Source organism: Electrophorus electricus, chromosome 8 (genome assembly GCF_013358815.1).
Source record: "Electrophorus electricus isolate fEleEle1 chromosome 8, fEleEle1.pri, whole genome shotgun sequence".
NCBI classification, from domain to species: Eukaryota; Metazoa; Chordata; class Actinopteri; order Gymnotiformes; family Gymnotidae; genus Electrophorus; species Electrophorus electricus.
The window spans coordinates 21,519,937-21,588,401 of NC_049542.1; the positions used below are offsets into that span (position 1 = coordinate 21,519,937).

General features: G+C 37.3%; 9 protein-coding genes across 18 annotated transcripts; 3 read left to right on the forward strand and 6 right to left on the reverse strand.

The window, feature by feature from the left end:
* Window positions 1–4,637: 4,637 nt before the first annotated feature.
* nt5c1aa (5'-nucleotidase, cytosolic IAa) lies at window positions 4,638–15,884 on the reverse strand. Of its 5 annotated transcripts, none has more exons than XM_027006357.2 (8): window positions 15,710–15,884; window positions 15,318–15,443; window positions 13,464–13,508; window positions 11,522–11,689; window positions 10,852–10,981; window positions 7,532–7,654; window positions 5,812–5,996; window positions 4,638–5,502 (listed from the first exon to the last, which is right to left on the reverse strand). In XM_027006357.2, exons 2-8 carry the CDS (start codon window positions 15,438–15,440, stop codon window positions 5,146–5,148), a joined length of 1,131 nt encoding a protein of 376 aa, XP_026862158.2. In that variant the 5' UTR covers window positions 15,441–15,443; window positions 15,710–15,884; the 3' UTR covers window positions 4,638–5,145. The 5 variants fall into 5 exon arrangements, with proteins under 5 accessions (XP_026862158.2, XP_026862157.2, XP_026862159.2 ...); XM_027006356.2 differs by having other exon boundaries at window positions 15,318–15,448; XM_027006358.2 differs by lacking the exon at window positions 15,710–15,884 and having other exon boundaries at window positions 11,576–11,689; window positions 15,318–15,553.
* A 1,297-nt stretch (window positions 15,885–17,181) lies between these two features.
* stk3 (serine/threonine kinase 3 (STE20 homolog, yeast)) lies at window positions 17,182–22,278 on the forward strand. Its single transcript, XM_027006306.2, has 11 exons — window positions 17,182–17,473; window positions 17,961–18,041; window positions 18,128–18,256; window positions 18,389–18,503; window positions 18,595–18,759; window positions 18,899–19,066; window positions 19,166–19,303; window positions 19,419–19,544; window positions 19,666–19,867; window positions 19,953–20,125; window positions 20,383–22,278. The coding sequence occupies exons 1-11, from the start codon at window positions 17,451–17,453 to the stop codon at window positions 20,539–20,541; spliced, it is 1,479 nt and encodes a 492-aa protein (XP_026862107.2). The 5' UTR covers window positions 17,182–17,450; the 3' UTR covers window positions 20,542–22,278.
* Window positions 22,279–22,701: 423 nt separating this feature from the next.
* On the forward strand, window positions 22,702–25,667 carry rida (reactive intermediate imine deaminase A homolog). 2 transcript variants are annotated; one of them, XM_035529495.1, is made up of 6 exons: window positions 22,702–22,851; window positions 23,718–23,823; window positions 24,025–24,079; window positions 24,182–24,250; window positions 25,067–25,122; window positions 25,354–25,667. In XM_035529495.1, the coding sequence occupies exons 1-6, from the start codon at window positions 22,766–22,768 to the stop codon at window positions 25,411–25,413; spliced, it is 432 nt and encodes a 143-aa protein (XP_035385388.1). In that variant the 5' UTR covers window positions 22,702–22,765; the 3' UTR covers window positions 25,414–25,667. The 2 variants fall into 2 exon arrangements, with proteins under 2 accessions (XP_035385388.1, XP_035385387.1); XM_035529494.1 differs by lacking the exon at window positions 22,702–22,851 and adding an exon at window positions 22,871–23,149.
* A 543-nt stretch (window positions 25,668–26,210) lies between these two features.
* si:dkey-284p5.3 (uncharacterized protein LOC557830 homolog) lies at window positions 26,211–29,199 on the reverse strand. Of its 3 annotated transcripts, none has more exons than XM_035529499.1 (4): window positions 29,024–29,199; window positions 27,617–27,747; window positions 26,429–26,482; window positions 26,211–26,344 (listed from the first exon to the last, which is right to left on the reverse strand). In XM_035529499.1, exons 1-4 carry the CDS (start codon window positions 29,044–29,046, stop codon window positions 26,325–26,327), a joined length of 228 nt encoding a protein of 75 aa, XP_035385392.1. In that variant the 5' UTR covers window positions 29,047–29,199; the 3' UTR covers window positions 26,211–26,324. The 3 variants fall into 3 exon arrangements, with proteins under 3 accessions (XP_035385392.1, XP_035385390.1, XP_035385389.1); XM_035529497.1 differs by having other exon boundaries at window positions 27,617–27,757; XM_035529496.1 differs by having other exon boundaries at window positions 27,617–27,763.
* A 682-nt stretch (window positions 29,200–29,881) lies between these two features.
* Window positions 29,882–32,173, forward strand: rpl30 (ribosomal protein L30). The gene is made up of 5 exons (XM_027006407.2): window positions 29,882–29,942; window positions 30,055–30,103; window positions 30,753–30,898; window positions 31,699–31,829; window positions 32,073–32,173. Exons 2-5 carry the CDS (start codon window positions 30,083–30,085, stop codon window positions 32,123–32,125), a joined length of 351 nt encoding a protein of 116 aa, XP_026862208.1. The 5' UTR covers window positions 29,882–29,942; window positions 30,055–30,082; the 3' UTR covers window positions 32,126–32,173.
* A 2,854-nt stretch (window positions 32,174–35,027) lies between these two features.
* On the reverse strand, window positions 35,028–41,489 carry laptm4b (lysosomal protein transmembrane 4 beta). The gene is made up of 7 exons (XM_027006360.2): window positions 41,265–41,489; window positions 39,914–40,031; window positions 38,373–38,446; window positions 38,077–38,199; window positions 37,887–37,985; window positions 36,601–36,696; window positions 35,028–35,435 (listed from the first exon to the last, which is right to left on the reverse strand). The coding sequence occupies exons 1-7, from the start codon at window positions 41,355–41,357 to the stop codon at window positions 35,361–35,363; spliced, it is 678 nt and encodes a 225-aa protein (XP_026862161.1). The 5' UTR covers window positions 41,358–41,489; the 3' UTR covers window positions 35,028–35,360.
* Window positions 41,490–47,040: 5,551 nt separating this feature from the next.
* mtdha (metadherin a) lies at window positions 47,041–55,596 on the reverse strand. 2 transcript variants are annotated; one of them, XM_027006368.2, is made up of 12 exons: window positions 55,200–55,596; window positions 54,589–54,705; window positions 54,040–54,124; window positions 53,397–53,558; window positions 53,127–53,174; window positions 52,865–53,035; window positions 52,356–52,439; window positions 51,656–51,736; window positions 51,373–51,497; window positions 50,586–50,705; window positions 50,276–50,387; window positions 47,041–48,591 (listed from the first exon to the last, which is right to left on the reverse strand). In XM_027006368.2, the coding sequence occupies exons 1-12, from the start codon at window positions 55,551–55,553 to the stop codon at window positions 48,524–48,526; spliced, it is 1,527 nt and encodes a 508-aa protein (XP_026862169.2). In that variant the 5' UTR covers window positions 55,554–55,596; the 3' UTR covers window positions 47,041–48,523. The 2 variants fall into 2 exon arrangements, with proteins under 2 accessions (XP_026862169.2, XP_026862170.2); XM_027006369.2 differs by having other exon boundaries at window positions 48,545–48,613.
* Window positions 55,597–56,903: 1,307 nt separating this feature from the next.
* On the reverse strand, window positions 56,904–61,833 carry rrm2b (ribonucleotide reductase M2 b). Its single transcript, XM_027006341.2, has 9 exons — window positions 61,209–61,833; window positions 60,594–60,737; window positions 59,806–59,922; window positions 59,331–59,464; window positions 58,500–58,594; window positions 58,108–58,241; window positions 57,876–57,980; window positions 57,672–57,785; window positions 56,904–57,482 (listed from the first exon to the last, which is right to left on the reverse strand). Exons 1-9 carry the CDS (start codon window positions 61,227–61,229, stop codon window positions 57,330–57,332), a joined length of 1,017 nt encoding a protein of 338 aa, XP_026862142.2. The 5' UTR covers window positions 61,230–61,833; the 3' UTR covers window positions 56,904–57,329.
* Window positions 61,834–62,251: 418 nt separating this feature from the next.
* On the reverse strand, window positions 62,252–68,192 carry azin1b (antizyme inhibitor 1b). 2 transcript variants are annotated; one of them, XM_027006339.2, is made up of 12 exons: window positions 68,003–68,192; window positions 66,995–67,138; window positions 65,603–65,781; window positions 65,301–65,474; window positions 65,033–65,205; window positions 64,803–64,931; window positions 64,632–64,710; window positions 64,256–64,330; window positions 63,971–64,136; window positions 63,741–63,853; window positions 63,440–63,654; window positions 62,252–63,241 (listed from the first exon to the last, which is right to left on the reverse strand). In XM_027006339.2, the coding sequence occupies exons 3-12, from the start codon at window positions 65,702–65,704 to the stop codon at window positions 63,166–63,168; spliced, it is 1,302 nt and encodes a 433-aa protein (XP_026862140.1). In that variant the 5' UTR covers window positions 65,705–65,781; window positions 66,995–67,138; window positions 68,003–68,192; the 3' UTR covers window positions 62,252–63,165. The 2 variants fall into 2 exon arrangements, with proteins under 2 accessions (XP_026862140.1, XP_026862139.1); XM_027006338.2 differs by having other exon boundaries at window positions 63,741–63,856.
* Window positions 68,193–68,465: the final 273 nt, after the last annotated feature.

Sequence of the window (68,465 nt, forward strand, 5' to 3'; positions counted from 1 at the left end):
CAGATCTGCAGCAGACTCAAACACACACACACACACACACACACACACACACACACACACACACACACACACACACACACACACACACACACACACACACACACACACGCGCGCGCACACACACACGTACACGCACGTGCACGAACACGCACACAAACACATGCACACACACACACACATACACGTGCGCGCGCGTGCGCACACACAGACACACACCAGCTGCACAGCAGCACTGCGACAGTCTTAAGTTCTGCTAGGGCATACATTATCTGGTATCATTTGGATCTAAGGTGGGTTCAGTGAGGAAGTGAGTGGAGTGAAATGTATCAATTAAGGTGGCAAGATCTGATAAATAGCAGGAAGTATCTCCTAATCAGACATCCCTGGTGGTTTGTGGATGCAGAAGGAAATGTCTTGTGGTTGAAATGTCCTAAAAATGAGGGCAGTCCATTTTAGAGCTGTCACATGTACAAACAATTTTATCAGCATCACACTCACCACAAACAGCACTGAGCAATGATTATGACTTTAGAATCTCTCTCTAATATGTTTTTATAGTTTTATTTTTTATCATCATTCCATATAATGTTGTAATAGTCTTTTCTAGATTTAATATCTTGCTTGTTTGAAAACTTCCTAAGGCATTAATGTGTGCCCACCTGATCTTAGATATTAATATGCGCCTAGCTTTTGTTTAAATAAACATCTTTATTATATATAGCACTTCTCATTTGAATTCCAAAATCTCATGTAAAGGCTTTTACAAGGATTAAATATTAAAATTTATATTGTTAATAAAGTATGCTCAAGAAATAAAAAAATACTAAAAGGATAAATTATAAAATAAAATAAAACTTAAATGAGATACCAGCTGTAACAATTATGATTTTCTGATCTTGATTAAAAAATAGGTATAGAGTTCAGTTATGTATTTCTACTATTAAGCCTAACAGATATCATGTTCTTAACATCCTTTGCAATAATATTTCAGGGTTTAGGAGCTATATAAGAATAAAGATCTGCCACTAAATGAGTTGCAAGTGATTCTAGGGATTAGCAGTAACTCTTCCCGGGCTGAGTGAAGTGGTTAGGATGAGCTGTAAGGCTTCTAGAGTTCAGAAATTGTTTGAATTAGACAATTTAGAACCTCAAATGCCATAAGCAAGACAACACACCAATGCGGCAGACAAATGTAGCCTCACATTCGTAATTATGTTGTAAAATAAATTTATTTGTGTACATGACTATAAAAATAATACACATCTCTTCAGCAAAGGGTTTTCTACACTAACTCATCAGATTGCACTAGTGAACTGAATAAAAGATAAGGAAAACCAGAGGAGTAAAAGCACCAAGAGCAAGTCTACAGCAGCTAGCCAGCAGACGGACAAAGCAGAACACACCGAAGCTGTGTCTGCCCTCCTGAGCCCAGTCCATCTGCCCAGAACAGTTTCCCAGTCAGTAGAGAGAAGCAGCACTGACAGAGCATATATAAGGTGGTGCTGAGACAAGAGAGCACATTCCTGCTGTTTTTTTTCTGTAAGATATCTGACTTTAAAAAAAAAAATAGAAGCAAATTACATAATTATTTAATTGATCAGTTCCTGTGATCTATTTTGAATATACAGAGAATTTAGTAAAAATTCTCTGTTTTAGTAAAAATTCAATAATCTCAAATTCTATTTAACAGGATATTACTCAGATGGGCAATTTATACCCACCCTGGGTGTGATTGGGTGCTAGCAGTGTTGTCTCTCCAGCCCTTTATCTTTGCCTCCACACTTATAAAATGGAGACAAGCTCTGGTCAACCACTAAGCGTAGTGATGGATCCACAAATCATTCGGCAACAGAAAGACACAGCTGGCTGATGCTACTCCAGTTCATCACCACACCTGCCTGCCCAGCAGGGCCACACACATTGCACTGTTGGAACTGACAGGAGAAATCAGTTCAGAGTGCTATACTGGCAGCCCCTTTTATAACACAAACACAATGATTCTTTATCACAGATGATTGTATCAGTGATTACCAACTCAGGCATAAGATGCCGCACAAAGCAGATCTGTCATTTGGGGCATCAGTGGTTTAAAAGCAACTGATATGGCATGTTCTGTCTGGGCACACTGCTGGGTTTAGATCTCATATTCAAACCCACAGGTTGAGGCTTTGTTCAATTAGACATATGCAGCTGTCCTTGTGCAGTGTCTATGCCAGTTCAGATAGTTTAAGAGGTTTTTAAGAATATCTCTCTAGTTAGCTAAACCATATAAACATCACTGCTGCCACCTAATGTGATCTTTAGGATGTGCATGACAAAAAAGATCACCCTTACAAGGGACATTTTTTAGAGGAAGAAACTTTCCATTATTTCTTTTGAACCCTCATCTCTTACTCTAAACAGAAAGTAACTGAATCATACTTTTGTTTATGTAGCCTTTGTAAGAGAATTCATGCTAATTCTAGAGCAGATAACACATTTTGTGCTACTTTGCCACAATACACATACGTTCTGAAGGCAAAAGAGATTTGCAATCCCCATGAAATTATATACTTTGTTCAAATTTACATTAGGATCCACCTCAAGTACTAAGACTGAGCAGATTAGACTGCCACATCTAGAGATAATTTCTCCACAACCCAGGGAGAAGCAAGCAAACCCATGCAGTTGCACACAAGCAGGGATATCAAACATTTAGTTTCCATTCATATTGACTATTAATTATCTTCAGCTGGAATAAAGACTAATAATTGCATTACCAACAAAATTCTGGAATGAGGACCCTGGATACTTATTTTAATATTCATAATTCATAATTTAAAAGAAACAGTTGTAAACTTAAGACCTTATAAAGGCATAAACAGTACAATAAAAATATTGAATACACCTGAGCTCTTAACCTCTTTTGAAAAGACACTGATTAACATTATATGTAACCTGTACTAGTTTGATCTAATCCTCTGTACAAATCTACTTGTCTGTGCATGCAGGTGATTAGGACTGAATTTCCTCTCAAGCAGGATAATAATATTCTGATATAAGTTCTTATACATTACTTCCTGTCTTTAATTAAAAGGAACATTTATACCTCTATAAATGCCTGAAAATTAAACATATATGTATTACATATCTAGTACTGGCAATTTAAGCATTAAATAGAATTGTTTCTCTAATCCACTGTTTTAATCTTGCTGGATTAGACATTAAAACACATGTTAAACATGTTTACTCACATGCTTTACATGTAAGCATATGCCCATGAGACAATGTCTCACACAATAAAACTGCAGAATTTTATATGCGGTCTCTAAGAGTGATATTCTATGTACCATCTCATGACAAAAAGAGATTACTGTATCTCAGAATCCCACTCAGAAAAACACTGAAAGAAAATATCTAAAATTTATAGGGACTAATACTTTATATATTCACAGAGACTTTGTTTGTTTGGGTTTACATTTATTTGTTTGTACTATTATTTTAAAAGGTTTATTGTATGCTTCATAGATAACCTGTCACAAGCTTTTGCTGTCAGCCTGGTTGATTTTAATATGATATGAATTAACACTTAATAATTAATAATAGAATAAATCAGTCAGCCTGATTAAGAAACAAGATATTCTACTGCAGTTGTAGAAAATAACTGTAGTGAAGCAATACTGACTGAATAAAGTTTGTATCTGATGTGTAGCAACTTGAGTGGAGCAACTTGACTAAGAACATTTTAACTTAAAAAAAAAACATATTTGAAATATAGCTGCAGTGAAATGTATTTTATTATTATGATTATTACTATTGTTTTATTTGTTAAAAACCTATTTTTTATTATTTATAAAATATTTATTTATGTCCATAAAATATACTCCCAGCAATATAAGCAATACTACAAATTTTAAAAGTATTTTAGCCAATGGTATAGAAATATAGATTTTAAATTATTCCCATTGCAATATTCAAAATCCAGTTTCTTTTCTAAAATTCGTGTTCTGCTTAAACACAAATATGACTTCAATTTGTTTTGAATTTAAGATGTGAAACTAGGACTATCCAGCAGAGGGTAGTATTTGAAAGTACATAGGCATATATTTTTTTTAAAAGCTGAGATTTGTAAATACATTAGTATTTTAAAATATTTTAAATGTATTTAAATGGTATTTCTGCTAAAATTTTGCTAGTCAAATATAATAATGTTTCAATTTTTATTAATTTGGAGAGCTTTTTGGAGTAGCATGCCATTAGGTTGAACTAAATCTGAACTATGGTTAGGGGTGCTGATTCCAATTCAGTGTTGATCTGTGACTTTTATCTGCAGAGATATTTTGCTCATGAAAAATTATTCACTCTTTCTCTCATCTGTTCACAGGCAAACCAATGATCACTGATGACCCCAAGAACAAGTAACAAGAAATAACAATTACTATCACTTATGGCTTTCAATTTTGTGACTTCTTAGAACATTATGAGAGGTTTTTTGTTTTTGTGTTTTTTTTGTTTGTTTGTTTGTTTGGTTTTTTGCAAAGATCCTGGTTCACTCCAAGTTATCACAAGAATATATATATATATATATATATATATATATATATATATATATATATATATATATATATATATATATATAAGAATACAATAACATATCATAAACATACACAAAGTTACAGTATGTTTCTCCTACTTAAAGAAACTGTGTATCTTTTATACAGTTTTCTGCCTTTACAGAACATCTGACTTTTTTATCTGTCTTATAAGGAGAAAATACTTAATATATATTTAACTCCATCATATTACTAAGTTTACTTCATGTATATCATGTGAAAAAAAGAATAATGATAGAGAGAACTACCATTCAATAGTTTAAGTTTCATCTAACTGCACTGAAATATTTACACAATTATGAATGAAACCAGATAAACATAATGGCAGGACTAGTGTGGGGTTGAATTTTTCTTCCAACTGTGGCAGTATGTTGTAATGCCAAAGTTAGCACCAGCCATCAAATTGAAAGTAGATTAGCGACCAGTGAGTTTAGTTATTACTTTTGTGGCAAAAAATAATATTGATGAAAATCAAATATGTGTAAAACAAGTGTTGCTGCTTGGCACACTCATTTGAATATCTCTTGGCTTTTCCTGCTGCATTCTGCTACTGCTACTTGGCAGAGTTGGTGCTCTTTCTGTGAGAGTACATCTGTGCTATTCCATATGGTACATGTGCAGCAATAGTACCCCTCTCTGCAGCACCTTCTATGTGGAACATTTGATCATCAAAATAGATGTGTGGTCGTATTTTCTCCAGCATGGGCCCTTTCGGGGCCCCAGCCAGGAACAGGGCTTCATCAGTCTCCAGACCCCAGGCACGCAGAGTCTTTAGGGCACGGATGCCTGAACTGGCCGCACTGCGAGCAGTGACCAAGTATGTGCGGATGGGGCAGTTTAATCTGTGGCCCTTGGCATAGAACTTCTTTTGCAGTTTTCCCAGAGCCTCGAGGAAACCCTTCAGTGGACCCTAAAATATGTACAAAATCAGTGAGAAACTCATATTTCACTATAAGCTTACTGCAGTGAAAGTGTCTTGTAGCGGCGGTGCATATATTGCTATAAAATACTTGTAGCGAAGTAAGAGATGTTAACTATCATTCGATTATTATCTGACAAGAATTTTCACAATGTCAGAAGGAGCTCAAGAAGTAACAACTGCATGAAACTGTTTAAAAGCAAACAAACTATCTTCAAAAAGCAAACTATATCAACAATTGAAAGTTTTCTGAACCTTTTTTGTTTTCTTTGTTTTTTGCAATCAAATGTTAGTGCTTACATGCTCTAGAAGTGTGTGCTCATTTTCTCTCTCATGTTCAAAGAACTTGTCCAGACCATGAGCTTTAAATATACGCTCAGACTCGTCAGAGAAAAGAACAGCATCCCCATCGAAGGCTACCCTCAACTGGGTCTCAGACACCTCAACCTGCTTCTCTGGCATAAACATGGTAGCTGCTGCAATTCCTAAGAAGAAGAAGAAGAAGAAGAAGAAGAAGAAGAAGAAGAAGAAGAAGAAGAAGAAGAAGAACTGAACACAGATCAATATGGAAGGCAAGGCAGGATCCATGACACTTTTAACCCAGTGATGAACAGTGGACTTATTACTGGACTGCATAGCAAATAGGCTACTGGACCATCACACATAAAACACCAAGTACGTACACAAGGCTGGGCTAAAGTTGCCCGAGCAACAACCTATTTACAATATTTAGCTGATCTGTCCCTATGGAGGAAATAATAAGAATAATAGTTTTATTTTTGCTGTGGCTGCATAAATACAAGTAGCCCATACTTGCTAAAGTTACACCAAATTGCTTTTTATGACAGCCGTTCTTCGTGGGACACACAGAGAGAAAAAACTGATGCAGATCGTTCCTTATGCCCCTTGTCATGTAATATTGTAGCTATTCTTGATGTTGTGTGAGAGCACCGGGTGAGTCTTTTAAAGTTGTGGAAATTATTAACTATGGTATAACCAGTGGGGATTCCCTGTGAATAAAAATGTCCACATATGCTAGCTAGCTGGTTAACATATAAATAGCTATATGAAAGAATGTAACGTTAGATTCTTACATATTGAAGCTTCTTTTTAAAAGAGAAGAATGAAAGGGGGTGGAGTGTGACCTTTTTTCAGGTTACAGCAGCCACCCTTCAAAATGTTTATACATCCCTGCACAGCACATATCAAAAAGTAAACTATACCTTGTTAATTTAGTATTATTTTAAGAAATAACTTTGTTAAGCTTTGCTACTAATGTTAAAACTCAAAAAGTATAGAAAAATGCCACACTTTCAGAATCCATATTTGAGGTAATATTTTTTTTTTAGTTCTTTGTGATTGTGCAATTAAAGATCTGGCAGCTGAAAACTGTCTACTCCTTTATGTAAAATCTAACAAGAGTGACACCCCTCCCCACTGTACACAAACAAACAAACAAATCCTTAATTTTCTTCAGAACTGAATGCACATACACTAGTAATGGTACTGTGAATACTGTAATCAGAGAACATAAGCAATGTCCTTGGGATAAACTTGTCCAGTTGGCTACACAAAACTTCATTTCAAAATCCCTGTCAGGATACATCTCCAGTTACTGTCTAAATATACTGCACTGCAGCGCTTGCATATACTACAACTTATCTACTCAGCCTGTATCATTCATTAAAAAAATTTTCAAACCCTGCTGAGAATTATTAATCTATAACTGGAAATGCTTTATTAAAGAATAGAAATTGATTGGTAGGATGCTTGAGTTCTGTGTGTCTAAAAAAAAATCATATCTATTTTGAGGGAAACATTCCAGTGTTTGGTCATCTGTTGTCATTCAAGCCATTCACAGCCTTTTTAGCCTTTGCATGTCAATGTCTTGTGATAAATACCATATAAAATACCGTATGAAAAAGTTAATGCTGTACTTAATCATTAAATATTGCTATTATGTAAATGAAAGGGAATGTGTGATTCACCCAGTGTCTAGTGTTCCTGTAGACTTGCTCACCTTCAGCTAAGGCCTCTTGCACCTTCTCTGCATCAGCAGACAGGTAGAGGTTCGTGTGCCATGCTTTCAAGTAGCCAATTGGGCTGCTGCCACCTGTCATGCAGAAGCGCTCAATGAACAGATCTGAGAAAAGCATGAAACATAGTCATAGTCAGCACAGTCATCATACACTGCAGCCAAGTCAGCATACAGTCACCAGGCCACAGAATCAGAGGAAAGTCACCTGAAGAATGTAATTGTCAAATGTGAGATTGAAACCACAATAATCAAGAGTTTTGATTCAATAGAAACTTTAGTTAAACAAAAATATGCTATTAAGGCTATACAGAGGAAGTAAGCAATTTGCAGCAACTAACAAATCATTGTCAAGTTTCTTTTTAATGAACTGAGTAAAAATACTTAACTTACTGACAGTCTTCTAGAGCAAAAGACACCCATACATTTGAATAGAAAGATTTACTTTAAAGACATTTTTCACTCAGTGTGCAACTAAACTGTCAATATTCAAGATGATGGGAAATGAGTCATGGGAATGTTGATGCCTGCACCCTCTTTAGCTAACAGTCCTCTGCCTCAGCAAACATAGGTGTCCAAGCCTACTGTTCATAAGGGAAAGTCATCACTGCTAGGTGGCTTGATTTAGGTTTCATGCTAAGACTAAAATTGCTTGCAGGTGGGATCCTTTCCATCTCTCCTTCAGGCTACTGAAGGCAGGCAGGGGGTAAAGAGAGTGAGCATAACGTGTCACAGAGTAACTGAAAATTCAAATTATGTTTAATGTATGTTTTATTTTACCATCTACCATCTAGGGCTTAAAAGATATTGGGAATAGGAACATAAAAGGCTATAGATTAGGGAACATGAAAGTTTAGAACTGATTGGCTCAGTAGCTGGCTGGTTTATTTTAAGATACTGGGGGGTACAGGAAGAACCCTACACCCCTACTTTCCCCAGGAGATGAGCAACGGAGCGTGAGAGGGTTTTCAACCTTCTCCTTGATGTTTTTGTTCAAATATTAATTCATTACAATTGGGAAACTCATCTGAAGGATAGTCCCAGCTGATTTACCGGAAGCATAACAACAGTCCAGCATTTATTATTGTAATATCAAAGGAAAACATACTGCTTTGTTTTATGTTTTAAGTAACTTTTAAATAATGTATCCATCAAATAGCTTTTTGTTATTCTACTAATTACATAATACTTTAAATAATTACACACTATTAAAATAAAAAGTTAAAAATTATATGTCACACAATATGTATTTATTTGTTGTTTTTGTTTAAGAGGCCAGAAAATGGGCAGTCACTTATTGGTTTTGTGAATTGGCCACCAGGATGATCAAACCACATCAAACATGCTCACAGTGGGGAATTGAGCAGGAAGTAGCTGGCTTATGACACGAAGGTTAAAAGTTATAGATTGTCTCTCTGGGAAGATATGATTGGCCAGCTGGATATATAACCTCTACTAAAGTAAATGTCAAGAAAAATGGCACGACCTAGTGAGATTTACCTCATAAATCCCCATCTCAGGCTTACTGAAGGACATGGAGGCTCAGTGGACAACTTGATACTTAATATGTTACTAATGGCCTGTTACTAAGTTCAACAGTGATGTGTATACAAAGCATTTGTACATTAATGTCAAATGTTAAGTAAGCTGATATACAAATTGGTTTGGTAGTCAGTATGTATAAAGATATTGCAATTACAGTTAAATATAATCAGTTTATTGTTTTCCAGAACAGTATAATCATTTATTTCTATCAGTTATAATAAGTTTTATGGCCCAAGCTCATCAGATGCTTTAGAAAGCAATTGAGAGACAGAGGCAGTTTCTTGCTATCATTTATGGCTTCAAAACCCAATTATAAATCTCCTTGTTTTCATAAAATTTGCATTTTATTTAGAGCATGCTATACAGTATATAACAGTAATAGCACATTTAAGCACAACTTCCTGCTTCCAGTATGGACAAGGCCACGAAAATAAAATCGCAAAATAAAGTCAATAAGCTTGACATAAACATATAAAGACTCCCATGAGAACTTCTATGAGAAGCTAAACGATGATTTAGCAATATTTGAAAACGTATAATATATTGAAAAAGTGTGATTTGCTATATGAAAATACACCTTTTACATTTTACCATCTACATAAAATGGAATTTACAGTAATAAATGTTGTCTATAGATTTTCAATAAATAAAGTTTGTATGGGTATTTTACTCATGATTTTTTAATAGAATATGTCCTTCACGTCACTGTTTTGCTGTTTACACTGTACAGTAAATGCAAAATGCACTAAAATTGCTTGAAAATTGCATGAAATTAAGCTGTGCCAGTGATGTGTCTTGGTACTCAAGGTAGTTTGACCTGGTCCTTTGGAACTTTACCTAATGACATTTTTGTAAGGATTTCTGTTAACTTGTTTCATTTGCACAGAACTGTGGACAGTTGCCATTGACTTTTAGTGAAAGGCAGAGACCTGTGAATGTTTCTGCGTCCCAAGATGAGAACTCAGATGTATGCACACTTTGTTTCCCACTGTTAAAATGTAATTCTTCAAATTTAAAAACAAGGTTATTTTGTCATATACCCGGTGGAGCACATCCTATCAGTCTATCTCAGACAAAGCTGAGGTCGGCAAAGGTGGTGCATTTGGGAGGTCTTGGAGGTTGGTGGTGTTTTGTTTACAAACTTTAAAGGATACATATTTGCACAATTAAGAAGCTTAGGCATATTTTAAAGAATATGTGACATAATTCTTTAAACACAATCACCACAAAGCAAAATATCTATTTAACTAATCTAAAAAGATTATAAGATTGAAAGTAATAAAGTTTAAAGCATGCAACCTCCCCACATGCTCCATATATGTTTGATTTGTACGGTGGACTTATGATTGTTGTTGTTACTGTTAAGACTTTGTAGAAAAAGTTATAGATTCATTTCTAGTTGTTTCTGCCTTCATCTTTGAAGATAGTGCTAAATGGCAGCAGCTGAGATAATATGGAAGTTTTGCAGTAACCAGAGGCAGAAGGAGGTTTAAAGGAAATACACAAACAGGCCCCCCTCAGGCTGAAGAGTGGGAAATTACCCTGGACTTCATGGGGAAACATGAAATCTCAGCACATAATTCATGACTGGATCAGCCCCTGAAAATAACATTACCCTTAGAATATATACAATACTTTTTATGGTGTAGGGGTTTCTCTGTCTGCCGTGTTATGGTCTGCATAATATTTGTGCTGCTGAATTTATATTGGCCTTTTTGTCTTTATTAACCAAGGTGACAAGGAGGTCAGATGACACTTACTGTGGTGGTTAATGGTGTTGATAAGCCTCACCCCTACATGGGCATGATTGTAGGTCACCAGCACAATATCAAAGAGCTCCTCACTCTCAGGGTACAGCTCCCGTAACTGTGAATTAACTGCCTCCAGGGCCTGAAAGAACACACAGATGGGTGTTCTGTCTTTCCTACCATGTTAAACATACAGATGTACTTCCAATGGAGATACACACAGGGTTAAACAATTAGGTTGCTTTCACTTGCGGAGTCTGCAATTTATCATTAATGACGTGTTCTAGGGAATAAATGCTTGGGGCTACATTAATCACCCTTTGTCCTGTGATTTGCTCCTGGCTTTTCTGCCACTGAACGTTTGAACCATTTGTTGCCTTTTGACAAATGTGACATAAGAGCCTAGAGTAAAGAGATTTTTTTAAATGTATCTTTCATTGAACAGTATGATGAATATATTGTTACATGCCGTTAGCTAAATCGGTTAAAACTGATTAAAATGAGCCAAGGCAGTGTCTTTCAATAATATTACTTAAATTACTTATGTTATATTATTAAAAAAGAAAAAAATGGAATAGACTTGTGCTCTTCTAGTTCAGAATAGACTACATAGTATTATTATGGTTATACTTTGTTGTCAGTAATTTAGTGCAGCAGGGGTCTCCATGTCTTTGTGTGTTACCTTAACAAAGGGAAATGCAGGGCCTGGGGCCAAAGGCTCATTCTCATGTTGCACCTGATAATTGAGGTATTCCTCCACACCCTTCTCTTCAAACACCTTCTGCTCTTTCTCTGTGCGGAACAGCACCCGAGATGAAACGGCTATGGTGACTGCGTTCTCCGGCTTTGGCTGAATGAGGAATGAAAATACCAATGTGATACACAGTCTTCACAGCTAAAACAAGTAATGACACATGGGATAAAAGTCTTTGTAGACCTTCACATGGGATGCATGCCTGTAATGCAAACTAAAATCATTCTCCCACATCTTAGCAGAACTGATTAAATGCTGGAAAAATATGGTTTCAAATAAGAGTTGTTTTGATCTATAAATTTAGATGAAAATTTGTAAGATCTGACTGCTTACTGATATTTAAATAAGAAAAGGGATAATATTGACTGGCTGAAAAAAAAATCTGTTACCCCTCCTTCATCTCAGTCGACATGCTAGCATAAGATGGTGCCAACAGAAAATGAATGTCAGCTTAGGGAGTGAATTTAGCTAAACAACACAGGCATACCATGGTGTATGCAGTGCCACATGAGCATCAGAGCATTCAGGGTTTGCCCCTGATTGGTGTGTTCCCAGGAGGATGATAAAAGGGCAAGTCATGTAAGTGGAGAGCATTTGTAACAAGGTGAAATTCAGCCTCTCTGGAAGACATTTGAGGAACCGGAGACAGGTTTGGCATTTCTGTTCAAGGCAGACTGCATCACTTGCACTGGAGGAAGTTGTGGTTTACCGGGAGTAAAAGGTTCTGGGTGGGAGATGGGGGAAGGGTGCTCTGGGATTATATTAAGGATATCATAAAATTTAAAGGGCCCCCAGTTACTGTTACTGGCATAAATACTTAACTCAGAATGTTGCATGACTTTAGCTTGGGGACACAGTGAACATTACAACACTCTCTTATACTACCAAAGAGAGGTGGCGTTTATTCTACAGGCCCAGTGCAGGCATACTGACGTATGACACATAAGAGCTGTCCTGGGCTAAGTAAAGCTGTGCTACCTGGACACATGCCCATTAATTGCAGTGTGACACTTCCCCCATTTAACCACAAAAACACACACAGCCCACTGTTATGAAGCTGATACCATTGCAGTTAGTGGATCTGGTTTTTATTCTGAAAAAAGAGGAAATGTCTTTTCTCACTAAATAAATAGATAAATAAATAAATAATGAGGATGTGTGAATCAAGTTTCTTGTTAGTCATTGCTTTTCTCAGAAATTATAGTATTGTAGCAGAAAACTAAACATTACAAATTACAATTCATTGAAATTATGATTACATGATTTGTCAGAGAATCTGTCTGTGGTCACTGCCCTAAGATATACTGTTTATGTATTCTATATGTATAATTAATTTTTAACATGATTTGTTATGTCTCCTTAATAAAAATTAGTACTGTAGTTTACTCTGTAAAAAATACTTTTTCACATATTACTATCACACGCAGTTTACCTACAAGAAATATTACAAGAAATATTACATATTGACATTTACTCAAACTAGGAACAGAAATACAACAGGGCCAGTATGTTGATACTAATACTGGCTTTATAAAAATGTTGTTTGTGTATTATTCAGAAAATCTGAATTTGTTTAAATAACACAAATGTCTGTTCATTTGCTAACTTCAGTTATTTTTATAAAATGTTCAACACATAGTATAAGTATCCATGATATTGCATTTTTTTGTTATTATGTTAAAATCTACCCAATGTAATGTTACTTGCCTGTTACAAAAGTGCTTTGCAAAAAAAGAATGTAGTGTTAGTGTAATTCACCAGAAGACCATACATTTAATGCAATGTCATCCTGAAACAAGATGTTGAGTAAAGCGGGAAGGTTTGAAATCACTATAACCTGATCTCATTGATCAAATTCTGGAATACTTACAAAGAAAATGCCTCCTTCCACCTTCCTGGCACGTCTCACAGGTTCCTTTATAAAAGCACACTTCATGTCAGTCTCTAAGAAATAAGTGTAAGGAATCTAAGTGAAGGGCTATGTAATAAGAGTGCATATACAATTATAGAAAGGGTTTGGGTGCAAGGTTTATTAAAATACTAAAATCACAGACTGACGGGTTACTGTGGACTACATCTCATAGCAGACCATTACACCATTACATAAAACCATTACAATGGTGTTCCTAATAAACTAAACAATAAAACTAGAACGTAAAAGACACATAGTAGCACAGATTTAAACAGCATTATTTGAATATATATAAAACATACAAAATACTAGACAGTAAATGTGTAAATTTCAGTGTGCATATAATATGGAAAGTCAGAGAAAAGCGACAGAGAAGTGCAGCATGCTGAGAAGTGAAGGAACTATCCTGTGGCATTGTTTATGTAGCCTAGTGCATGGAAATGCTTCCCTAATCCTGCCTCTGTTGTGTGTGGTGATATTTATAGTGCAAACTCTGACCTTTCAGAAGAGAATCTTTAGTTACACTGTAAGTACAGATACATATACCTGAGCCCCAGATTGTGTTGTGGGCTTTTTGTACTTCAAATATAGCCAAAATAGTATGGAAACCTGCATGACACTCCTGAAGAATAGAATGGTTAATGTGTTATGGTTGCTACACTGCATATTTTCAACTATAGTTGGACTAATTCCTGATACAAGGGCAACAAGTTGACACACTCCAGAGCTATTTGTCACTCTGATAGCTATGGGGTTTTCTCTAGCTAACAGATTGCAAGATTGCCAGGTAAGGGGCAAATGTGAGGAGAGGAGATGATAGCAAAGGGTTACAAGGGAAAAGGTTTATTAATAGAGTAGTGAATCTAGAAGGCATAAAGGAATGAAAGACTGTGGGAGGGAATGGCATGCATCATGGGATGACAAGCCTGCTGTTTATTTCAAACACCTACACGTGGCTTTATTCAGGGCCCAAAATGTTTTCTCATTCACAAATCTGCTCAGTGTAGGTCATTCATTCATATTGCCAATTTCTGTTACAAGCTTACATGAAATCCAAAACTGGTTCCCTCTTGTTGTCTTAAGCAATCAGCTTGATCATTATCATTATATAACAAAACCATCTACATTATTTGACTTGTTGTTTGACTTATTGTCTGCATGCACTGTCTTTGCATTGTCAGCACTCTCACATTGTTATTGCCATTGCATTTGACAGACAGCATAGCAATATCCTGACATCAGCATTACCATGCTCAAAGCAAGCACTGCTTGACGTGAGCCGCACCTGCTCCAGATCAAATGATATTATCCCTCCCCTTTTAGCTCTGTTACTTAACCAGCCTCTCCAAATTGTGGACATGTGATTATGTTCTGCGTCTCTTTTATCAAGCCTGACACAAACAGCATTAAACCACCAGACAGTAAAACATCAAATGGTTAGTGATCCACTGCCTGGCTATCATTCAAAAAATCTAGCTCTGTCATGCACAAACCATCTTTCAAGACAACAAATTTACTTGTTCATTTGCATAGAGTGTTAAGGCACACCAGTTTGTTGTTTTATACATTTAGGTACTGAGAAGTGATCCGAGAAACACATGTGATGTGAAAGGTAAATATCTAACTTATTGTACTCTATAGAACTTCCCTGTATCCTTGTACAACAGTGAAAAAAACTAGCAAAAGATCAAGGGATAAAATAAAACATTCAGATTTGTAAGCTCACAGCTGAAAGCACATAAAATTTGAATTAACACACTGATGTTTCAATGATGGAGAAGATACAACCATACTGACACTAGGAAGACTTACTGTTTGAGGCTTCTTGGTGGGACCCACACTTTCACAGAAGCCCTTGTTCTCATCCCAGGAATCGTTGCTGTCACCATTTGAATTCGGGGGAGGGGTTAAGGGCATGGGGTTCTGGCCCTTCATGACCTGTCCTGGGTAGAGAGTCATTCTTTTCTATTCCATTCATTAACCATGGTTCCAGTAGTGCCTACCTCACACAACTGACAACACACATGCACACTCTCCCATTCATCTGCTCTCTCTCTCTCTCTCTTTCTCTCTCTCTCTCTCTCTCACTCACTCACTATCTCTCTCTCACTCAGACACTCACAATCACTCTCTCTCTCTCTCTCTCTCTCTCTCTCACACACACACACACACACACACACACACACACACACAGAAACACACACCGTATGACTCCTGGCCAGAACAACGTGGTTTTGTCAGTGTCCGTTAGTTCTGCAGATGGAACAGCCCCTAGTTCTGCATGTAACTGGGATGTTGGCTTGGCTCCTGCTGGTATGGGGTGTCGCTGTGTTCTGTGTCCTGTCCCCTCTGATGTGATGCTTGCAATCCTCTGCTTGTGTGCTGTGTTGATATCCACCCCCCTGTGTTATTCCCTCCCTCTCTCCCCCCAACCCCCACCACGTCCATCTATATCCCACTACCTTGCATGTTCTTCATGTCTCCAACTCCAAGAAAAGACAACAGCGATATGCCCAACATATATAGGCAACATTTAACCCTACTTTGTCCCTGCATACTGTTGGATACACATAAATGTGGTCAGAACATTTCAACCAACCACAGCAAGAACTTTTCATCCTGAAATCCCTCCTCTGTCCTTGCTTTGCACTAGCTGTTATAAAAAATACATTATAAAGAGTTAAAAATATCAAAGAATTAAAGCATTTAATTGACAAGAACTATGAACTTTTTCAGCATTACCATGTAAGATTTTTGGAAATTAGTTCATATACTTTAATGTTTTAAACTGCAAAACAAAACACATAATGGAGAACACCCCGCAAAGTTTTTTTTTATTTCTGCATCATTTAAGTAAACATCCTCCCTCTTCTCTTTGTTGCAGTTCTGACTGTCTCTTTAAAGGCATCAAAGAGGGTAAGACACAAGCAGTTTGATGACCAGTTGCTAAGCAGCATTCCAGCTCCATTTTACTCTAACTAGTGATTGGCTGCTCTGTGCAAGTCTGGACAATGACTTTAGGGCATGGTCACTTTGCTGTCACATGCTATTAATACATTGTGCTGACAGCACCTTCTTCTGTAAGAAGGAAGAAGTGCACATTCTGACATTTTCCAAATTAAGGCATAAGTGGGAATACAGCTACATTGTTTTCCGACTGGATGTCCAATAAGTGTTCCAAGTTTGTATTTATTTATTTTATTTTATTACTTTAAAAGATCATGGCACCCAATATGCATAACAAATTAGTGGTGTTTTTCCATTATTCCTATTGACACTTAACCAAACTTGAAATTAGATATATGTACTACTTCAAAACAAGAGAGCAACTGAAATGAATAAAATAGCAAATACCAGGGGTTTTTTTTAATTGTAAGTGATGTTGCAGAGAAAAACTGCTTTAAATCGCAGTTACACTATTGATGTTTTTTTTTTTTTAAAAAAAAAGCACTGCTGCCACAAATATGGCTTCTTCAAATTACTTTATTCGCTGAAAGTGTTCTGTTGGTGTATACATTTTATAGCAATTCAGTACATTTAAAATGCAATATTAACATATTTTGTTAGAAATCTCGTACCATTAGCCCACTGAATAAGAGTCATCCTTATTTTCATTATCGTTTGTAGAATTGTATTAAGCAAAGCAAAACAGGAAAATGTAAGCTTTTCATTGCAACGATTTTTTTTCCCCACAGTACTAACGTCTATAATTTAGTGTTCATTTAATGTCTCCCGACTTTTATTTTTGGATCTATTTTGTCTTACGTCGCTAGTTGGGTCACTGTAATTCATGCGGTTGTAAGTCAATGCAATAAAAAGCGAGGCGAGCTAACCTTTTTTTTAACGAAAAAAGTCATGATTGGTACTAGTTTTCTTTAGGTTTTTATCTTAGATAATTGTTGAAGAATAATACAGTGGTGATTAATTTTGTATTATTTTCGGGCAATGGAGCATACGGTTCCTAAAAAGTAAGTAGCTAGCACTGGGCACGCTAAGCTAGGTTAGCTAGGCCGCTATTTATTTATCTGTCTAACTGGCTGTTAACAAATATGTCTATTTATAGGCCTCGTTAACGTACTACATAACGGAACTATGCAGGCCTTGATCATAATACTGTTAGCGAATTAGCAAGCTAGTTAGCTATACTATCTAGTTAACGCTAGCTGTCTGTATTGCATGATGTTCAGACAATGTAGTTAGCTGGCCACAAGTCAGCTGTTGTACTCGGCTACGATAGCGAAGTAAACTTGAGAAGTGGTTAGTCATGAGCTAGATAACGCTAGCTTGTTATAGTCGACGCAATTTCGCGTTAAGTCGATTACAGTTTAGTTGCTTTTCATTGTAGCGTACTGGCTAACGTTAGCTGATGTTTACAGAACGGAAATGAACAGTTGTCAGGAAATGTCAGTGATTCGGTTTAGACAGCTAACGCTTCGTATAACTATGTCTTCACAGTAAGTTAAAGAAGCTCAGTGAAGACAGTCTCACAAAGCAACCAGAAGAGGTCTTCGATGTTCTCGAAAAGCTTGGAGAGGGGTAATGAAAACTATGAACTAAATATTTTGTCATCAGTTGAATGTCTATGCATTGAAACTACAGTTGATAAAAAAACGTTTGTTCAGGTCGTATGGGAGTGTATTTAAAGCTATACACAAAGAATCAGGCCAGGTAGTGGCCATTAAGCAGGTTCCTGTGGAGTCGGACCTGCAAGAAATCATCAAGGAGATCTCCATTATGCAGCAGTGTGACAGGTAAAAACGCATAAGAATTACATTCTTGCACTGAATGTTTTGTTTATGTACACACTGCATCTATTGTATGGGCATTTGTTGAAAGTTCAGTATCTGATTAATATGACATTGGTATTAATGTATGTTGTCTAGTCCCTATGTGGTAAAATACTATGGCAGTTATTTCAAAAACACGGACCTCTGGATTGTGATGGAGTACTGCGGTGCTGGCTCTGTATCAGATATCATCCGGTTACGTAACAAAACAGTAAGTCGTTTGTACGATGGTCACTGGGGAAAAATTAAAGGATTTTTTTATGTCCATGTTAATCGTAACTTTGTTTATTCTGTATGTCTAGCTCACAGAGGATGAGATTGCTACTATACTTAAATCCACCCTGAAGGGTCTTGAGTATCTGCACTTCATGAGAAAAATCCACAGGGACATCAAAGCTGGAAACATCTTACTTAATACAGAGGGACATGCTAAATTAGCTGACTTTGGAGTAGCTGGACAACTCACTGTAAGATCTTTAAGTTATTTTCATATAAATAAATTGATTATAGCTCCTGGCCTATGAATGCTCTGCTTCCTTTATTCCAGTTGCAATTAAATGATGAGTGATCAAATATATCAGTGATCTGTTAACTTGTCTACCAAAGGACACCATGGCTAAAAGGAACACTGTGATTGGTACACCATTCTGGATGGCTCCTGAAGTGATTCAGGAGATTGGGTACAATTGTGTGGCAGATATCTGGTCCCTTGGCATCACTTCTATAGAAATGGCAGAGGGCAAGCCTCCTTATGCAGATATTCATCCAATGAGAGTGAGTGAAATGATTTATTAAGGGTTAGCTTGAGTAGTGAAAAAATGAAAATGCATGACTTTCATGTTATGTTTTGGCTTTTCTACCCCCCCTTTTTAGGCTATTTTCATGATTCCAACAAATCCCCCACCAACATTCCGGAAGCCTGAGCTATGGAGTGATGATTTTACAGACTTTGTAAAGAAATGTTTAGTGAAGAACCCAGAGCAGAGAGCTACAGCCACTCAGCTGTTACAGGTATACAATCATAAGTTTGCATGTATTCTTATTTAACCTAGGTAAATTGAAATAAGCACCATAAGTAATTTCAAGAAATGTATTTTTCCACCTTTTATTTCATCTTGTTCTGTAGCATCCCTTTATTACCAATGCCAAGCCAGTGACCATTCTGAGGGACCTGATCACAGAAGCCATGGACATGAAGGCAAAGAGACAACAGGAGCAGCAGAGAGAGCTGGAAGAGGAGGATGAAAACTCAGTAAGATTAGCACTTAACACGATCCTTTCTGTTTGAAGGCTTGCATGCTTGGCTTGTGTGTTTCTCAGGTTTGCCAGGGCTGCAAACGTTCTGACCTCTGCTGGGTGTGTGTTGGCTGCAGGAGGAGGAGGTAGAAGTGGACTCCCACACCATGGTAAAATCTGGCTCAGAGAGCGCTGGCACCATGCGGGCCACAGGCACGATGAGCGACGGCGCTCAGACCATGATCGAGCATGGCAGCACTATGCTCGAGTCAGACTTGGGCACTATGGTGATAAACAGCGATGAGGAAGATGAGGAAGAAGATGTAGGCTCAATGCGGAGTGAGTGTTGGTCTTTCACAATATATGACAATTCTGTTAAAATCTTCTTGATTATAAAATGTTTTTCCCACTTATACAAATAAAGGAAACCCTACAGCACAGCAAGGCCAGCGCCCATCTTTTATGGATTACTTTGACAAGCAGGACTCAAATAAAGCTCAGGAGAGTTACAATCACAACCAACATGACCCCTACCTCATACCCAAGACTGCTTTCCCAGATAACTGGAAAGTACCACAGGATGGAGACTTTGATTTTGTAAGTTCACATATACCATTTCATTTTCTTTATCTGTTAAAATTAATTTCAATATTGGGCATGTTCACCTGGTGTGTGTGTGCGTGTGTGCGTGTGTGCGTGTGTGCGTGTGTGCGTGTGTGTGCGTGTGTGCGCGTGTGTGCGTGTGTGCGCGTGTGTGCGTGTGTGCGTGTGTGTGTGTGTGTGTGTGTGTGTGTGTGTGTGTGTGTGTGTGTGTGTGTGTGTGTGTGTGTGTGTGTGTGTGTGTGTGTGTGTAGCTGAAAAACCTAGACTTTGAGGAGCTGCAGATGCGCCTCAGCGCTCTGGACCCGATGATGGAGAGGGAAATTGAAGAGTTGCGGCAGCGCTACACTGCAAAGAGGCAGCCTATCCTTGATGCCATGGATGCTAAGAAGCGTCGGCAGCAAAACTTCTAAGGCTAGAAAGAATGCAAATTCTAAATGGGCCAGACATTACATATGTTTTAAGTTTCATTAAAGATGTTACACCCAGTTTTAATGCTGGAGCCCTGCCTCTTTAAGTAAGCCCCCTGCTGTATGTTGTTAATTGGAGCATGTGGCTAAGGTTTTGTTTTTTCCCCAATAGGACACTGAGACCTGAGCAATGTCTTCACTAAGGTCTGTGAACAAAACACAAAACTCATTAACATTAAAATGACAAGGGAAAAACAACTACCATAGCCAGCAATAGATATAGTACTAAAAATCAGGATACGGTGCAGGTTATAATTGAAATACCACCATCTTGATCACAGAGAATCAGCCTGCTGATATTCAGAAGAGAATCATGGGGGGGGGGGAAAGGTTTGGAAGAAATGTGCTCTCTCTCTCTCCCGTAATTTCACATTTACTGCCCTAACCATAGTACCACTCTGATTAATCTAAATGTGGAGTCAACCATGCACATCACACGGAGTGTTCTTCGTCTCTGAGGTTTTGATATTTTCAACACAAAGCACATAAGTACTCTTGCTTGGATGTTTAAGTTTATTTTTCAAATGGGGGAAAAACAGACAATCAAAGAAGGGGAATGTCTTAGCATACACTTCAGTCCAAAGTAATAAAACAAATGGGCTTCCCTTTTGGTTTGAAATTGGGTTAAGTGGGGTTCTGTGGTTATCGGACCATATTTTAGTAGACTGAACTTAATTGAAATAGGCTTTGAATTAAGTTTTAAATGTGTCCTCTTTATAATGGTAATAGGGGACAGACTGGGAGTTTCTAACAGTACCTCCATTGTTAAGACTAGAAGGACACAATGTAGCCCTGTAAATACACATGGACCATTAAATTTCCAATATTTGGTTTCTGTGCTGAATGTCATGTTTTCTCAGTTTTAGATGTTCTGAACATGTGTCTTTATATTGCCCTATTCTCAATATTCTGCTGGTGCCTCCCATCATGTTCAGTATGGTAAACACGCCTGTGTGAGAGTGGTTTTTATGTGCTCTTAAACCCCCACTTTGTCTTAGGGGCTACCTGATAGGTTCTCTTTATCCTTCTCCTCTTTGTCAAGGGTTGATTGATTTAAAGACTGTTATAACCTCTGTTTCTGTGGGACCAGTACCTTTTCTAAGTTACATGAGTGTTTCATATTTTTACATGTTTTAGAACTATTTCCACTGTATATCCTAATTTATTGTGCATTATTCATTGCTTTTATAGCTGCTGTTGCATGTAAACCTTTTTAATAACATTGAATGCTGACTTCTCTACCCTTAGACACTTTATATAAACAAAACAAACAACCAACAAGCTCTAAACATGCCATCGTATTTTCTGCCTATTAGAAAAGTCTACAACCTGGATAATTTTGTCTCTTCTATTGTTTTGGAATAAGGTTTTCTTGTGTTTGCAGTTTGTTACTCAGTCACCAAAGGTGGCGCTTATTTAAGGTCAGTTTCCTGTCTTTCATTTTAGTTCAAATCGACTTGTAAAACATTGTTTTTCATTTTAATTTCTTTAATCTTAAAAAGGGGAAATTTCTTATTCTTGTCTCAGTAAACGTTTAATAATCTGACTACCATCATTATATTACCTTAGATGAAGGAAACCAGAAACCAATACTGATGTACAAAGTTACCAGTGTTGCATGCTTTACGGTATACACCAAAGTATACATAACACCGAATAAAGCAGTTTGTCCGAAACATACTATGAAACAACGGAATGTTTTTTCTTATGAAGTAATGACTGCAGATGTTGCTCGTTCTTTTTTCCCCATCCCGTCCATATGATTTCATTTAACCTAGCTAGACAAAATTAAAGTTACCGGCTTTTTCACTATGGTATAGCAATAGGCTAAACGTACTACAGTGTAAAGATATGTTACCTTAGTTTGAGTATTATACACACATCTAATTTGTTTTTGCATGTATTGCGATTAATCTAAATTAAAGCCTAGGAATTTGCATTTGGTCCATACGTCCGAATCAGATTACGCATATCTGATGCTTGAATCATGCCACGCCTTTCTAAATATAACGATATCTAATCATGCGCTTTGTCCAATCTAGGATGCGTCCATATCTGAATGATTACGGTATAGTTTGTGTCTCACGAACTGGAAGTGCTGTGTGAAACCTAGCGCGTGTCTGTCCGGTCCTTAGAAAGTTTGCACTCGTCCACACCGAGAATTCAGATGAGAAACCATCTTTTAATAATGTCCACAATAATACGAAGGATTATCTGCACTGTCAATGCTCCAGCAGCAATTGGTCCTTACAGGTCAGAAAACATTTCTGAAACAATAATAATATCGTTTATTCTAATTTAATCTTTGTGAAGGTGGTCCTCTTGCTAAAATACATTGCCCTCCATGTTCTGTTGGGCCCTCTTTGGATGATATTATTGGCAAACGTTAATTATCTGCGAGATATTTGTTCGGAGGCGTGTCGTTAGTGTCGATGAACGCAGAGACATTTGGGAGACATTTCTTGCTTTTTCTTATATTGGACGAGATGGCTTCTATTCGAAGACACATACCATATTCGCATAAAGCCCCAATTAGGCAGGGAATATACAGGTAGGCGGCACTTGTCTAATAAAATACTTTTATGAATTGGCTTTCCGTTACTTTAACTTCATTTTAAAAATGTAAAAATACATTTAGTAATAAAAAATTTAAAAAACCATGAGGTATGGTTTCACCACCCTTACATCTTTCTAGGCGCATTATATATTTTTGAAGTTGACTAACATCAGTTTCACGTTTTGAAATTAAGTGTAATTTTAATCCGTGCAAAGACGTGGTTTTCAACGGGGGAAGGTGTAGACAGTAGACACACGTTTAGCAAGACGTTTTTTGTATTCTGTTTAGTTTTGGGGGCCTGTTCTAAATATTTGTATCTGTCAAGTGGATTGTTATTTAGCAAAATTTATATAATTTAAATAATTTACAATGGCAGAAATAAATTAAAAATTCATTAGGTATATGTTTCTCTTAAGTATGAATTAAGTAAGTATTAGCAGCAAGGGACAGGGAAGTACAAAGTCTAATCGTTTTAGTAATCGGTTACTGGCCTCATGACGTATGCAAAACCCTATTCTCTTGCCTCCTACATTACATTTAGTTTACTGTTTTTCAAATTCAGCCAGGCAGTGGTGGTGGATCGCACTATGTATATCTCGGGTCAAATTGGCATGGTAGCAGCATCAGGACAGTTAGTTACTGGAGGAGTGCAGGCCGAAGCCAAACAGGTGAGGGAGACTAACCCAAGGGGAAACGTTTGTTTTTATATATATATATATATATATATATATATATATATATATATATATATATATATATATATATAACAAATTTATTCATTCATTTTGGAGGATCCCTCCATTAGTTCTGGAGAGCTCAATTTTATTTGTCCAACAATGTGTACAAAATATGTTGTTTCCAATACAAAGGCTCTTATTAACATGGGGGAGATTCTGAAAGCAGCTGGATGTGGATATGAAAATGGTAAGAATTTCTAGACTGAATATTATTTTGCATCGTATTTGTTATAAGATGTAGCCTACAGTATGCGATGTTTATCTGTTTGTATATGTGTGTGTGTTTCAGTTGTCAAGACAACTGTGCTCTTGGCAGACATCAATGACTTCAATTGTGTCAATGATATTTATAAGCAATGTAAGTAAACTGAGCAAGGGTTTGCTCATAGGCACAACTAAAATCACCACATGGTGGCACTGTTTTACCTGAATTAACAGCATATCACCACACTGACTGCCATGGATTTCCTTTAGTACTAAGAGAAAATGAATGAGCTTGCTTACTCGCATTGCTATGAGTGCTTCCCAGAGGACTGCTATTTGATTGTGACTATGATGCATTCCTTGCCCAAATTAATGAATGTACAGTTCTGTACTTTAATAAAAAAGAATCTAGATTTAAATATCATGTTAAGACAAATTAGTAGTTTTTGTAGCCTGCATTAGGCACTTATAGCTTGTTACTCAAAAGATATGCAGTGGCGCGCTTGTCTACTGTGGGAAATTGCCTCTTTTATATAATCCAGAAAGGTAATTCAATCGTAGTAGCTGTGTGTAAGGAGATACAGAATGGGGCAGTGAAAATAAAGCTTCCTCTGTTCCAGACAACATAACATGACAGACCCTGAACACACACAACTTTCCTTGATCCACTGGACAAATATGCACTGAACACATCATGCTTTAAAAAAAGTTGAAATTTGTACAAATTCACAAGACAAGGTCTTCGTACTTATCATAAATAAGGAACATTCTCTCTGTTTTCTGAGTGAGAAACTCTACACTGTTTGTGTTGAAGAACTGCTGTCATCAGCCATTTAAGTTCAAGGTGACAGATCTCTGGAAACACAGGGCATATGGTGCTCTCATGTTCACTGTCACAGTTTGGTAATCAGTTGTCATTTAGGTCTAGAAGTAGAGATACATTTGATTGTGTGTATGTTTCTTGCTTTAGTTTTCAGCAGGAACTTCCCAGCCAGGGCTGCCTACCAAGTTGCTGCACTACCTCGAGTAAGTCTGCGGGTATCAGTACTTGTTTAAGGGCTATCACCTTATTCAAAAACTAACCAACAATTAATATAGAACATATAAACACAGGAAATTGTCAGCATGCATCCTGACAAGACAGCATGCCTCTGACTACTATTTCCAACAGTTTCTACATTGCTACATGTATGTAAGTTTGCAGTGACCAACTTTTGTTTTGTCTTGTGTCTCCTTTTTGGGTTCTCCTCTCAAAAGGGTGGACTTGTTGAAATTGAAGCAGTTGCTGTATTGGGACCAATTACAGATGCATCCTGACTATCTAATGTGAGAGAGCACAAATTGTAACTCATTCAGTAACCTAAAATTCAATTACTGGATCAGTTTTAGAAAAAAATATTTCTTGTGTTGTGAACTATGATTGAAATATCTCAATTATCCTGGTTCATGTTTATGGTAAACAACAGTTTTTGATTTTCATGTCATGAAATGGCTTGATCACTACATCCATTTTGCACAATGTAATGCACATGGTTTAAACTACTAATTAAATGTACTTAACTGAATTGTAATGTTTCATATTTTTATCAAATTTTGTGATTGTGACCTCACAATATACCAGTCAATGCAAATACATTGCAAAGCCTTTTTTTCAAACTGTTGATTTTTGCATATTTCAAATTGTATTGTGAATGCACACAATTACTTTGACAATAAAGGGTTTGTATGGTAACTGCAAATTATTTGTCAATCAGCAAATTCCAATATTCTGGGATTTGAGAACTTTGTTATATGTATTTCATATGAAAATAAGGCTTTTAAATATTTTGCTGTATGTAAGACATTAATGCTATGTATATTACACTATTGGGATCTCAAGTGCTTTTCATATTTGAGGCCATTTTATCAAGGGAAGGGCAGCAATATGTATTCTGTAAGTGGCCAATCCTAACGTCTGACACAAATGTAAACAGATGTACAAAGGTAATATTTGCTGAAGTGCTGTGAAAGATGACCTATATACAAAAGTGTACATTCCCAACACCACTGACAAGAAGAAAGGCACAGTGATGTCTGCTAGACCCCAATCTGAAAGATCTGGTCTGCAGCTTGGCAACAGGTAAGCAATGTGTTACTTTATGCTTTAAGCATTTGAAGGTTTCCTGCTTTGGTGTGAGGTCTTTCTTGATTCTCCAATGTTGATGTGGTGTCTGTGATTCTGAAGGACTTTAGCTTCCCTCACTGGGATCTGAATGAGAGAGATGGATTAGCATAGAATCCAGATCAGAAATAATACATCTGCTTAGTCTTCAGGTTTAAAGAGTCTACTCACCTGATACTTCCTCGGGTGGGACTGATTCTGTCTGCCTTTCATCTGTAGCCACAGCTTTTTAAAGATGACCAAAAAAAGAACATATGTAGTTCATATTCTTTCATGGAATTAACTTTATCTGAATAGTAAAAAAATGCAAAGCATTAAAACATCCATCTATAATTATGGTGCCCCAAATGCATCATAACACTGCTGCTTTTTTTGGAAAATGACAAAGCTCCCAATAACACGTTTATGATTTAAATTCTTGCATGTTAAAATGACAGCATATGTCATTTTGATGACATGATCAACAACTAGCATTTTAAACTTGGTTAACTTGTTTCTTGTTCTATCAGGAAATGCCTTTATTTTTTCTCAGAATATTAAACATTCATCGTAATACATTTTCTTATTTATGTCTTTATGACCCCTAAATTATGTACTACTGTTCGCATATCCACACAGACATTTGCATTAATGGAGCCATCATCATTTACATGGGCAAACACTATCATGACACTGAAGCATGGCTGAATAACCAGGGATATGTAAACCTGCACTTAGGTCACAGACCTTGACCAGCATTTAGCAGATCAATCCAGTCCATAAAAGTATAGTAAACAATACAAAAATACAATATACTTATGCAATGTATAATATCACATTTGGGGTGCATTACCCATCAAAAACAAAAAGCTAAATGTCTTTTTAATGGTTTAAATGCCATCATTTAATATGACCTGTTTTGGTTATGTTTAACCTTGTGGGTTCATTAGGTGACAGACATGTAATAGAATCCTGTGGAAAGACTGCCTGTGCGGAGGCCCAACGGGAGGTTGCAAAAGGAAACTTAAGTAGGGTTATTATTCCAAACTATGGAATAATAAATTAACTGGTAAATTAAAAACTATGTTTCATATATGTTCATATGCTATTTTTCCTTCACTGTTCTAGGATATCCATGATATTTTGTAATTAGTTGATTAATTAGGTATTTTATTATTCAACCATTATTCAACAATTTTATTATTCTACCATTCACCTCTTTAAAATAATACCAAACTGCTTCCTTCAGATAGTACAGAGGTTTTTTTCAGTACCACTAAAACATAGAAGATGGAATATTGTGCATGTGGAGATTTGCTCCTTGGACTTGGCCAGTCTATTTGCATGGCAAACAGCACAATACATCTCCATATTACATACCTTCATCTTGACTCACTGCTAGCAGCTGTGGAGCAGCCCCTGGTGTGGAAGAGTCAGACGTGGAAGCTGCCTCTGCATCCTGGGTCTCGGCAGCAGCATCTTCGAAGTTCTGCAGGGCCCCAGAAGACTCACTGGCAGCCTCTGGGGCTAATTCATTAGCTGTATCACTTTCTATGTTTATACTAGCTGTTCCTTTAATGGTAACATTAGAATATTTTTATGACTATGTAAGTATGTCTATGCAGTTATGAATACACCTTCTACAAGAAACCTTAATGATGAAAGAGACATGTGCTTAAACACATTTTTGGGGACATAAAATTTATATCTAAATATATTGTTTCTGTTACAACAGTGAATAGCTAACATTTACTCATGCAACACTTAACAGCCACTAAAGTCAAACACAAACAAACCACAGGTAAATAAATTACTAGAGAATGAACCGAGAAGCTTCATTATCTAACTGAGAGATCTTACCCTAATGGAAGAGGTGACTTGTGAGTGCAATATCTTTAGCAGGATTAAATTATATTTATGGTAATTTTTAGTTTCTTTTTCATCCTCGATTGCTTTTTTGCACTCTGCACTGCAAAAAAATAAGTAATTATCTGTCTAGTGTAAAAGATGATCATCTTTTCACTCCACAAAACTGCCTCCTGCTCTATAACCCATACAATTTAAAGCTTCTTGTCTCTATGGTGTGTTGGATAAAAAGTTTGACTTGTTAATGGTTGTATGACATAGCAAGTTCTTCGTACATTAATGTCCAAGCTAAAATCACAGAGACAACACCGTACACTTCAGTTAATGAAAGCTTGCTTAAATATGAGTGAAAGGTCTGTACAGTTTTAGCCCCATACTACCATCTTCATGGTTGACAGTCCATGTTGAAATGTTGATTTCATTTATTTTCTGCAATGGCATGTACTCAAGAGTTGTTTTTTGCTGTTGTTGTTATTTGTACAGTTTCACCAACTGACATTCCAAGGTAACCAAACATCTCCATAGGACCAGTCCTTTACCTTTTTTGACACCTTACAGCATATAGGCGTCACTAAAGACCGTAACATGATGATGTGGAATCATGCATCTTCATCTCATTTGTTTTTACATCCACAGTATTTACATAAAATATTTTTTATAATATATAAAGGGAGGGTGAGCACGGGGGAAGTACGATAACCAAATCAAGACTGAAATAACATTTTCGGTATTAAAACGCAAACAAACACCAGAGCCAAAAGAACAAACTAACCGCTCTATGACTGGGACCATGGCTGGATTAAAATGATTAAAAAGCATCAAGAATGCGAAAACCAGCTTATTTTGAAATGAAAAGTTAAAAAGCAGTCAAATAATTTAAGAGACAGTTACAGTAATTACAAATTTAAAATGAATTCCTACCGGTTGTGTATGCTCCATTGCATTCCTCTAGTTTTGTATTTACTCGGGTTGTATCTTGAGCTATTGTGTGTGTGCTAGATGTACATCCCATACTGCCACTACCCCAACATAGAAATGCGGTGTTTTTATATCTCGTTGCAGATCTTGTCTCGCTGGTGTTGCGCTTGCACGGAAAGACCACGAAGACTAAGAGTGTGGCGTCACAAGCGCGCGCGACTGAACTCCCAACACCCAGCCTCCTTTTGAGTTTGCGCGCGACGCTTTATTGGGACCACAGTTCGAGTCGCTCGCTCTGTTGCCGAGCGATTTGCCGATTTGAGAACTCCGCGGCAAATTACTTTTGTAACTTACGGAGCCTCAACATCCCTGTAAATATAGGCACAATTTGGAAGAAAGGTTCACAATAAAACTTTGCTTTGAGTTTAAACTTGCGATGATAAGAAAACAGCCCATGACATGATTTTGTCACCTACATTCTTTGCTCTAACCTAACTTTTTGATGGTAGGTACTGAGTACCAAAACCGATGGCCTATTGGTTAAACACATTTATCAAACTATTTGAAAACCTGGAAGGTTATTTCGCAATTTTCAGTTCCATGTTAATTAGGCTGTTAGGCACAGCATCCAGTTCTACACAGAAAAAAAAGAAGACTAGACTCATGTTCTAGTTTGCTCATATTTTTTTTTAAGATTAGTGATTGCTGCTGATGAACTAACCATGCAGAGAATGAAATTCAGTCACAGTTAGCTAAAACCTCCGTTACATAGACCTAAAAAACTAAAACTATCTTATTGGGTAGAAAATAGAAACGAGCGTGACGCCAAACTCGCACTCTCGCGATGAGCCCATGTGATTTACGAAAGCAGTGCAGTGTGGGAAATTCTTTCTCTACGAGGCCATCTTGGGGATATCAAGCCGTAAGTGTGGCTCTGTAATTATAATGAGAAAATAGCCTGTTTTCGTAAGTGTTTCGCAATCGTTTAGTGTTATTCTGAAACGGTAAGGCTTTATCCAGTATATTGTGTTCAGGTTGGCCGGATTGGACTGAACATCTACAATGGTGGCCGCAAAGAAAACGGTGAGTGGCGCTCAGCGCCGCCGGAGATGCCAAGATATCTTAGCCGCGATGTTTCACGTGGGAGTGTTCTGAGGAACCAAAGCATCGCACTTTAGTTTTTTTTACTTTCTAATATTGGCTATCACTTTCAGAGTTTTCGCGGAGACGAGCGAGTATTGCACCGTGATTTCATGTCGTAGTTTGGTTTATAACAATAAAGGGAACGTGTTGAATTTACAAGCCGACTAGCGAAGCTGTAGCTGATTGACCTAGCAAGCTAGCCATGCATCACTAGCTTGTTAGTTGCACGCTTGAGTCTGGCGGTCCGAAAGCTGGTTAGGTTAGTTATATCGACTGACCAGTTTGGTTTTGAAAATAAATGATAGCTCGATCGGTCGCAGTTGTGATCTGGAGGTTGTCCCGTCTGTGTGGTCAGTGAAAGGTTTAGGCGAAATACAGTGTATCAGCGCTATCTAGCCACTCAGTAAGCTATTTTTAACGTTTGATAGCTAGCTAACGTTATCAAACATCTAATTTAAGTTATAGTTGGATGGCTGTTTTGAATATACACAGCCTGCATAATACCGTGATGGCCACGGATGTTTGTGAAATAGTTATTGTAGCTACAGTGTATATCCATTGACATTTTGTAATTTCTGTAATTCCACAGAAAAAGTCTTTGGAGTCCATTAACTCCAGACTGCAACTGGTAATGAAGAGCGGTAAATACGTTCTGGGATACAAACAGTCACAAAAGATGATTCGTCAAGGCAAAGCCAAGCTGGTTATCCTGGCCAACAACTGTCCTGCACTGAGGTATTCACATTTAACAGTTGTATTCAACGTGGGTACTGATTGATTTATGTAACTATAATTGCGCTATTCCATTTTGATGGGCTAGAAGATCCGTCAGTAATTACATTTTAGTTACATATTTCGCCGGTGCAGGAGACATTTGTCAAACTTGGGTGCTTTTAAACATATTCTGTGTTTGAGGAATGGGGAAATATTGATTGTAAAAATCATTTGATCAAATCAGAGGGGTTGCTTGTTCAGAAAACATGGTTTGTTTTATTGTAAATGCATACAGTTCACTTGTGGCTGACTTTCACTATTAAAGACAACTGAGTAAAAATGTAGGCAATCTTCGCTGCTTGAATTGGTTAAACAGCCACACTTGGCTTAATCCTGTTCACCCCAGACATTTGGGATCTGTGTTCTTTCAGCCTGTATGCTTCAGACTGTTGTAACTGAATTTTTGATCCAGCATATCTGTATACATGTTTATTTTATAGTAATGCATGAGCACTATAGTAGTCTGGAGTACTATAATTGTGGTTATATTATTGGGGGTGGTGGTGGTGTTATACAGCAAGTGTTGGGGTAGACAAAGGCTATTTCATGAGTTGGTAAACATATAAGCGTTCATTTCCAGCAGTCATGGGGCTGTAAAATTATGGTTATTATTGCAAGATGATTTAAAACTAATAGATTATGGATTGTGGCTCTGAATGTGTACAAGCACTGGTAGACACTTATACTTCTCTCTCATTCATTCATTCATAAATAAAAAAAAATACGTGCACCCCATTTTTCCTTTTTCATTCTACTTCCAGGAAATCAGAAATTGAGTACTATGCTATGCTGGCCAAAACTGGTGTTCATCACTACAGTGGAAACAACATTGAGCTTGGCACAGCCTGTGGTAAATACTACAGGGTTTGTACACTGGCCATCATTGACCCTGGTACGTAATTAGCACCATGACAGCGCACTGACTGGTAAAAGATTTGTACGCATGTTTTGTTTGGCACAGTAATAATGCATTACAGTACAACTAATTTCTTTTCATTCAAAACCACTAACTTTGTGGTGCAGTCGAAGTAATTCACTGGTTTAAAAAAAACAAAAAACATCCACACCTGGAAATGGTAGGTTGCTGACTTAAATCATTAACATGGCTTGACTCAGTATCCACTTGTCTCCACAGGTGATTCTGACATCATCAGAAGCATGCCAGACCAGCAGCAGGGCGAGAAGTAGAGCATTTTTTTCCTGAAGTTGCTATAAATAAATCTGGTTGAAATGGTAGTTTGGTTGTTTACTTCCTATTACTAATCTCTCTTTGATCATAAAGCAACATGGTTTAATTTTTTATCTGATATGTATAATTTAAAAAGGTAGGGGGGATTAAACATGCCTGTTAACTTATGCATTGAAGCATACCATTGAAGTATCTTTTGAACCTATTTTAAATCTGTTGTAACTATCTTGGCTACCTTGGGGCTGTCAGAAAAGTAAGACTGCAACCAGAGATTCACAAGTTTACATTTGGTACTGCATAGGCTTGAGGGAATCACTTTTTTTGTTCCTTCGTCTGAGATTTTGTTATGAAATGATTAAATGCAGTAGCATAACCTTTCCCATTACAGTGCCTAATGGGTTTTGATGCTGCTGTCAAATAATCCTTAGTCAAATCCTGCCAATGGCAGGTGATACTGCTGAAGTATGATAAGCATCAGGGCAGAGATGACACAAGACCAGGTACCCTTGGGAACCTACTGTGGGGCTATTTTGTTTAATCACACACAATACGCATAAATGTACTGCTTGGATAATAACAGCATTTTAAAGAGTTACAGAAATATCCAGTCACTTTGGGTGGAATAGCTTTTGTTTTCAAAATTGCAGGCCCCAAATAAAACAGCTTCGGTACAAGTGTCTCTCATAGCTGTTAGCTTGTGCTTCATAAAATAACTGCTTTCAGATTTGTTTAAATCTGACTCAGTTATTCATGTACAGGAAGTGGAGAAAGATGAGTATATCTAAGGACAGAAAGGTAGTGCCATCTCCCATGTGTGGACTCGTCCTTATAAACTACTTGAATGGGAGGGCTTGTCAGACAACTATACCCACATGATTTTTGCTATTCACAATCCACATTTTGTGTGTGTAGTAAAGAGCCACAACCACAGTGTTAATACATAATCCAAATTTATGGTTTAAAAATATGTGAGTGCAGACTCAATAACAGTGTAATGGGAGGAGTCAAATTCACTCATTACTCCTAAGTGTCCTATTTCACTGAGGTTACAGTGAACACATCACAAGAATCAGATTTTACCATAGCTCAGTACAAATATTTCAGTTAATGGAATATCAAGTATCCCAAATGTACCACCAGTAAAAAGCAATAAGTCATGTATTTTCCAAGTTATGCCATCTAAAAGCATAAACTATAGGTGACTAAACACAATAAACCTTATTTTAATATTTGATGGATCCAGCCTTTGTTCAAAACAAAATTAAAATTTAATCTGAATATCTAATTCCTTTAAACAATACAGCAAAAATCTGGGTACTTTAGCCAAATTGTAGTTGCATGATATATATCACTATTTCACTATATTTCAACCAAATGCTTGTTTATACCTATTACCTAACTGGAGTCTCTGCTTTTGATGGTTTGTGAGGTTGGTAATCACAGGATTCAAATGTGTAATAGGCATCAACAAATTAGCCCTTGCAACAACAACAAAAAACATGTTCTTTTACTGTTTTTCTAGAGAAATAATATAAAGCATTATTGCAATTTTTTTTTTATTCCCACAGGAATTAAGTAAGGTAAGTCTAAATAAAGCATATTTAGCATTTTAATGTAATTGTAATGTAAAAGATGTACAAAATAAAAAAAAATACACAAAAAGAGAAAAGGCTCATATATGGTTTTTTGTTGTTGCTGCAAGAGCTCAAATGCAGAAATATTTGGTAAATTTATTTGTGTTAGTTGTTTGTTGTTCTTGCTGGCAATCAATAACTATTACAAATTAGAACTATCTTTTCTCCATTCCATTCTGGTCTACAAGTGCTTGTTTGTTTTTCAATGGAACTACATAAAGTAAACAAAACAACTAATGAATGTTGACAAATTGTCTGGAACTACAAGAAAATTCTCAAACATTAAAGGAAAGTGACAAGAACAGAAGTAAATGGATAAGAAAAATGCAAAATCTGGGAAAATAACCAAAGCATACAGACATTAAAGAACAATGAAGCAGCCTGCAGGCTTCTTTTAAGACACTGACTATAGAGCTTTGTGCTGCAACATTATAATGGTGTTCTTAACATAGTTTTGCATAGCTCATTATATAAACATTAAAATTACTTCAATAACCTAAGCAGAAGGGAAGTTGGGGAAGACTTCGGGTTTCATGTCACTCATGTCACTAGTTCAACTAACAGAGCACACTACAAGCTGTTACAGCTACTATGGTATTGTGCTACATACAGTCTACTTTTCATTCATGACAATTACTGACCTATCATATGTATGCATGAACAACAACTGTATGATAAAACAATGGTGCATGCTGCCATAGGATATACAGTTACTGAACAAACAGTAACATCAGTAACACATAACATTTTGCCCAATAGCAAACTTTAGTTTTCAGATAATTACCATTTCCTTTCATATTCGCTTCGTGTTGACATTTTACTCCTGCAGTCTTAATCCAAATTAGACAAAAATAAAGAAGAAAAAACCTTAGAAATAGCCAGAACCATTACACACACATCAACTTGTATCCCAAACATTAACAGAATGGCATCTCTATACATAGTATATCTCTGTGCAAAATTCAAACAGACTGCAGTAGATCAACTAATAGATGAAAGGCATGCATTCTCTGAAACTACAAGCAGGTAATTTGTTATAGAATGTTATCAAAATGTCTGCATTAAGCATGGGACACTGTTGGCACAAAATGTGATTTTTTAATCATTGCTCTAGATAAATTAATAGATTTTAAGAAAATGCTTCAACTCAAATTTGGGTCTCTTGAAAGTTAGTTCACAGTTGAGTGTTAATAGAAAAGCATGTATTAAAATACCCTGCTTGCTACATTCAGCAGGTTCCTGGGTAAATGCAATTTGAAAAGTGCTCTTATGTAACCTTGTTTATTGCACTCACTGTATTTAAATTTCAGGAGACAACAACATTACAGAGAAGTTCACAGTATTAAAATGGGTGGCCAGTGCCATGCATAATTACAGAAAGTGCAAATCAAATTGGAGCTGACACACAGCTGTGCAGCCTGGCAGAGGGAAGGTCATGACAATGTTGTAATACTGCCTTCGGGGACCAAAGGAGAGACATGTCACTGAGTAAGACACAGAAGGTTGGAGAAGAGAACAGGGCAACGATCACAGAGAAATCCTTTGTTTAGAGGACATCTGGGAGGGCTGGGGTTGGGATTTTGGCAGGGTGGGGTCTGTCTCATGCTGAGTTGTACTCAGGAGGTGGCTCCTTTGGTGGATTGGCTACAGCATCCTCATAAGGTGGAAGCAGCACCTACAAACAACGCATAACACTGCGTGTCAGCAACCAGCTTGGAGTAAGAGTCTCCTTAACTGTCATCATAAAGCTCTGTGGTTGCCTGCAAGTGTAAGGCACAATGAGGCTGCTGTCTGCCCTTGAACATAAACTGACTGGTAATGTGAGCCTTAACTGTATTACAAAACAAAGGCTAATTTGAAATAAACTTATACTTCACAAGAATATTATTCTAACCTTTGGAGGGTGTTCCAAATGCCTCAGTGAAAGCTACTCAAGTGAACTGAATAGACACAGCTAGTTATGTAATACTTTGGCACTGAAGCGTTAGAAACTCGAATTATTAATGTTTTTCCCCCTTTCCTTTAAAACTGCCAAACACCTAATACTACACTGAACTGTTGAATTCAGTTATTCTGCAGAACTAACGTGAAAAATAAGTAAACATTCACATTGTCCAGTGGCTAAGGAGTGAGCTGCTATTACTTGTGTCCGACACTGTGGGGAATTAAGCCAGAGCTGATGTAGCAAAGTACACTGTTACCCTCCATATACTCACTGGCTCAACACCCCCGACAACATATGGAGACAGTTATTATCATGGTGGTACATGCATCAGAAAATCCAGCTAAGCTGTAAGTGTAACGGTGAGCGGTTAGGAGGCGAACGCATGCGAAGAAGAGCAAGATTTATTATGGGCAAATCCAAAATCAGAGTCGTTGTAGCAGTCCCGGGTCAAACACGAAGAGCACGGGGATACATGATTAAGCAATCACACGAGTACACGAAAGCAACCAGGGGAATCAGGCTATAACAAAAAGACTAGGGAACACGAAGGCTAGGATAACAAAACAGGCTAACAAACGAAGGCTTTGAAACAGACGGGCTTTCAAACATCCAGACATTAAACCAAACACAATTAATCTAACACAAAAGCAACCATCAAGTAAACGCACGGATTCAAAGAAACATAACCATTCAAATAAACATTATGAATCTAACAACCACAAGTATAAGGAGAATAATTCAAGGAATTTTGATCCAGTTTTCTCAACTTGTACAAATTTCACTTGACATTTTCAAATGAGAATGGTTCACATATGTTCACATCAATAATTTATAACGCATATATCATTTTATCCATTAAATACAAAAGAGTTATATAACACAATCTTGGACTTACTGTTGTATCATTTGTGGTGACATAAACAAAGACCTCTGTAGTACCTCTGCTGCCAACATATCTATAGCAGTTCCACACGCAGGCGATCAAATAAGCCTAGCAAAAAAATAAATACCATTGTCAATAGGTTTCATGGCTGAACAGCAAACTGCTGTTTGGTGAACTGATTTATCTATGCAGAAAATATTTAAAATTTTGTTAAAAGTATAATGAAGCAACGAACCCTAAAATCAGTTCTGAAAATACATGGATAACAAATGAAGTGGTTTGAGAGTGTAACATGTTCTCTCATTCTGGAGCATACCAGGATTCTCAACACATTATACATTTATTATATTATTATAATACTATAATACTATTTACTGTTTATATTATGTTATTGTAACACATTATAAATCTGGGTTTATTTCCAATAGCCAGAACCTCTGAACAATTCTAATTTACCTATAGAAAACGATAAGACATACAAAGTTAATGGCATCTGTCGTCTCAGTTAAAAAACCGTAGGAATACTGAGGAATTACTGAGGACTTTGGTAAGTTTCAAGATCAGTAGCTGAAAAAGTTGACACATTCCTGGACACATTCATTTTGCACTTTGATGCAGTGGGAGACTGTCCTCACCTGCAATTCTTTCCTAATGGCAGTAATTCTATCACCAGTCTTTGTGACTGTCAATCAAGCTAGAAAAGTTGGCTTTCTTAGTACATTTCTTTTCACCATTAAGTTTTTTATTAAATACAATTTGCTAAACAACTAGAGTTCCCATTGCCTTTCCAGTCTTCCACAGTATTTTCTTAGATTTAGAAAGTTGGTTGTATACCTTGTAATGGAAAATGTATTGTTAATCAACCTCCTGAACAGTTTGTGCAGCAAGTTAAGATGTTACAGGCGCTTCCTCGTCTCTCTGACCTTGACCTTGCCCGCTATCTGACCCACCCAGGTTCTTGACACTGGTGCTGGGAAGATGGGTGCAGCGAACAAAACAATTTCTAGTAGGGAGAAGTTCCTTTTTCTCACTGCTTTGGATGAACAAGGGAAAGGGGGGAGACACCCCCTCCCTCACAGACGCTTGTGTGTGTAACTGAGATGCCCTCAGGGTGAGTCTTTGAATAAACTTTATTTTTTGTCAATTCATAGCAAACAATTGCTGCAATCATTATATTGTTTCTCTGACCTGTCCAGGAAGATTTCCAGGACAACCTCTAAGAGGCTTCATTTTACTATGCAAAGAAAACAGTAGTAAACTTTTAAAAGAATAAGTCTTGAGATTTGTGGACATATTACCTTAAAGGCCAGGATGCAACTGATGAAAAGTAGAACTGCAAATACTAGGCACACGGTGTTGGTAGACATTAAATCTTCTTTGTATGGAAAGGTCGCAGGCTGTTAAAACATGACTTCAGGCTGTTAAAAAAATATATTAATTTGTGACAAATAAAAAAGTAAATAAAAGTATGAGGGGTAAGTGTTTTACCAGTTGCTGAAGGTAGTCCCGAATGGTGTTGGGGTATACCACAACACTTATTGCTACCAGGGTGTTAAGGGCAAAATCAAAAATTTGATAGCAGAAAAATGGTATAATCCAAGCAGCATGTTGCTGGAAATAAGAAGTACATTATTACAATGTATAGACATCATATCTTTTATATATATGTGTGTGTGTGTGTGTGTGTGTGTGTGTGTGTGTGTGTGTGTGTCTATATATATATATATATATATATATATATATATATATATATATATATATATATAATGTTTATAAAGCTATACCTTATAAGCACCATATGTTGCCATCCCACAAATCAAAATCATCAGTAGGGAAATAGCTGCAGCAATGCACATGTCTGTGGAAACACCATGGTTTACATTAGCATCAAGATCTGTTAGAAAGTGCAATTGTTTTTAATTTTTAATTAGACATGTTTGTTGCAAATGTGAACATTTCATGTTAAGTTTGATACATTTGTTAAACAAAATATTTAACTTTTAATGAGCCATTAATGCATTTTTAATCTAGATGTAATAAAATACAATACTGTAACTCAATGCTATATGGCTATTTCTAGAGTAGATGTGTTTATTACAGAACACATTACTACTTGTGGTGAGCCTTCTTCTTTCTCAGTCTCTTGGAACACTTTGCCATGGCCAAAAGCTTTAACAAATAGGCCAGATGTAGTTTGGATTAGTATAACACCAGTAATAGTTCAAAGGAAACGCTGCGAAAGTGAGGAAGCTGTGCGAAATGTATACTTCATGCAACATGTAATATGTTTTTGACAGTTCTCTCAATGAGAATTGCTGCTCTAAACATATAGTATGGGCATCTGTTCCCAACCATCAATACATAACACATCTAAAGTTCTGAAATGTTAATAGTTTGAACTTTAGAAATGCATTTTTTAAACTGGATTTACAGATATTGGAAAAAGTGGTCTCTCACATTACAAAAGACTTAGTGTCAGAGTAAAAACAAACAAATTAAAGTTTGAGAGCACAACACTCTCACATTCTATGCTCAAAAGTTGTACTACTATTTTATGAAAACTCAAAATCTTAAATTATTTAAATTCAATATTTATCTACCAAACCTCTTGGCCTATCCATATCACAGTTTTTAACCATTGTGTATTCTCATAGGTGTACTATTTTGACTTTATCTTGCTCAGAAGAGCTCTCAATAATTTGGACAATAGTTAAAGTGCGAGGCTAGTTCATGTTGCTCATGGAATGATGATGAAAATCATTTTAAAAACACTTCACTTAATGTGTGTTTTCCATACGGTTCATAGCACACGTTATTTAGTTTAGTTCTGTGATATGGCAAAAAAGGACAGAGTTCCCCTGCAAAGTACTCAAAACCAACAACAAGCAATCCAAACTTTAATTCCAATGAATTAGAACAGTCGGATTTACCCTAACCAACAGTTTCCAAACCAGGGCCTGCAGCAGCAGACAACTATACTGACCCTTCACACTGACAAAAGGTTTGATATGCTTACTGGAGATATGAGTATTACAAGACACTGATTTAATACAACTCTATCTGTATCACAGCTGTGCAAAAAAATTATTTGCATCATTAGCCTATTTTAAGCAAAAACATCTTGCCTTGCTTTACATTTAGTCATTTGGATAAGCAGTTTACACAGTCCCAAATTACAAATCTGCTTTGGACTTTTATTCATCTCTAGGCTCTTCCGCAGTCCATTTGTCAAGTACTGATCAATCAGGGAAAATCAGCACGCAGTATCATTTTAAGATGTTACGTGCTGGGTAAACATGAGCACCTGAAGAATATGCTTACATACTTGCATCATCCATGACATCCAAGTCTGTGCCGAGTTCGGTACTGGTGAGGTGGTAGTGGTATTGGACCGGGTCATTTAGGGCAGATAGTAGGATTAACAGAACCACTGCATTGATGAGCTACACGGGAGACAGGGAGTTGGATAGGTCTAGTTAATCTGCAGGCGTACGTAGGATAAGGAGGCAGTATCTAGAAGTAAAATTTCAGATGACCTGCATAAAAAAGTAAAGGTCCCAGTGTTGTTGGTAATACAAGCGAAAACCTTCATATGTAAATGCTTCAGCCTACCATTGCTTTTCCTTCAGCCTTTACCATTGCTTGAGAATTCCAAAATGAAGTCTTGACATAAATTATATCAATATCTTTTAGGTCCATGCTTCAGTGTCTGTCCACAATATCACACTGAATTCACATTTTAAGGTTACATTTCAAGACTAGATTTCAAGTTCATACATTAACCATACACATGAAGCAGTTATTAGATCAATTAAATAGATATCATGAGTTGCACACATATTATGGATGAGAGTCAAAGAAAGTAAACTTAAAACGCCAGTCTGCTTTGCTATCTATAAAAGGATCTGAAATCTATGAAAGACGTTCCAACCTTAAGTGCAGGAAACTACAGCACTAGACCTAAATTTAAGATATTTGCATAGAATAGGGAATCTTAACTGTATAATTTGACATAAAAATTTCACCTAAAATGCCTTCCACTTTCATTGATGTTGTTTCCGTTGGCCAGCATCCTTCATGAGTCGCTCAGCAGTTTTTAGATCATTGTATTATTGATATGTCTTGCCATGCAAAAAACTAAATTAATCCTGGTGTGCACACTGGATTTTGCGTGCTTCGTTCATGCTTATTACTTGCACAGCTTGTGGTTTTCTTAGGTCCATCGGAACCACTGTTTAGTCATAAATTAAGAGGTCGGGGATTTGACTTAATTGTGGTTCTATTTATACCAATAAAAATCTCTCGTTTCGAATAACAGCCGGTATTTTACCGATGACATCAAATACGTCTAAAATAAAATTAAAGGCCCTATAAACACAATATTTGATTAACAAATACATAGCTAGCTGGTTTACAAATTGACAAGTGTTTCTCTGTCGAATACTAAACTGCCAATGGAGGGCAGTGAATCGGATGCAGACCAAGGTTTATACAATTCGGTGACATAGCCATTTGAATGAATGAACACTTCTAAACGTTTTGTGAGCCTATAATTTCTAATTTACCAAGACAATTTAATCTGCTCTCTGCTTATTTTATATACGGGTCAATATAAAAAAAATCTAATCTTTTAGCGTTAGCTTGACTGCTTGCTAGCTAGTTAACTAACTACTTACCATATACCAAATGCCAAGGACAATGGTGCCCGTCCTTACGTGACAACAGAGACAGCAGCTTGTCGTATACCATCTGTCCCACGGCGAAATCATCTTTCTGTATCAAAATGTATGCCTCTTTAGAATGAAGTCTCTATAACTGTAAGCACTTTATTCAGAGTCGCCGCATCAAGCGAATATTAATTTAGTCCTTAGTGGTTTCTGTCGTGCACTATCCTCACAAGATTAATTCAACGCATCTCCTCATCACGTGACCGGACAGGGATTTTGGCAGAGATCAGAAATATGGTAATGAACTTCACTATTAGAGAACAAATCAGTGCTTGTGCCAGTTTTTACATTTTACTTATTCAGTTTAATTGCATTTTATCCAGAATTGTGAGAAAAAGTTCTCGAATTCTTTGAAACCCTTTAGAATTAATTAATGTTTAGATAAATTGTCCGTAACATCTAAAATGTGACCATCTAAAATATCAAAACATATCTAGGTGGTATTTAGGACACTTGAGACAGGTATAGTTTTTGTTCGTGCAAACCACACCCCCTTACTATTGTAAAAATATCCATCACAGTGATCTAGATGTGGATTAAGAATGTATTTCTAGGTTTAATAGTAAATTGCATGATGAAGCATTTTCTGAGTTTAAGTAACTCAAAAAGAAATGTAAATTAATGGAAAGTTAAAAGAACAGTGTCATTTTACCACCAAAATGTAGCAATTTATGAAAATGATAATTAAAATTTTTATATATCATGCCACTCACAAGATGAAAAATCTAGTGGCTTTGTAGTCTTCAAAGGAACCAGTTTATGTGAATATCATGTCCCCCACATGGAAATAGCCATGTATAAAATAGATTTAGTACAGAATATCTGAAACATTCAGGCCACTAGCTGTCAGTATAATGGCTCTTTCGTAACATGAATCGTCCTTGGGAAAATGGCTTATTGCACCTTTAATGTCCCATACATTATAAAAGAAATGAGATTAAAGCATCAAGACTCCACGAAATGATTAGTTGGCCAGATTCTGAATCCATACTATCTTCCTGTAGTATTTGTCTGACTGCCGCTATCATTTCAATGTAGTGCAGAGCCCACCATAGGCCAGTACCCTCTCATCATCACGGAGAGTGGCGTGAGGAGATTGTTCAAAGAGTGAATACCAGGAAGGTGGCGGGACCAGACGGCATCTGCAGTAGAGTCCTCAAAGCCCGCACAGACCAGGTAGCCCCGGTATTCACCCACATCTTCAACCTGCTCAATCCTGCTTCAAGCAATCCACCATCGTCCCTGTCCCAAAGAAACCTCAGCCTTCCAGCCTCAACGACTACCATCTCGTTGCCCTCACATCGGTTGTGATGAAGTGCTTTGAAAAGTTAGTCAGAGACTTCATCACCACTTCACTGCCAGCCTCCTTGGACCCACTGCAGTTTGTATACTGCCACAACCGCTCTACTGATGATGCAATTACACATCTGCTTCACACTGACCCACCTGGACAAAGCGAGGGGTAATTAGGTTAAAATGATGTTTGTTGACTACAGTTCAGCATTTAACACTATCATCCCCTCCAGACTCACTACTAAGTTGGAGAATATAGGACTGCATCCATCCCTGCGTAACTGGATCTCCAACTTCCTAAAAGACCACAATCAGTACAAGTGGGCAACTGCGTCTCATCGACCCTCACCCTCAGCACTGGAGCTCCCCAGGGTTGTGTCCTAAGCCCCACGCTCTATTCACTGTACACCTAGGACTGCGTGGCCACTTCCAGCTCTACCACCATCGTCAAGTTCGCTGATGATACCGTTGTCATGGGCCTGATCTCAGGCAATGACAAGAGGGCCTGGAGGAGATTAAACACCTGGAGAACTGGTGCCAGGAAAATAATCTCCTCCTGAACAAGACAAAAGAGCTGATTGTAGACTGCAGCAAGAAGCAGGAGCAGCACTACCGACCCATGAGCATCAACAGAACCATGGTGGAGTTCACATTTCGCAGGACCTGTCCTGGTCCCACCACACCAACTCCCTGGCAAAGTAGGCTCATCAGCGTCTTTACCATCTCAGACACCTAAGAGACTTCAGACTGCCCTCCAAGGTGCTGCGGAACTTCTACACCTGCACTATTGAGAGCATCCTCATGGGGAACATCACAGCCTGGTTTGGGAACAGCACCAAGCAGGACAGATAAGCACTCCAGAGGGTGGTGCGTTCAGCAGAGCACATCATTCATATGGAACTGCCTGACCTGCAGTGCCAGACCAAGGCCAGGAGGATTGTGAAGGACCCCACCCATCCCAACAATAGGCTCTTCTCTCTGTTGAGGTCAGGGAAGCACTTTCGCTCCCTGAAGACCAACACAGACAGACTGAAGAGGAGCTTCTTCCTGCAGGCCATTCGGGCCCTGAATCAAGGCAACTGATGAACTGTGGGGACTCTGATGAACTGTGCATAAAAAATTGTAAAAACTGTAAATTATATTTTCATTGTATATATGCATATCCTTACACTCCCTTTCCATTCTTTATTTATCTGGACAATATTTATTCATTAATGCGCATCCGTTTCCCTGATCTGCATATTTTATGTATCTCTCCTTGGCTACAGACTACAGGCAGAGCAGTCACCAAAGGCATTTCACTGCCAGTTACATTTACATTTATGGCATTTAGCAGACGCTCTCATTCAGAGCGACTTACAAAAGTGCTTTGTCATTTACTCATAGAAGATATCCAAGTACTGTACAGTAGGTTAGAATTAAACATACCAATGAACTAGAATACTATAGAATATAGGGATGAATGCTGATACCTAGAAGTGCAAAATACATAAGGTCTATCTTAAACAATGATAAGTGCTATAAACAATAAGTGCTAGAGTTTGTTAAACAACATAAACAGTGCCCTACAATAAGTACTAAATTACTAAATTATTCAGTCAATAAGGGAGCAGTGTCAGTTGTCCTTCAAATATTTTGCAAATAGATGGGTCCTTAGTCTGCGTTTGAAGACTGCAAGGGACTCTGCTGTCCGGACAGCAAGTGGGAGTTCATTCCATCATCTTGGAGCCAGGACAGAAAATGCTTGTTGCCCATGAGACGTGAAGCAAGGTATTTCAAGCCGAGCCATACTTGAGGTTCAAACTACTTGAGGTACGGATCGGGCTTTGACCATTGACCTCATGTATGAAGGGGCTGGTCCATTTTTGACTTTGTAGGCAAGCATCAAGGTTTTAAATCTGATGTGTGCAGCTACAGGGAGCCAATAAAGGGAGCGCAGCAGTGGAGTAACCTGTGAACTTCGGAAGATTGAAGACCAGTCTTGCTGCTGTATACTGGACAAGTTGTAGACGTTTGATGGCTCTTAGAGAAAGACCAGCAAGTAGTGAGTTGCAGTAGTCTAGCTTTGAGATCACAAGAGACTGCACAAGCACCTGGGTAGCTTCCTGCGAAAGAAAGGGTTGAATCCTTCGTATGTTACAAAGGAGGAATCTGCAAGACCGGGTTAGATTAGAAACATGAGTTGAGAACGACAACTGGTTGTCCAAAGTTACGCCCAGGCTATGGGCAGCTTTGGATGGTAATACCAGGGAGTTCTCAAAGGAAACAGTGAGGTCATGGTAAGGGTTAGGAGTACGTGGGATGAACAGAAGCTCGGTTTTACTGGGGTTGAGCTTCAAGTGGTGGGCTGTCATCCATATGCGATGTCAGGTGGAAAAGAAAAAAATAATTGAGTGTCATCGGCATAGCAGTGGTAGGAGAAACCATGAGAAGATATTACATCACCAAGAGAACGAGTATACAAAGAGAAGGGGGCCCAATACTGAGCCTTGTGGAACACCAGTGGAGAGTCTACACGGCTTGGATGTGGATCCTCTCCATGTCATCTAATAGGACCGTCCATCCAGATAGGACTGAAACCATCTCCAAGCAGAGCTAGTCACACCAAGCCTGGAAAGAACAGAGAGAAGAATGTTGTGGTTCACTGTGTAAAAGGCTGCTGAAAGGTCTAGAAGAATCAAAGCAGATGACTGTTTGGCAGCTTTAGCGTCATGAAGTTTCTCAGTCACTGCTACGAGGTCCGTTTCTGTAGAATGTGCCGGTTTGTAGCCAGACTGATTGCGATCATGCAGCTGGTTCTGGATGAGAAAAAGAGACAATTGTTATAACTGCTTGTTCAAGGACTTTTGAGAGGAAAGAGAGAAGTGATACTGGTCTGTAGTTGGTAACACTGGAGCTGTCAAGTGTGGCCTTCTTGAGGATTGGTACCACCCTGGCGGTTTTGAATGCAGTAGGCACATATCCAAAAGATAAGAAGTTGTTGATGATGAGAGAGATGAAAGGAAGCAGATCTCTTGTGATTGTCTGGAACAGAGCAGAAGGAATTGGATCCAGTGGACATGTAGTCAGATTGCTGGAAGTCAGGAGTTGAAGAATTTCATCTGTGGAGAGAGGAGAAAAAGAAGTCAGAGAGTTGGATTTTGGGGAATGCATATTGGTTGGAGGGGTGGGAACAGAGGAAAAGGACTCGTGGATTGCTGCAACCTTCTCCTCAAAGAAGATGATAAAATCCTCCAGAGTAAAAGATGAGGAAGGAGAGGGAGGGGGAGGATTAAGGAGAGAAGAAAAAATAGTGAAGAGTTTGCATGGATCAGATGATGATTCGAATTTCTCTCTGTAGTAGGATTACTTTGCAGATGTTACTTCCAGTGAGAACTTGGAAAGGAGAGACGTGTATGAGCTGAGGTCTGAATCTATGAGAGATTTCCTCCACCGCCTCTCTGCAGTCCTTAGTTCTCTCCTGTGGCAGCAAAGTGTTTCTGTTAGCCAGGGGGCAGGTGGGGAGGACTTAGCAGGTCTAGAGGAGAGAGGGCACAGAAGATTCATTGATGAGGAGAGTGTAGAAATGAAAGTATTTGTAACTGTATCCAAACAGAAAGAGGATAGAGAGTCAGGGTGAGGAAGGGTGGACAAAATAGTAGAAGTAAGGGAAGAGGGAGCTATGGAGTGCAGATTGCGATGGAGGGAGGAGGAACATGTTGGAGAGGACTGGATGGAAAGAGAGAAAGATAGAAAGTGATGGTCCAAGAGGTGGAGGGGGCTGACTGCAATGTCCGATGTTGTGGTGGTATGGGTGAAGATCAGGTCCACGACATTGCCCGCTTTCTGCGTCGGAGAAGAATGGTTGAGGGTGAGGTCAAATGCTGTCAACAGCGGAAGGATGCAGGAGGAATGCAGCTTGTCTGATGAAAGGTTGAAGTCACCAAGGAGAATGAGTGGATTTCCTTCAATGGGGAATTTACTCAGAAAGATGTCGAGCTCATCAATGAGGTGATCTAGGGAACCTGGAGGGTGGTAGATGACAATGATAAGTTTGGTGGGGAAATACACTGTAATGGCATGAAATTCAAGAGAAGATGGAATGTGTAGAGAAGGAAAATGGAGTGAAACGCCACTCTCAAGACATTAGTACATCTGTGCCACCACACCTGCCAAGACGCCTCAGAGAATGGGTAATTGAAAAGGCAGAGAACAGGGCAACCGGAGTCGCCGAATTCTCAGGGGTGATCCATGTTTCTGTTAGAGCCAGGAAGTGAAGGAAGTGGAAGGATGCTAATGAAGTCAGCTTTCTGGACAGCAGATTGGCAGTTCCAGAGTTATACTGTGTATGACTATGTATGTGACAAATAAACATTGAACTTGAATCTTATGGATGGGATTAAACAGGTAAAAGGTGACATCTGTGATGTGGTAAAGAAATGATCACATGAAATAACTGATCAAATGTTTCATTTATTTTTAACAAACCAACATAGAAATATTGCATTGACTTAAGTAAACATGATCATTCTTAGATCCATAAACTGGAGAAAGATATGAATACATTGGTTTAGTCACCCATCTAATGAAAAACTAAGGCAGGTGTCTGATTCTAAACCAGAGTACCTCAGATAACAGTATCTATCGCAGTTTATAAAATGACCATGCGATAAACACCCAGTCAATCCACATATGGATGCATTTAAAATTCTTAAGGCTAAAAGCCTAAAAAGGAAACAAAGAAAAAAAAGGCTGAAGGAAGTCCAATATTTTTTTGTTCTGACAAATTCTTATTCATTAAAGCCTTTATCCAGATAGTAGCTATTTGAGTAGGAAAAAAGAATCTGGACACATTTGATTATGTATAGTTATAAGATCCGTGCAACAGTAAGTGCAGTTCTGACATCAAAATTGAAATAAATCAATTCCACAGCTCCTGTCACGAAGACTTGAAATGAGAATTAGATGCACACACTACAAAGAACATATTAAGGCAACAGATTCCTGTTACTGGTACTATTTTAGTGGCAAGTAAAGCTTCTCTTACCATCTCTCCATTAAAATCACTTTGACCAACTTAATACAATATATCAAACAATATTAAACAAAAATTACGTCTTCACATTTCAACATTTCATTTCAAGATCGGAAAATTAAAATAAACTTTTACAACCTTTCAGCACAGTGCAATTAAAGAATTATAGAAAAAAGCCCTTAATAAATCTGTACATATGGCGTGGCTTTTTCTACTACAGAGGTTGCTAGACAAAAATTCATTTGACAGTTGACATGGTAAGATGATGCTTATTTATCAAAAGGTGTGTGCAGTTTATTTCAAAGGGAAGAGATATACTTGGGACAGAAATAAAAAACACTATTTTAGTGTTAGAAATATCTGTATACTAACTTAAAGTCTCCTCTTGCCCCAAGCCAGATCACAAATAAGCAGTGTTCTATGAATTTTTCCCTGACCCCACTGTTGACTCTAAAGTACTTCATTATACCTCATACTGACTCACAGCACCTCTCAGTGGCTCCTAGCACTAACTGCTACCCGACAATATTGCCAGATGTAATTTAGCAGTACAATTGTGCCACATGAAACTAATCAAATGGAATAAACAAACCAAAAAAAGTAAACATCAAAAAGGTTTCCCAAATTATATAATAAACAATGCAAAAGTAGTTGTTGGAAAAAGCTTTGATCTGTTACTGCACTGCGTGTGATACTAAGAATGATAATTCTTCTACATCAGCGTAGCATAGTGCACATTAGTAGTTTTATGATCTAAAGATCACTCTTGTTTTCTGTGATTATTTTTGGCTTTTTGGGATTTTGAATAGTACAGTAAATGTATTCAGTATAAAATTCATTACTCTAAAAATTATTGCATAACCATTTTTGACAATCCTTTTGCATAAGATTTCCTGGTAGTTCATGTTTCTCTTCTAGCCTTTTTCCTTTGAACTTGCTTCACTGGTTCCCAATTCTGATCAGGTTTCTCTGTGGAATTAAAGAGAAACATCTACATGAGATTAAAAACTGTAGTGAAGAACACAAGGTTTCCAGAGAACCAGTACATTTCGACAGAGGTTCTTCTTCAGATGTGCAAACAAAGTGCTTCTGAATTTGTAGGAGTAGAAAGCAGTTTATAATAGAAAAAGTAGATGTTTAAATCTTAACATTCATTCCATGGGCATCTAAAGTTCCAAGAGTGTAGATCAGTTCCTTTTCTTTGAGTTTCCTAATTTTATTGCTGCCATTGAAACAACTGGCAATGCAACCAGATGTCATTAATGCAGTGTTCACCATTATTAAAATGCCTTGCAACCAATCAGCAAGCCTTCTCTTGGTTTCTCCAATATAAAGCTGATTACATCTCTTGCAAGTAATACAGCAGACAACTCCCTGCAGTGATGCATGAGGATGAATGGGTGATGATAAGTGATCCTTTTGGGCCAGTTATTAGTGGTTGTTTTAATAAATTTATATGTGGCACATCTAGAGAGGTTACAAGCTACAGTACCAGTTATTATCTGGTCATTTATCTCATTCCTGACAAGCATGTCTTTCATGTTTTGTCTCGTCTGTAGATTACTGGATGTAGTCTCTGCATCATACTGGAGAATTCTAAAATGTTCAAGTACAATATTACCCACTGTTAAGTCAGCAGCAAAGGAATTCTTGTAGTCTTAACAGTAGACTGTTTATAGATCAGTGTGTCCACTCTCTGAGCAGGTAAAACACAAGCAAAGAAGTCATATATGACTTCTATAGGAAACCCACAATTCTGAAAATATTCACACATTTCCATACTTCTCCAGAGGAAGTCTTCATTCTCACTGTGAGTAAGGGATGGAGATCTGCAAATAGGAAGTAGTCTATAGGTTTATAATAGATGGTGAACTTCCAAAAAGGTTATCCCCATGCCAGGGTATGCTATATTCCATGTAGATGCCAGAGCTGGATGGAACTTGGAAAAAGTAGAAATGAACTGCTGGAGCTCTTCAAATGTGCATATAGAAAAAACAAAAATGTTATAAATGTCTCTCAGAAATACTAGAGATACAGGTGCAGAATATTGTCAAAATAGTTTCTCAACAAATCCAACAAAAAGGTTTGCATAGGATGGGCCCATTTTAGTACCCATACTAAATCCTCTTATTAGTGAGTAGGAGTTGAAGTCAAAGGTGAATCAATTCAGACTTAAACACATTATGACATTCATAAGAGAATATATTTTAAATGTTTTAAAGCTCCCAAACCATCTTTATTAGGGATGACCATATATAAACAAATAATATCCATTGAAAAAAGCAGGGAGTTGGCAGGAAGGTTCTTTCAGAACCTCTGTCTGAAAACATCCTATTACTTTGGAAACCTTGTGTACTTCACTACAAGTTTGAATTGTAATAGGAAAATGTGTATGCGAAAATGTCAGTACGCTGCAGTAAAGTATATCTACATCTCTTACTGCAGTATATGGCACTAAAAAGTATTCTCTTCTAACTGCTTTAAAACAGTTATGGTGTACATACAAGCATCTGGTTCACATATGTTGCTTCACTTATAGACATGCGTTCTCTTATTTAGATGTATTAATGTTATGACATACCTTAAGCCTCTAATAATAAATCAAACGGCATCTTAGCCAGATCACTCATACATTTTGAGTTCAAGTACTCACTCTGACTGGACAGTGGAGTGGCATTCTGCTTGACTGGCTCCTCTAGTGGCACATGAGGACAGGGTTTGATGGCTATGCTCTCTGTGGGTTTAATTAAACCCTCAATGGTCACCTGCACATAAACACACAACTTCACCACCTATGCAAAACACACTTTCAAAATTGTATTAATGTACACAACAGGTGGTTTTGGACACAGCTGTGTATGCAAAGTATTCCTGCACAGATGATAAAGAATCTGTCGAAATGTATTTTAATTTGATAACTTTTTTAATACTACAGCAATAAGCATTGCTAAGTAAAGTCTTACATGGGACAATACATTTTCATCCTCTGGCTTCTTCTTCTTTTTCTTTTTTCTTTTGGACTTGCTACTTCCAGAAGGATCTTCCTTCTCTTTATCATCATCATCATCATCGGACTCCTGTAACTGAGGCATGTATTACAGAGTAAGCTACACCACAAAGCTGAAATTTCAGGTCCAAATCAATAACCCCACAATCATTGAGGATATCTTAAAAGTGTTACTGAACAGGTAAAGGGGTTGCGAATAACGTGACATTTGGGAGAGCATGCATGTACACTAGGAAATGTTGGTATACAGTAGTTAGAAAGGGAAATAAAACTTTAAAATCTCTACCATTCTATTTCATTTTATCATTTTAAAGCAGCAGTTAAAAATGATAAAATTCTGTATCTATTGATGGATGCAAATGTAAGCCTCTTGGATAACTATTTAATGAAGTAGCTCTAGATTTATCTGATTAAGACAGAACAGCTATCCTAACTAAGCAATTCACTTCACTCTGTGATGTAACTTACCATCCTAGTTCCAATGGCTAGACTTTAAAATGCAAACAAATGTCAAAAATTGACCTGCTCAATGTTTGTAACTGTGTAGCCTATCTGCAAAGCTGAAATAGACAATGTTTAAATAATAAATAGTGGTCAAATAGACTAATCAAATAAAAACTGAATTATTGTTTTGAAACAAAATATCGAAAAGGCCAAACACTTTCTTCCAGCTCTACTAAAATGTGCGAGAGCAAAAATATGGAATGAGTGACAGTAAAGATCTACACTATTATTTGACTGACCCTGGATGGCTGGGATACAGGTGTCTCTTTGGGAACAAGCGTCTCTGCTTTAGGTTCTTCATAGTTCCCCCACAGCTCAGCTGGGGCATTCCAGTCCGAACTTGGATCCACAGCTCCTAAACCATCTGAAATCATATCAGTTCATTACATATACTGTCTAAAACAAATTGGTAAATTTGTATGGAGAAAACTTATGCATGCATTTGTGATGGCTATATTGATCAAACCATGTGCTGAGCAAATCATGTGCAGTTATTTACTTTAAGTTACTACTTAGTCTTACTGAATCCAGACCACTCGTCAACAGTGGCTATGCGGTCCCATTTTCCTATGTCAGCAGAAGCCTGAGTCACAGGTTCTCCAGCTGTGACATAAAATAAAGATAAGAGAGGGGGAAAAAAAGAGAGACAAAAAAGATGCCATTTTGTAGTTATAGTTTCATTCCATAATAATTTGCCTTACTTCATGTACTTGCTTATTAACATTAACAAAATAATTTAGGGCTGAACCAGTGGAAACATTTCAGGAAACATCACAGTGAAAACATCTGAATCAAACTTCCTGATCTGAAGCATCAGTCTTTTAAAATTTAATCAAGGTTTATACATTTCTTCAACAGACCTCAAGTGCTGAAAATGTACACATTAGAATTCAGTTTGTATATAAAAACATTATAGTACCAGATCTTTGACCCACCGACACTGTGGCCTCGTATAACAATCACATACCTGTGAGTACTCAGCATTTGGATTAAACCTCAATTTAAAATTTTTCTAATTTACTTGAATCTACTTTCAGCAGGTCATTATGACAAAGTAAGACATGAAGAATTATTCATTTTTAGTTTTAATTATTCTAACATTAAAAGGCAAGATTTGCTAAAAGTCTGTGATTCACCGTAAATATATGAAATTCAGAAACAAAAAGGGAAAAGAATAGAACATTTGTGCAGGATTCTAAAAAGAACAAACTATAATTAATACCTGATTGTTTTAATCCAAGCATGGGAAAGCTCAATGGGTTCAGGTCAGTCTTAATTCTCCCATCCATGCCAGTCCATGTGCCTCCTAAAAGCAGCAGCATCCACTGCCTTTATAGACTTTATACCATGTATAATCATATATGCATATATGAGAATTTATGCTATATTTTGCAACTGACATATGGAAAATTATTAAGATGTCCACTGAGCAGCTATGGTGCAAGGTTTTGAGCAATCACTGTTAGCAAATAAATTATGTTGAAACATCATATGCCCCTGAAGAAGTGAGTTGTGTCCTGTTCTGTGTATTTGCCTGACATATTCCCAGCCTTCTCAACTTTTAACATTACTGGTTATAGCTTTTCAGGATTTGATAAATTTACTGTTGTACTAACAAACATTCTGCTTTTTAGGATGGTTCCCTTTTTGGTCACATTTGCACATCATCATCGTAAAATCCAAACCACATTATCTCTTTTATATGTCAGATAAGCAACATTATTCCTTTACCCTCTGAATCCTGCCCCCAGGCCAAGGGCTCAGAGTTCCTGTGTCCAGATGTCTTCATGTCAACAGACCACTTCTGACAGTCTGAAGCACTCACTTTAGATGGAGGCTTCACTGACATTTCAGTCCATCCTCCACTGTTCACAGGTCTCACAGCATTCCAGTTGGTTGGTGCTACAAATTAAATGATTTGTTAGACATCTCTCTAAAACAAGTAATAACCTTCTAACCAAAAGAAAGAAAAAAAGAAAAAAACTAATTTTACCTGGTGTTATAATGGCATCAGCCTTTCCAGCCTTTGAATTCAATGATTCTTTCAAGAAAGATTTTCAAGAAAAAGATTATTTTGATAATTACTGACAGTTACTAACAAAATACAATGGTCATTTATGCATTAATTTTTACATTTTGTATAACAACTGTACAGCATTCCTTCCATCTTTAGGCAGTGTGGCTTAATTTAAAAACTAAATGTCAAATCAATTCACTGGTGGCACTGATGTGCAATAAAAGGAAAAATCCCAAAACAGCTTACCTTTGTTCTTCTTGGTGCTCACTGGAGCTGCAACCAAAGGCTGCTCTATCTGCTGGGTGACATGATTACTACCCCCAGGGCTTCCTGAGTTGTCTCCAGGGCCCTTCTCCTTCCTGCGCTGCTGCCTCTTCTCACGGTTGCTGATCTTTGTTTCCCAAGCACCTTTCAAGGAGTTGGTTTCAGACACATGCTGAAATACCATTCACTAATTCTGCTGACTGCTTCCACACATTTCTAATGTGTAAAAATGTTTAGCTAATGTGACTGAACTAATTAAATACAGTTAATAAATTACAAAGCTACCACTGATTGAAACATTGCAGACACAAACTACTTTAGGCCAATTGCAATGGCAAGAATATGCCCTGAAACCTTTTAACTGATGTGACACATGTAATGAAAATTCTAGGATAAATATTAGATACAGATGACAGACCATTACAAAATTACTTAACTGAATAATGTGCTGTAGTTATTTAACCTGCCTCTGATTTAGCTAATAATTAACTGGAAGAATGACATGAAACCAAATCTTTACACTGGGCATTCAAACTCAGTGTTAAACCATGCCGATAATTCTAACCTTCACAACGTGTATGTGAAACTGCCATATTGTGGTACAAACCAATACCAAGCGTTGTACCTTCATCAGGCTCCTTTCCATCAGTGCAGGAAACACCTTGGTTTTGCTTGACCTCTGGTTTTGGTTTCTTCTTACTTTTCTTGGCCTACATAAAATTGTTAAAAGCATCACACGCGCACACACACACACACACACACACAGACACACACACACACACACACATCAAGTATAGGGTATTGTGTATGTGCTAGATTTATATTAAAATACTTGAAAACAGTGACAGTGATCTCTAGTCTTTCTAGATCCCTACAGACTGAACTAAGTAATGACCTCGATATAAGAACTTTGTCCTGCAACTAGCTATAATTCGCCCCTTCCCCTTCAGTGCTTTGTACAATCTGACAGGAATTAACTTACTTCCAACTGTCGTGTCTGTTTTTGCAATATCACATGCGCTTTGGTAGCTGTCTTCATTTAAATATATGCACTTACAATGTTACACCATTCTGCAATAGTTTTTCCCTTTCTCAAAAATTCATTTAAACTGCACAACACTTTTATTAAATATAGGCCAAAATCAATATGTAGTGTTACAACTCAGGTTCTTACTTTATCAGCCTTAACGTCAGCGGGTGGTTGTGGTGGTGACTCTTTAGGGATCTCCTTCACGGCTTTGATTTCTTCACGTTGTTCAGGGACCGTTCTACCATTTTGTTGGGTCTTTTGCTGCAGTTAAATGACACCTAATAGTTTACTTTCCTGGTCGACTGCCTTTTATTCCAGGCCTTCAAACTCTTATGAACTGCAAAGAAATCGAAAGCTACGTCTGCTAGCTCACAAAGGCTGACAGGTTCTCTTAAGGCAAGTCTGCAAAAAGTGCAAAAAAAGTAACTTCGCTAACTTATCTAGCTAATTAACTTGGAACAAACAAGCCACAATCTGCAGTATTAACTACATAGTAAGACTGCACTAGCTACAGATAAATAGCTAAGCTAGCTGTCAAATAGCGTTTTTTTCGAATTTGTTTCGAGTCACTTCGCTAGCATGTTAACGCTAGCTAACTGGCTAACTCCCTTGCTAGCCAGCCAACTAGCGATGACTAGGCTGCCTAGCTGACGCTAGCTCGCTAAAAAAAAAAAAGAAGCGAGATTCGTTTATTACCGCTCAAAAGTTAACATCGGTTCAAATTCAGAAAAGTGAATGAATGGTGGCTGCACTACCTTGTCAGCAGGTTTCTTTTTATTCTTCTTCTTCGGTTCTTCAGATTTGACCGACTTTTTCAACGGGGCCTTCGCAATGTCGGTTACGCTAGCGCCGCTTTCACTTACAACAGCTCCTCGTTTTCTCCTTCCGACTCCATGGCAGGCCGCGACCCACGACAGCGCGACCGCCGCGATCATCCCGAACAATGCCGTCGAAAGGATTACCCATGACGGATAAAGCTCTGGTTTCAACCCCAAATCTATCCCGAACTCATTATTGAGAAAGTGCAATCCAGAAGATGCGAGCTGACGGAGACGAGTGGCCATCACTTCGGCTTGCTCCACTGATACAGCTTGCCAGCTCGTTGCCATCTTACCCCGCAGACTCACGCACACACTACACGACAGCCAGCGACTGACGCCGCTCCAGTGTTAGGGGAGGGACTTCGCTGTTGCACTGTGTTATGTTGTGCCTCATGAAGTAACTACCAGATTGCTCTTGAAAGGGCTGGGGCGACAGGAGTTACTGCCTAAACATAATCATCCAGAGTAGTCCAGAAAAGCACAATTACTGGGAAAGTTGTATAGCAGTTCTATTTACTAAAGTATTACATTTACATATACATTTTGGCATTTAGCTGACTCTTTTATCCAAAGCGACTTACAATTCTGACTGAACACAGGTTGACCAACTGAGGGTTAAGGGCCATGCTCAGGGGCCCAACAGGGGCAACCTGGCTGTGGTGGGATTTGAACTGGCACCCTTCTGTTTTATAAATTATATATTAACAATTATAACATTACATTGTTCATATGTTTCAGTTTGGATTGTTTCACTGACACTAACAAATACTGATGTATCATTTTCCACATTTCATTAACAATTTTTATATTTCCTCTCATAACTAGTTTTGTATATGTTAAGGCTACATTTGAGATCACAGCAAAACTTATTACTGCTGACCACTGCCTGTAAGCATAATTGTGGTCATGTGTCTTTGAACATCTCATATGTATACACATATAAAGTCACTAAAAACATTTTTTTCCCCTTAGTTTGTTGGCTCTCAGTATGAGCCAAATTAAATAAAGGTGATATCTCATCATTGATAATGACACCAGTTACAGTCTGCAGTTTTTGAGCTTTGCACACTAGATTTTTTGAAGTATCTTGTCATTTTCTTAATTGTATATTGAAATGTATTGGAATAAGTTTCCATCTGTAAGCATACTATATAACATTTAGCATATTTTATAGCCTTTCTCTTTCATTTTGATCCAGAGTGGTAGTAATTCTGCACATAACACTTTTTTCTTCTCTTCATGTTTATGATTTGAAATTTTTGCATCAGCATGCAAACAAATATTTGGATCAATAACATATGATCAACCAGAAAAAGAAAAGAGTGATCACATAATATCAAAGGTTTACTAAAATTCGGTCTCAAAATTTTGAGTTGAAACTTTGAGCTGAACACAGAGGAACAGTAAAAGAAGTCTTATAAATACAAAAATCAAATCATACATTTTGTTAAACAATAAAAAGCAAACTTGTAAATAAATAAACACTTCTGTAAATTCAGTAATGGGAGTATTTTAGATTTTTCCTACTTTAGGAATTGTGTTTTTCTTTGTGCACTGTATCATATTTCATGCAGCAGGTTTCAAGTGTCAATGACAAAATTTGTATTGCTTATGCTGAACTGAATGAAGAATATTGGATAGGGTTATAAACATCACCATTTTATCACATTAAAGACCAAATATTTAACTTTTCATGTTATAATCTTTAAACTGTGTCCAACTGAGGTCACATTCCCTTGGATACCCACACTTGCAAAGAACACCTTTAGCTTTTCATATGACATATTACAATAAATATATATATAAATAACTGCTTTAGAAACTTTTGTTTTGCAATCTGATATTTCCAGCACCTAGCATTTAAGATGTTCACATTCTATCCTAAAGCTCTCAGCAAGTTAAATAATAAAAATAATAGTAACAACAACAACAACAACAACAGCAAGTAGTTGGCTTGTTAACATGTAAAAAAAATACTTTTAAATATTTTGACTAAATGAATAACGTTACTTTTACTCAAGTACTAGAGTAGTCCACCAGTACTCTCTATAGTACCACGAAGCATTAAAAATCTGCATCAAGAGTGAATTTACTGTCCATTGTATTTGACATCACTCCAAATCGTTGGTACTCAGCTACACGCTTCTCAAAGAAGTTGGTTTTGCCTTCCAGTGATATGGACTCCATGAAATCAAAAGGGTTCTCTGCCTGATATACCTTTGGAGGGAAAAAGTATAAAGAATTTGAACACTGACTTCACTAAATATATAATATTTATATATGTAAAGCTATAACAGGGCACAGTGTGCAACAGCAGCTGATACAATATGAACATCTACACTGGTAGCCACTAGGGTATGAACATGAAAATTATTACAGAACAGTATAAGCACAGAAATCACTAACCTTGGGCATTTGTAAGTCTGTTAACAACCGGTCAGCCACAAACTCGATGTACTGTTTCATGAGAAGGCAATTAATCCCAATGAGGTTAACTGGTAAAGCCTCAGTCAGAAACTCCTAGGAAAGCAAGCAAATGTTATGGTTATTATGACACAGTTGCATAAGCAATATTAGCTGATAGTAGTAGGTCTTTTTAAATGCACTAACCTGTTCAATGCTAACTGCTTTAGTGATGATATCCCTCACTCTGTCAGCTGGTGGTTTCTTTACCAAGTAACTGTACATAAGGCAGGCAAAATTACAGTGCAAACCCTGTGAAATTACACAGTTGGTTAGAATAGCTTTTACATGTTTGATCATTTTTGAGTATATTGCATCATCAGGTTTATGTTCTAGGAGGAGAAATAAAAAAGAAAACAACAGCAAAAGCTCTATTTACCTCATCTCTGCTAATAAGCTCATTTGAGTAGGTAAGTCCAGGCATCAAACCTCTTTTTTTCAGCCAGTAGATGGCAGCAAATGACCCAGAGAAAAAGATGCCTTCAACTGCAGCAAATGCTACTAATCTCTCCCCTATGAATATTAATTCATATCCAGAGTTACACTTTGAAAAGAGACAGTTAATCCTGAATGAAAGCTAACTGGGGACCAGTTAGTAGTATGAAAATGGGAATTATTTATCTAACAAATAATACTAAATTAACTCTATTTGATTCAACTCAGCCATATTTCTGGTATTTTTTATTTTAAACTGATTGAACAAAACAATTTATTGATATAAATGATGCTTGTCCTTTTAGACAAGACACTAAAGTAAGTTTTGTTACATGCCGAAGGTAGAGTGGGTGTCAGAGATCCACTGTAGAGCCCAATCCGCTTTTCTTTTCACACAAGGCATGGTCTCAATGGCATTAAACAAATAGTCTCTGGAAAAGATGTTTGAAGACATTAAACAGTTTAATAAAACAGATCAATTCTACAATCACCTGCCTTCCCTGCTCTATTTCTGTACATCACAGATAGTGCTGAACTGGATTTGAGTGGCAGAACTGGATACTCTGCAAATCGCTCTTTTGCACATATAGTTACCAAATACATTGAACACAGAAATCATCATAAAACGTAGAATAAGTGTCACATTGTCTTTTAGTAGAACATGGTCTTAGTATTTTTGCTCTCATGAGACTTGGCCCAGATTATTCCTAGAACGTTACAGTAAAATTATGTAAAAGCAAATATGTGAAATACCAGTGTAATTTATGATGTAAAGGACACACAGACTATGTTCCTTCAGCCATAATATTTTGGGTGCATGATTAGTACATGATGTAGTGAAGGCAAGGGTTTAAAGAATTGTTGAATGTCTTTTTTAGAAAGTGTTTTATCTATTGGGTTTCTCCCTGTTCTATAACCACTAATTAAGTTATATCTAATCAACTGTTATATATCAAACTTACTTTGTGTTATTGTTGATATAAATTTGCACCATTTGGCATGTTTCCCCCAAATAAACCACATTACCAAAAAAAAAAGGTCTCCCAAGAACTGTTTTCAACAGAAAAATGTTGCACCTGACACCTGCATGTGAACATTCGCTGTAGAGCACTAGCTGCAGTTTAACCCGACAGTCAGTATAACTGGAGCCCAGTGGTGTTCTCTTACCTCTCCTTTAGGTCCTTGATGTACGTATTGATCAGCATGCTATACATCTCAGAGTGCACATTCTCAATGAGGATCTGGAAGCCATAGAAAGCACGAGCCTCTGGGAGCTGTACCTCCTGACTGAACCTCTGTACCTGGACACAATCATAAACATAATCATACAATTGCATATCATAACAATAACTTTGATATTTCTGACAAATTTGGATAATAGTTTCAATACTGTCTAATTTAAAGTTTGAAATTATTGCATAGCAAAATGAAGCATGTAACTAATTTCACATAATAGTGACCCTATATTAAACTGTACATAAAGCTAAAAAAGATGTTAAGTAATTGTTTTTGGCCTATTTTTAACCATTATAATGGCAGACATACACTACATTTTACAACAGGGGAACATTATAAAAAAGATGTGAAGACAGTATACTTTATTCTGAAACTGGCAATAAATTTATGAGCAAGATGACCTCACCAGGTTTTCATTGACAATGCCATCACTTGCTGCAAAGAAAGCCAAGACATGTGATATGAAGTGTTTCTCATCAGGCTTCAGTCTATCCCAGTGAGCCAGGTCCTTTGATAAATCCACCTGCAACAAAAAAATTATTTTTTTTAAATGACAGATTAAAAGGTTTGAGTACAAACTGCTTCATTTAGGGTAATAAAAAGTGATTAATGTATTACATATGCTTATGTATGCTTAAACAGGAATTCCATGTACTGAGGTAAGGCTACAAATGTACCTTTAACAAATTCATCAATGCAATAACATTTACCATCATATAATGATGCAATAAACTGCAGTAGGTTTGCTAATGAAGAAAGCTGTTCTGTCTGAAAACTTATTCAGACCTTAACCAACTACAAAAAAAACCTTACCTTTTCCTGTAACAAACACAGTACCTTTCATTGTAAATTTGAATAGTAAAAAGCCATGATATATTCCCTGAAAGACTAACAAAAAATATCATACTAATGTCTCTCTTCCATAAAACACTGTACCAACCAGCTAGTCCGTGCCTAAGCATTCTGAATCGCTACATTGTGGCTTGTGCCTGAGTGATATGACCCATTCTCTGTTAATTACATTTAAAAAAAAACACACACAACACACACACAAAATAGCTTCAAAGAGTACCAGATTTATACAGTATTCAAAGTATTCAGTTATTTTCAATGTCAAACTGACAAATACGAATCATGCGAGCTTATGACTCCATGTTTTATAAACACAAAATTCAATGAAGCAGGTTAATTCACCTCCTCTACTGTCCAGTTCGAGGCCTGAGCTTGTTTGTACATTTTCCAGATGTCTGGGTACTGAATAGGAAATATGACAAATCGCCTTCTGTTTTCTCGGAGTAAAGGTTCGTCTTCAATACTCTTTGGATCCATGTGCCCATTCTGACAAAAAATAAGAGAACAGGATGAGAAGAGGATATGGGGGAGAGAAAGCGTGTGAGGTTTGTCAGCTGCGTTAAAGGTGCCGAGTGTGGCAAATGAGGACGTTTCCGTTTTTAGCAGCGTTAAAGGGACGACTGGTAGCTAATGGCTAACTCGTGTAACTAGCTAGCTAAAATTAGTGCGTTCCAGCTTCGAGCTTTAATACTAGCTTATAATAATAATAATAATAATAATAATAATAATAATACTTGATATGAGCCTTAATTAAGATATACGTATATTAATATTTTCTAAGTCAGCTAGCTAGTTAATTCAAAATTATAGCTATATATGCTAGGTACAGATATCTTAGCTACTAGCTACACATTCTTTATGAGGACTTTATGAAGGTTGAACAACCGAAGGAGACCTTCTGTTTGTGGTTCCGATACATCACCAATATAATAAAGCACAACAATACGGCTTTGTTACCTGATATTCTTTAATGTCCATTTGTGTTTTTATCAAATTAGTTAAGTGTCCATTGCGAGAATGTCTGAACCCTAGCACTCCGGCTTTCCAGTTTAGTGCTGTACATGTTTATGTTGTCATTAGAAGGCGACTAGATACAGCTATAGCGAGTGGAATATAGCGCCTCTTTTGGCGACAAATGGAATAAAGTGGAACTAATATAATACCTGTGAATGTGCCAAATTGTTCAAAAGACAAGCTCTGCATATGTATCATTTTAATATAATGCACCCAACTTTCTCCAGTCAACAGTTCGAAAGGTCCTTATCAACAAAGCTATGACGATTTGAAACCAAGCTTAAACTTATACACACACATAAAGGTGTGATCTTAGATCGCTTAGAAAGTAGATCTTAGAGCTCTGGTTCGCCTGTAGAAAATCTTATCCTTCTAATAATTGAAAGAAGACGGTTTGCTGCATTATGATAGTAATATTAACTTTCTCCAATTTATTATTACTTTTCTCTGGTACTTCTACTGAAAAATGGGTATGGATGCATAAAGTGCTCTGGATCCGTAGTCTGATATTTTCATATTCACCAATTCTTCTTTAGTCAGTGTTAACTGTGCACAATATCTGTTTTTATTGGTGGTGCTAAGTGTTACTTATCATGGTTTTGAGGGGAAATTAAGAAAAGCAGAGGTTCCAACTTTATGCAGTTTGTTTTGGTAAATAAAAAACATTAAGTCAAAGAAACTTTGAATGCTTTATGGCCTTTAACCAAGCTTTTGGGAAAGAAAATGGCATTAGAAGATGCGATCAAATGTTTCATTGTACCAAATTAACAAAATAAACTGATCTGTCACTCTTCCTTTCTAAAACTGACTTTATGAATATTTGTAATTTGAGACGTTTAATTTCACAACCCTGCTGGTCATTCTCCATGAAGATGCAAGAATGAGTTCATACTATAAAAAGATATTAAGATCAGTGTTCTAGATTATTATCTTAAACCCATAAGCAATAAATATCATTATTTTGATTATGGAGCCAAAAGCCACAATGAAAAACAACAGCCATTTATAGAAAGACACCTGAGACAATTTGTCAGATCAATACGAGTCTTGCAGCATTTATGGCAACGGTCACTGATATTTAGAGTATAATGCCTCTGGTACTTGCAGATCTTGCTTGAAGTCACCTTGCAGTCTGAGTTCTTAGAAGTTCCTTTAATGTCAAACATTTGACTCTTAATTGTACCGGGAAAGACAGATAGCAGTCTACAGGTGCCTCTAGATAGCTTTTTTACAAGAGCCGTTTGAGGTCACAGCGTCAATCACAGCGCATAATCAAGGAACAGCACAAAATACTTAGCAGTACTGGGAAATAATGCCACAGTCCAGGTACTGAGGATACAACAAAAGTTGATTAGATGTACTCCACAGTTCTATAAACTCATGGTCAACAAGTATGGGTAAGCAATGATATAACAATATAACAAATCAATATCAAAATTTCACTGTGTCAATCTACAAATAGGGTCATAACATTTGATATTCTAAACTCATTAAAATCACATTTGATTTTAATATAGACAAGTGCATTATGGTGCAACAGATAACTCATTTACAAGACTGTCAGCAGGTAATCAATATATAGTTAAATTAACTGAACACTTATGTAAACGATTTTTGATAATGAAACCCAAAGACTGGATTCCATCTCCACAGTCATCCATTTTGTTGCATATGTTACTCCTAAATACAGGGTTTCCTGACTCATTCCTTCAGGTGACAAGGAAAATGAGCATTTCAATCAATATACTGAGAGAAACTGAAATAAGGGTAATAATTTTGTGATCCCTAAATCTACCCTCTCTCCTGTCCTAGTGGCCACCTATTGTTTTCCCACCCATGGCTGCTGGAATGTTCACTGTGCAGGCCATTCAATTGCTCAGTTTAGAGGTTGGAGCCAGATTTACAAGCCATACTGTACTAATGAAAAGTTCTTCATTGGGTTGTCAAGAGAGATTCCAGACTTCTGCATCTCAAACCTGAGGATCAGAAAATTCAGTCTAAGAATCTCACATCCAAAATCAGTTTAAATGTTAACTTTTTAAAAATCATTGCTAATTGGTATGCCTAGCACATGGGCAGGAGCTTTTTAAACAAAAAACAAACAACAAAAAAAAACACACACAGGAGAAAAAAAAAAAACAAGGAACAATATGTTTAATATGCTGCCCACTTACCAGTCGCCTGTTGAGATGGCATAATACACAGGTGGTTTTTGTGCGTCACCAATAGTTCCTGCTTCCTCCTGACCACTGGCCCCCATGTTTTTGAAGATGAGCCAATCTCCCACAGTGAGCTCAGGGAGAAGGCAGTGCTCAACCACCTGGTCCAACGCGTCACAAGAGGGACCCCACAAGCTGCTAAAGAACCCTGGCTCATCTGCTGTGAATGTCTGCAATAAAGGAAAAAAGTTAAACTCCAAGGACTCAAAACAACCAAACCCATAAATAAATGTGCATTACCTTATTATGCAGTTACCTTATGTACTGTGGGGGACGGAACGGTGTTTCCCAACAGCTTACCAACAAAAGATCCATAGACACCTTCATTCAGATAGTACAAAAATTCTGGCTCATCGGTTGAAGTTCGTTCTGCTGAAAATTTAAGTGGTATAAACAATAAATTAAAATGAAACAAGAAGATGCACTACATTTTAAAGACTTGTATAAATGTCCATTGTTGGGTCAGGCAGGAATTACAGCACTCACCCACAGCTTTGCCATGGAGATCCCTGGCTACCATTTTCTTGCCAATGACATTTACAGCCAGAGTGAAACAGGAAGACACATAAAAAGTTCCTGGCTCAGCAATGATGTGCACCGCAGACACAACAGGGAAATGGGCCTCCAACAAAGGTATAACAGCAGCATGGGTCTGACCAAGGAAAAAGAAATAAATCAGCATGCTTATTCTTAAAAAAAAAAAAAAAAAAAAAAAAAGTTAAACTTCATATTGAAAGTAAACAGATCAAGGATACTTTAAGCATATAGCACCTGTTTCAACTGAAATTCAGAAGTACCAAATCCACCACCAATATCCAGAATCTCCATGTGAAACCCAAGTTCCTCCTACGGAAGAACACATCAAACAAACTCTAGTAAATACAGATGAGATCTGGAGTCATCAAAATGTACTTGATTTAAAATTCATAAGAATTTTACTTAAATTATAATATAAATCAGGTGTGCCCAACTCCAGCCTGGAGATCTACAGCCAAAGCTTAGTTCCAATACTCATGCTTCTGATATTGAGAAATTTCCTGAAGGCCTTGGTTATGTGATTAGGTGTCTTAGGTATAGGTAAATGAAGGTTGAATCTAAACTCTGCAGCCAAAAGATCAAGGACAGAAGAAGTGCATTCTTGACTCACTGCCATATCAAATACACAGCGTGCATCTGCGAGTGCATGGGTATAAACTTGGGGGTCTTTGCATGATGGTACCTGGAACCTGTAGGATTATAAAAGATTAACACAAGTGAAACTCTGGGAAGCTAGAAAGCTTATTATAAAAAGGTCATGCTCATCATAAAAATGACTTACACTACTCCAATCACATCCATGCCCAGCTCTCTGGCAGTTTCCAGAAGATGCCTGCAGCGCTTCACGGAGCAGCCAAAGACCATGCTTGCCTCCTCTGCCTGAGATTCAGTAGATAACTGCAAGAGGAGTCTGGAAGAAGTAAAAAATGCTCAATCATCATCATTATTATTATTATTATTATAAAAAAATAATGATGCTATAAGCATGAGGATCCTTAAACTTATACTGACTTTGCATTTGGGTGAGCTCGGGCAATTTTACAAAGGTCCGCCTCGTTATCACACACCAGGTAGTTGATGCCATTCTTGGCAGCATATTTAATGTGTGAGAGCTGCTTACACACACCAGACAAGATGATGTTCTCAGTAGGGACATCATGGTTAAGTACCATAGAGAGTTCAGTCTGCAAAGATATGAAACAACTAAATTACATATGCCAAATTATACAAATTCCAGAGATTTATTAATAAGCAACAAAAATGTTACTGAATCAGTTACCTTATTTGAGCAGACAAAACCAACTCCCAATGCAGCCAAAATCTCAATGACTGCAGGGCTCCGATTACATTTCACTGGGTAGAAGGGGCGAACCAGAGGCATGGTGCTTTGCCAGACAACATGCTGCCGCATTAAGGCCCCAAGGTTGGCCACAACAAACGCATTCTTTTCAGCCTGAGTACAAACATACATAGGACAGAGTACGTTAAATTAGGAATCTTCATTAGCATTTCATTATGCAAACTGACTGTCACATTTATATTGGACTATTATTAAAAAGACTAACGTAGGGTTTCACTTACCAGAGCTTGTTCATAAATGTGGTTTTCAATGGCATCTTCAATGGTTGTTCCACCATCAAGCAGCTCAACAACATAGTTTCGTTCATCAGTAAATCCTTTCATCTCAACCGTAGTCCGCAGATCCGACAATCATAAAGAGAGTTTACTGAGCCTTTGAGGTCCTGTTAATATGCAACAAACTGCAAAGACAAAGAGAAAATGTGACATTACTACCAAATAACTGGATACACATGTACAGTACTGCACAGCATGTTTAATGCTGAGTATATTAAAATAATACATTATAAAAGTATATTAGAATTAACTGTCAAGACACTTTCCACAGAATACTAATAAGCTGTACAACTTCTCAATCTTTGAATTTCTCAAAGTCTTCTCAAAGTCTTCTGACTTTGACTTCTCAAAGTCAATCTTTGAATTTTTGGTCTGAAAGCTAAAAATGTCAGTACTCTTAGATGCTTCCACTGTCATGGTACAGAGTAACACGCACTTCCTTTTCCTGTTTATCCCTAGTAGCTGAACTTTCAACTTCCAGCTTGAGACAAATTCCATCTTAAGACAAATTTGTTTAAACTTAAAATGTGTCAAGTGTGCTTATTGTAATGTTAGATTGAAATTTATGCATAATTAGACACATCAGGATTAGACATATCTCTTCCAAATGTTTGTGTGTTATCTTTAAGGATTTCATACTTAATTTTCCACTAATGAACAAAGAGGACTATTGCCCTTAAATTCTTGTATCTTAGTTAATGTTTCCTGATTATTCAAACCTAACTTGCTCCTAAAGTCTTGCTTCTTATATGAAAATAAATAAATAAATGAATGAATGAATGAATGAATGAATGCATTTATTGGTGAAATAAGTGATTGTATATATGTTTCTGGCTGGAGGATTCCGGCCTTCACCAATCATAATGTGGTAGGAGTACTGTGATAACAGAATAATTAATACATTTGTATCAAATGATTTAAATATGTACAACTGCCTTACTAATATTTTCATTTTTAAGATTTATGCAGTTGACATTTAATGTGCCTAGTCAGAAACACACAATGGGAATCACAGGACAATCACATGACAATGAGAAAATCCTAAAATGCCAAATCAAACGAAAATGTTTATAATCTCCCCTGGCCATGGACCTATACTCAAACCTGAAAATGATTAATCCCTCCAGAAGAATTTCTGACATCAAAGCTGTGCTAAACACTTAAAAATAAATATGTCAAAAACATTTATCATGTTATATACTGACAATCTGACAATAATGTCAAAATAATGTAAAAATTGGCAGACCGAATTTAATGCAGTGTTGCATTCTGATTACTGCACAGCTGCTATATGACATTAATTTATTTTATAAGTGTGAAAACTCAGGAACCACTCACATGGATAAGATGGGAGATGGACCTCTCCCGCTATCAACTAGGATCCCAAGGTGGCTCCGCGTTGAAGTCGAACTGCTCGCGGTAGAGGGCCTCCCCTAGACCTTCTGGGTAGCGTTTATACACTTGCACAGAAAGAGGGGAGCCCTGTTAAAGCAGAAAAACAAAGTTGAGTAAATACAGAAGATTAATAGGCAAGTTAAGATTCTATAGTCCAAATAATTGCAAATACAATTAGCCAGAAAAACTGAACAAATCCATCTTAGATTTCTGAGTTTGTGGCAAGTTATGTTGACCTCCCATTTTAAAAACACCAACGACGTATACCGCGAAAGAATCATAAATCAGATACATCCGAGTTTTAAACTCTGAACACTTATATATAGGTCAAAGTATTTTTATAAAATGAAATCGCAATGAAAATGGTGAAGTCTTGCTAACGCAGACTAACAAAAACACTTTAGCGATCTTTAAATGCAGCATAATAAAGAGTCCTAGTACAAATACATTGCGCAATCAACAAGAACATCTTGAACTCAACAATGTTTCACTACGCACGAGGTCCGGCAGCTGTCCCAAAACACTGACAGCTGATCGCCACAATGTCACGGCGAAAATCAAACTTTTAAACCCATTCTTAAATCAAAGATCTACATATAACCGCCCTGAAATTTTACTATCATGTTTAAAAAAATAAAAACAGCCTACACCAGATTAGTTACAGGTCACACACCCGGAGTTAAATGAATCAACATCTAAAATGCATTTTACATCACCTACGCATAATTTGTTTGCATCCAACAAACATAATCATTTTCATGTTTACAAAAAACATTTTTTTGCTGCTGTATTCTGTAATCATGCATCACATTCATAGCTGCCTCCCACAGGCCGACGGACTATCTTAACCACAAGCACAACAGCAGCCGCCATGTTGTAGCTAGTCATTCACTCAGTGCAGGCAACATTAACCGTAGGGCCAGACCTTTCTCGGCGACTGTGGTAACTTACGTGAGATAACGGCCTGACAGAGTTGGAAAATCGTCTTCTCTTTTTCGGCGGAATTTTTAAAGAGTAGTGGGGACACTGGTATAAGAAAGAAAGCAGGCTGTTTTTGCCATATGCCCGAATGACGAACACTTAGAAGTACGAAGACATCCAGCTCGCGCCTCAGCCAAAGAAGAAATGCTACAGTTAGACGGACGCGAGATCAACTAGGCAGCCGAGCGGTTTGTGGGCGTGGCAAAATATGCAACCGCCAATAAAAAACACATTTGCGGAAGACTGCGAATTCTAACCAAATATGCATTTCCGCGCATTTGATAGGCCGCGTTGTTCGCACCTGGCTGGTACATAACGCGCTTAGCGCGGCACTGGTCGACATATCATGATGCCACGGTCTCTTTCAAGGATTGTCTATAAAACAACTCTAAATGGAATTACATTTATATGTAGTCCTGTTATAAAGAAATCT

Coding starts and splice junctions, on each gene's coding strand:
- laptm4b (XM_027006360.2), bottom strand. CDS start 41,357: ATGATTTCGCCGTGGGACAGATGGTATACGACAAGCTGCTGTCTCTGT. Junction 38,447..39,913: donor GGATGTCATGGATGATGCAA/GTATGTAAGCAT, acceptor GTGTTTCCACAG/ACATGTGCATTGCTGCAGCT. Junction 36,697..37,886: donor GTTGCATCCTGGCCTTTAAG/GTAATATGTCCA, acceptor TTTTTTTGCTAG/GCTTATTTGATCGCCTGCGT.
- mtdha (XM_027006368.2), bottom strand. CDS start 55,553: ATGGCAACGAGCTGGCAAGCTGTATCAGTGGAGCAAGCCGAAGTGATG. Junction 52,440..52,864: donor CTGGGGGCAGGATTCAGAGG/GTAAAGGAATAA, acceptor TGCTGCTTTTAG/GAGGCACATGGACTGGCATG. Junction 51,737..52,355: donor GCTTGGATTAAAACAATCAG/GTATTAATTATA, acceptor TTTATGTCACAG/CTGGAGAACCTGTGACTCAG.
- rpl30 (XM_027006407.2), top strand. CDS start 30,083: ATGGTGGCCGCAAAGAAAACG. Junction 30,899..31,698: donor AACAACTGTCCTGCACTGAG/GTATTCACATTT, acceptor TTCTACTTCCAG/GAAATCAGAAATTGAGTACT. Junction 31,830..32,072: donor ACTGGCCATCATTGACCCTG/GTACGTAATTAG, acceptor TTGTCTCCACAG/GTGATTCTGACATCATCAGA.
- azin1b (XM_027006338.2), bottom strand. CDS start 65,704: ATGAAAGGATTTACTGATGAACGAAACTATGTTGTTGAGCTGCTTGAT. Junction 64,932..65,032: donor CGAGCTCACCCAAATGCAAA/GTCAGTATAAGT, acceptor TACTTCTTCCAG/ACTCCTCTTGCAGTTATCTA. Junction 64,137..64,255: donor CTGAATTTCAGTTGAAACAG/GTGCTATATGCT, acceptor TTCCTTGGTCAG/ACCCATGCTGCTGTTATACC.
- rrm2b (XM_027006341.2), bottom strand. CDS start 61,229: ATGGACATTAAAGAATATCAG. Junction 60,738..61,208: donor TGGACATTAAAGAATATCAG/GTAACAAAGCCG, acceptor ATTTTTTGTCAG/AATGGGCACATGGATCCAAA. Junction 57,786..57,875: donor AAGCAGTTAGCATTGAACAG/GTTAGTGCATTT, acceptor TTGCTTTCCTAG/GAGTTTCTGACTGAGGCTTT.
- si:dkey-284p5.3 (XM_035529496.1), bottom strand. CDS start 29,114: ATGGGATGTACATCTAGCACACACACAATAGCTCAAGATACAACCCGA. Junction 27,764..29,023: donor CAATGGAGCATACACAACCG/GTAGGAATTCAT, acceptor CTAATGAATTAG/CCCCAGAGGCTGCCAGTGAG. Junction 26,483..27,616: donor AGCAGTGAGTCAAGATGAAG/GTATGTAATATG, acceptor ATCTTTAAAAAG/CTGTGGCTACAGATGAAAGG.
- stk3 (XM_027006306.2), top strand. CDS start 17,451: ATGGAGCATACGGTTCCTAAAAA. Junction 18,042..18,127: donor CTCGAAAAGCTTGGAGAGGG/GTAATGAAAACT, acceptor ACGTTTGTTCAG/GTCGTATGGGAGTGTATTTA. Junction 18,504..18,594: donor TCCGGTTACGTAACAAAACA/GTAAGTCGTTTG, acceptor CTGTATGTCTAG/CTCACAGAGGATGAGATTGC.
- rida (XM_035529494.1), top strand. CDS start 23,031: ATGAACGCAGAGACATTTGGGAGACATTTCTTGCTTTTTCTTATATTG. Junction 24,080..24,181: donor TGGATGTGGATATGAAAATG/GTAAGAATTTCT, acceptor TGTGTGTTTCAG/TTGTCAAGACAACTGTGCTC. Junction 24,251..25,066: donor CAATGATATTTATAAGCAAT/GTAAGTAAACTG, acceptor TTCTTGCTTTAG/TTTTCAGCAGGAACTTCCCA.
- nt5c1aa (XM_027006355.2), bottom strand. CDS start 15,464: ATGACTCTCTACCCAGGACAGGTCATGAAGGGCCAGAACCCCATGCCC. Junction 5,997..7,531: donor GCAAGAGGCCTTAGCTGAAG/GTGAGCAAGTCT, acceptor TCTTCTTCTTAG/GAATTGCAGCAGCTACCATG. Junction 5,503..5,811: donor AGCACACACTTCTAGAGCAT/GTAAGCACTAAC, acceptor TACATATTTTAG/GGTCCACTGAAGGGTTTCCT.